The following is a 72,089-nucleotide window of genomic DNA, read 5'->3' as shown; positions in this document are numbered from 1 at the left end:
AACAACTGCAAACCATATCTGATCATTCTCCTTTTGGTTGTGGATTTGGAAACCTCATTGTCAAGTCAGAGCAAAGAGTTGGCCTAATGTCAAAAATATTCTTTGAATGTAACATGTGTCGCGCCAAATTTACAGTTCATACTAGTACTGGGCGTTGACGATAATTAAATCCAACGCCAACGTCGTTATCGTTGGCGATTTTCAACTGTTGAAAATAACGCCGACGTTGACGCAACTATAATTGATTATTTCTAGTGATTTATTAACTCAGGTCTGTTTTTAGTGCTTAATTCACACATCACAAATGTGTGAATTATATTTTTTTAGATATTTTACTAATATCTACACATATTCAAATTATCATAAAGCATTAAACGTTATAAAAAATTACGGTCCAAGTATTTCGAATTTCGATGCTTATTCAGCTTAGTTATTTGTAAGAATATAATGTCCAGTTTTGAAAAATTAATAAGATTAGACGTTACGTTAGCCTTACATTATTTGATAGGTTTACTCCAAGCTCGTCCCACTTTTTTTAGCCCAGTTCAGAAGTTTTTACACATCAAATTATTTATGTACAACATTTACGATTATTAAGTTATTTAAAGGTTATTTACAGATTGGTTTTTTAATTGCTCTCCGAAAATGTCAGCACTCGGAAAATCAAGCAAGATTGGATAGCATAGCTACGGCTATGCAAAACAAAGACTTCAAAAAGTTTTGGCAAAAAACTTCAACTGTGCTGAAAGCCAAGAGCAAAGCTCCACTAAGTGTCAACAACATCCCGGGAGGATGAAAACATTGCTAACGAATTTAGAGATTTTTTTTCTTTAAGCGTCAAGATCAAGCAAGATTGGATAGCATAGCTACGGCTATGCAAAACAAAGACTTCAAAAAGTTTTGGCAAAAAACTTCAACTGTGCTGAAAGCCAAGAGCAAAGCTCCACTAAGTGTCAACAACATCCCGGGAGGATGAAAACATTGCTAACGAATTTAGAGATTTTTTTTCTTTAAGCGAGGATCAAGGAGATAGCATGAAACCATATATGATGACATGTTTGCCTGCGGCAAATGATGACCTGATCATGAAAATTACTCCTGAAATGATCGAATGCGCGACTAAGCAAACCGCCATCGGTAAAAGTCCAGGATACGACGGTATTGGTATCGAGCACATAAGGAAATCATCTCCATACTATTCTAGCTGCCCTGTACTCAAGCCTCTTACGACACACACATGCGCCTATGGACATGAGTCGAGCTGATATCATACCAATCTTGAAATCCAACCAACTGGATCCATCGATACTAGGAAACTACCGACCTATTTCCCTAGCGACAATGATCTAAAGACTATTTGAAAAAATTCTATTCACGCTAGTAAAAGACAAGCTATTTACCCTAGATAACCAATTCGGCGCCAAAAGCGCCTCATCAACCGATATGGCCATCTATGGAGTTAAACAAACAATAGAATACTACAAAAAAGAAAAACCACCGTTTATGGGTGCTTTTTCGACCTAAGCAAGGCCTTTGACCGTGTTTCTCATAAATTATTATGTGAAAAACTCATAAAACGAGATGTCCCAGTGGCAGTGGTTAATATGTTGGCTATTTGGTAAGGACAGCAGAAAAAATACGTTCAATGGGCAGGAGCTTTTTCAAGACACTTATTCCTAAAAAGCGGAATAAGGCAAGGGCAGGGCCGCCGACAGCTAATCTGGGCCCTAAGTCTAGTAGACTATACCGGGCCCCCTCCCCACAACTTACAGGGGGGGGGTGAGATAACAATTAATAAGTTCATGCTTACCTGCTACTGCTAGGAACACTATTTCATTACCTTTTCTTATACCATTATACCAATCATTCGAATTTAGCATAATTATTCAATGGAAATGTTTAAAAAGTTATGGTGAATACTCAAAATAAAATACTTGTGTTTCTTGTTTGTGTGTATTTACATATTCTTCGTTAATCAAGATATCTTGAGGCTAAATTAAATTATTATATTTGAAAGACAGAAAACAGGTAACAAAAATGAATAATCAATTTTCAAAACCAATGGAAAATAAATTAGGAGTACCGCAGTGATCGATCCTTGGCCCCCTATTGTTCATACTCTATAAGTCTATATTAATGACATGGTGAAAATATTTTCAAAATGCAAAGTACGACTATTTGCCGATGATACACTTATATACTTAATTGGAGATAACTATAAAGAACTAATAAATATTTTAAATAATGAACTAGATGATGTATCAAGATGGCTAAAAATAAATAAGCTTAAATTATAAACAAAATGTATGGTGATTGGAAATAAGAAGACATTCAGTGAAAGCAAAATTAAAATTGATGGTGAAATTATTGAAAATGTTACTGAAATCAAATACTTAGGAGTTATATTAGATTCCAAACTAAACTTCAATAGACATGCCGAATATACCCAAAAGAAAATTGGCAAAAAGATATCTTTTTTGGGAAGAATCCGGCCTAAAATTTCCAGAAAAATCGCCATCACCATTTACAATTCAATAGGCCACTTGCATGGATTTCATAACGACTTGGAAAAAATCGTGTGGATAGATCTTTTTACTAAGATTACGAAAATGTTAGTAAAATTTTGTAGAAATGTACATTTATTTTTATTTTAAAATAAATAAATCCATTATTTGGGCTCGTGTCGTCACTACATGAAAATGTTCCTATTAATTTTGTAAAATTCCACACTGATTTAATTTTTTTATATGGCATCACTTTGTTTTCAGGCGAATTTTTGAATTCGTTCACTAGATTTATTGTTTGTTCTCTGCGAACTTTTCTTTGGTTTGAATTTTTGACAGATGTGAAGAGAACCCCGTACAATTTAGATGTCGGTACGTTGGTGTCGCGAAGCTGCGACTCCACTATATATTTTTAGAGGTGGTGTGCTATGCCACACGCCCAAAGGACCAGTCCCAAACTACACCGAAATGTTAGGTTATGGGACGATTTATGCATCCGACGAACCCGATGGACAGTGCAATAATCAAAAAAGTATAAATCTGGGCTTCTGGAGCACAAGATAAGCCCAGATTGGAATGCAGGAAAGATGGACTCACCCGTTGATGACTATCACACGTCTCCAGGAGTTATGGTTGATTGCACTTCACAAATATATGTATAATCGCCCTGTCTGATATTAGTTATCACTGTGAGTTCTGATTAACAACTGACACCACTTGTCAGATTTTATATGTGTCGCAACAATATTTTTAATATGGTGACATTTTGGGATGGGTAAAAGGGTAGGTAGGACATTTGCAGGATTTGGTATTGACATTACACTTGTCCATCAAGCCTGTGGATGCATACCTAACAATCCCATATATATTGCGCGAACATTCTCCCGGCGTTGAAAGTACCTTCCGAAATTTTAAGTACTTTCAAATAAAGTAAAGAATTAAATGTAAAACGAAGTAAGATGAAATATAAATATTCTTATCAATACGCTATTAATATTACAAAGTTAAAACGAAAATTAAAAAAAATAATGAAATAAAGAAATAATAATTATTGTGTAGGCAAAGGACACAATTTTACGACTGGACGTTTAAAGTTCCCGGAAGGGGTCCTTACGCGTGCGACACGAACCACTCCGTCTTTACCAGGGAACACCTCCTCAACAACGCCCACCGGCCAATAAAGTGGAGGCGCATCCTCTTGATGCACCAATACTATGGTACCTACTAGAATGTTATTCGCAGGACTATTCCATTTTTTTCTCATCTGCAGAGAGTGAAGATACTCTATATGCCACTTCTTCCAATAAGATTGAACGAGGTGGTCCAAAAGCTCTTTCCTTTTCAGTAGACTAATGCGTTCATTAGTCAAATCATAAGCAGGTAGATGCTGAATCGGGGTAGACATCAGAAAATGAGCCGGAGTAAGAGCTTCTGGATAGTGAGAACTGCTTAATAAACATAATGGCCGTGAATTAAGTACAGCCTCTATTTGTGTCAGAACTGTGAGAAGCTCTTCATAACATAAAAGTTGAGTACCCACAACTCTATACAGATGCGATTTAATGCATTTAATATTTGACTCCCATAATCCTCCAAAGTGAGGAGCGCGGGGTGGAATCGTCTTCCATTCAATTCTCCGAATGTTAAATTCATTGCGAAGAACTTCTTTAGTTGAATTTGCCTCTAAAAAATTATATAAGTCATCCAGACAATTCTTTGCGCCTATGAAATTTGTCGCATTGTCACTGTACATACACGAAACCGGTCCGCGTCTGGATAGAAAACGCTTAAATGCGTTTAAAAAATTGTCCGTGCTTAGATCTGATACCACTTCCATATGTATAGCCTTCGTTGTTAAACAAATAAATAGACATATATATGCCTTTTGACTTTTTACCCCACGACGCCTAGAAAGGGTTATATTTATTGGTCCGGCAAAATCTACACCCGTATGTGTAAATGCCTTTGCTTCCTGAACTCTAGCTGTAGGTAAATCTGCCATTAGCGGTATAATATTAGAAGGTGCAGTTTTAAAACAGAAATTACAAGCATGTACTCTTTTGCGTATTAGATTTCTCCCCGATAAGATCCAATAACGCTGTCTAATTATTGACATAAGGAGATGTGCACCAGTATGACAATTCACACGATGGTGAAAGTCTATAATTATATCGACAATATGATCCTGTCTTGGCAAAAGTACTGGATGTTTGTTTTCAAAAGGTATATTCGCGTTTGTTAATCTACCACCTATACGTAACAAGCCATTATGATCTAGGAACGGGTTTAGTTTTCGGATTGAAGGTGAGCATAATTTATCCCTCTGTATTAATTGTATATCGGCAATAAAATACCTATTCTGTAAAGCTTTTAATACATTCATTTCAGCAATGTTTAATTCCGTGGAACTTATAACTGTTGAGCGTGATAACTTTCGCATAAATCGTAAAATATATACCACAATTCTCAGCAGTTTTGGCCATGAGGAAATTTTTAAAGCGAGATTATACATAGGAGAATTTTCCTCTATTGACGTTATCGTAAATGTATGCGATTTTTTCAATTCCAAAGTATTCTCTTCCTCCCGTGAGGGGGAAAATCTTTCGACAGGCCACTCGGATACTGGGTTCGCAGCCCAGGGCGGACCGTGCCACCAAAGAGAATGATCGACCAGCTGAGCAGGCAGTAGTCCTCGTGATAAACAATCACTAGGATTGGTAACGCCATCTATGTGATAAAAATGTTTCGCGGGTAAATTTTCCTGAATTTCACTAACTCGATTAGCTACAAAAGTTTGCCACCGGTGTGGGGACGAGTGAATCCAAGAAAGTGCTATTTTTGAATCTGAAAAAGCAAATATATCGTTTATCGAAACGCGATTTCTATAAGTATCTATAATAGATCTAACGAGTCTAGATAAAATAAGCGCAGCGCATAATTCCAATCGAGCGAGCGACACTGTTTTCAGAGGGGCCACCTTGGATTTAGAACATATCAAATTCATTGTAGTGTTGCCACCCTTATCCGTGACATGAAGATATATTACACAACCGTATGCTTTCATACTCGCATCTGCGAAGGCGATAATATTTATCGTGCAGTCCTCCTTTACTCCCAAATATCGAGGTAAATTTAAATTAGAAAGCATCGGTAATTCTTCCTTGAATTTGACATATCTATTAACAATACTTTGGGGTAGTTCCTCGTCCCATCCTACTTTCTCTAACCACAGCTCTTGTAAAAGTAATTTGGCATATAAAATTACCGGAGCAACCAAACCTAATACATCGAATAAACGAGCTATTGTGGAAAGAATTGATCGTTTACATATAGTTTTCTCCTCCGTTGGACATATCATAAATCGAAAACAATCAGATATCGGATCCCATTTTAATCCTAAAATGCTACATTTATCCGAAAAATCCATTGTCGCGCGGTGCGACTCTGGTAATTGGGCCAGTAAATGAGGAGAATTACTCGACCATTTGACTAATTCAAATCCTCCACACTTGAACATCGCCATTAAATCTGTAGCCAAAGTGATGCCTTCACTTACAGTATTTACAGAATATACAAAATCGTCCATATATAAATCATTAATTGCAACTTCCGCCGCTTTCGGATAACGATTTCTTTCATCGCTCGCTAGCTGCCGTATAGTTCGCATTGCTAGAAATGGTGAACAGTTCAAACCAAACGCGAGTGAATTAAATTGATAAACTTCAATTTGTTCATCTTCGTGAAATCTATAAAGAATTTTTTGATATTTACGATGGCTTTCCGTTACCATTATACGTAGATACATTTGCTTAACATCTGCGGTTAATGCGAAATTTAATTAAAAGTGTAAATAAATTAGATTGCAAATTCGGACCTGTATACAAAATATCATTAAGTGACAACCCTGAACTGGTCTTTGTACTCGCATCTAATACAACACGAGTTTTAGTTGTTGATTTATCTTTACGAATTACTGCGTGATGAGGAATGAAATATCCCTCATCAATATTAGATGAAGACGGAACTTCAACCCTCATATATCCCTTTTCCAGATATTCAGAAACTACTTCATTATAACTGCAATGCAATTCTGGCGACGTATTAAATTTCCGTTCTAAATATTCATATCGACGCTGCGCGACACGCCGCGAATCACCTAAATTATTAGGATCTATCTTAAACGGTAAAGATTCAATATATCTTCCCGATTCATCCCGTTGGACTGACTCGAGGTACATTTTTTCACATTCTGCGTCTTCAGCACTCATCAACGACTTAATAGGCATGTCTTCCATCGTCCAAAACTTGGATAACGCATTATATAAATCTACATTGGTTATGGGGCCGAACGTCCACGAAACCTCCGGCGTACACGTAGGTATTTCACCCATTACAATATACCCGAATACTGTTTGTATAGCCGGTGGTGCATTCGTATTATGTTTAGATAAAACCTTATTCCCCAGCAGAATATATGGAAATAACTGTGCACCTAATAAGATATCAACATCGGATGGAACGTTCCAGGATTCATCCGCTAAGTTTAAACCCACTAAATGCTCACATGACTTTGTGTCAACATGTTGTGTGGGAAGCTTATCAGTTATTTTATCGACAACTAATAGACTAATTTTATAAGTATCTTCTGAAACGCGAGATTTAATTTTTAACGCAACGTGTCCCAATATTGGTGTCTCTACTGAACCAACACTTTTAACTACTGAATTATTTAAAGGAATTATTTTAAGATTTAATTCATTACAAGTGTTTAAACTGATTAAATTTTGTTGCGAGGCGCAATCAATTAAACACCTTACGGTTACTTGATTATTTTTATTGTCATAAGCAAATAACTGCGCGGTTGACAGTAGTACATTCGTAGGTATATTACCCGCAGAAAAATTATTATAATGTTTATTATTACGCGCTATTAATGTAATGGCTTCGTTTTTCGATTGACTTTCAGTATTCACCGTGCTCTCAAAATGCAGAGCGGTGTGATGTCGTTTTTTACAAATTCTACAATCCGATTTAGATGGACATTTCACAGTTTTATGTTTATCGCTTAAGCAGTTTACACATAAATTATTTAATTTCACAAACTGAAAGCGAGCATTTGGTCTTGATTCGTTAAATTGTTCACATTTAAACAATTCAACATGATCAGAATGATTACATTTCCGGCACCTATTACGATTATTATTACTTGACTTCGGTTCGACCACAGCGAATGAATGCGTAACTTTGTTTTTATTATTAACAACTTTATTATCATTTTGCCCAGTTCGTTCTAGGATTTTGACATGCGACCGAATGTATTCTATTAAATCGGTATATGTAGGTATAGCTTTCTCCCGTATAGACATTTCGAAATTTTGCACCAACTGTATATCTAATTTTTTCAGTGCAATATGTAATATTATAAAATCGGTTAGGTCATCAATACCTAATTCCTTGAGTGCAGCTATGGAAGACGCAAACCGTTCGATAAAATTATTTAACTCATTTGGGTTACTAGGTGCCAATAATTTTAAATTCAAAATATTGTTCAGATAAAAGGTACCTAGCACGCGTTTGTCCTGATATTTCTTTTCGAGAGCTTCCCAAATTAAAAAATAATTTTGTTCGTTCGGAAGTATTCCCGCAAAAACTGATAACGCCTTTCCTTGGAGTTTCCCTATCAGATATTGCATCTTTTGCGACGTATTCAAATTTTCATTTGAGTGAATGTTTAATTTAAAAGCTTCATAAAATATCGACCAATTCTCTTGATTACCATCGAACGATGGCATCTCGATCGGTGGGAGCTTAATTAATGGTGAATTATTTAACTTCTGTCGATCACGTGATGAATCTTGCTTTGCTATAATGCTTTCGCGTATAGAAACTACAAAACAGTACTTATTTTCGAATTTACTCCACAAATCGAAATTCATATTGTAATTTGAATCCTTTTTCAACTGAAGTGTATGAAATTCATCACACAACGTATTAAATTGTGCATAATATGTAGCTATATTAACCGTTTGTTTAACAAAATCCTCCGAACTTCTCGTCTCCCTGTCCGCAATACTTTTCGCTTTCTCGTATAATTCATTAACACGATTATGCATCAAATTAATCTTCGATTCTAGTAACTTTATTTTAATATCCTGAGTACTATCGCTAGTCGCCATGATTAATTGTATGTAGGAATTTAAACACAACAATAATTACAAATGCAACCTAGTACATACAAATTAACAAAGTATAAAGAGGAAATAATATTTATTTATAACTTTAAATATGTTAATTTTAAATACCCCGTTGGTAATCCGGCTCGAAAGAACCAAAAATGGTGTCGCGAAGCTGCGACTCCACTATATATTTTTAGAGGTGGTGTGCTATGCCACACGCCCAAAGGACCAGTCCCAAACTACACCGAAATGTTAGGTTATGGGACGATTTATGCATCCGACGAACCCGATGGACAGTGCAATAATCAAAAAGGTATAAATCTGGGCTTCTGGAGCACAAGATAAGCCCAGATTGGAATGCAGGAAAGATGGACTCACCCGTTGATGACTATCACACGTCTCCAGGAGTTATGGTTGATTGCACTTCACAAATATATGTATAATCGCCCTGTCTGATATTAGTTATCACTGTGAGTTCTGATTAACAACTGACACCACTTGTCAGATTTTATATGTGTCGCAACAATATTTTTAATATGGTGACATTTTGGGATGGGTAAAAGGGTAGGTAGGACATTTGCAGGATTTGGTATTGACATTACACTTGTCCATCAAGCCTGTGGATGCATACCTAACAATCCCATATATATTGCGCGAACAAGAGAGGTATAATGGTTATGGTGCTGATTTTATCAAAATCAAATTTTATAATATTCTTATTATTATTATAATTTACAAGTACAAGTATATTACATTGGATTTATTAATATAGACGTTGTACATTATAATGATTTATGATCAATAAGATGGATCAAGAAAAAAATATTTATGAGATGTAATATTTTTGGTATGCCTCGATATTCTGCTGTGTCATTCGTGTGGAAAACGTTCTTTTTTTTAAATGATTTTCGGCTATGTAATCATTGTTTTATCTCACCTATAAAATTATGTCCCGTCTTTCCGGTTTATAAAAAAAGGTCTGATTTTTCGGAACACGCTCTGACAGTTGGGCCTACGGAGCGTGCGGGCCTGGGCGCCCGGCCCACGTCCGTTCCTAGTGTCGTTGGCATTTTTTAGTAAAATATCCGGGCCCCGTCCCGGGCCCCCTTAGGCCCGGGCCCCAAGTTTCGGACTTGGCTAACGTGCCCTCTCGGCGACCCTGGGCAAGTGGGTACTATGTCTCCTATTCTATTTAATGTATTCATTAATGACCTCTTACAAGAACTGAATTATACACGAATTGGTTGTCATATCTGCGGTCAAGGCAGTAACAATATTAATTACGCGGATGATAAGGTGCTGTTGGTGCCTTCGATTAAAGCGATGAGACGACTTGTGCAAATACGCGAAGAGTATGCAATCTCACATAACCTGCTGTACAATGCAAAAAGTCAGTAATCGTGGTTTTTAACTCTTAAACCCTACCACTCTGGGAATGTAATTATTCCTACCACGGGGTACTGCAGTACCCCGCACAAAAAAAAATGAATAAAATAAAAGTCTTTGATATTTTTTAAAATATTATTTTTATTATGGCAAAGTAATAAGAAAAGACAATAAAATTTATTAATAAAAACTAATAGACATTTTTGTCGTTACATGAAGGACAGATTTTGTATTGATGGTCAACACAAATATGGCGGCGACAAGTGTTACAGACAGATCGAGATTTTCTGTCCTTTGTGCGCGGACCAAAACAGCAGCGACCAGGTTTGAGATTATTAGGGACCGGCCTATGATCTTCACTATGAATATTCAAGACTGCACGTATAGTTTCTCTGATATCCCGGGGTAAACTTTGCTATTGTAATTTTGCTCTCATATGAGGCTTTATGAGTGCCATTGACAAACTCTTAAGAAATTCACGCCGCTTGGTTATTTTCTCTTCATCAATGTTAGTTAACAGCTTGAATAAGACCCAAGAGTTGACAATAACGGCATTTAGCAACCCGTAGAAGAGACACAAGGGCCACATTTTGATGTTCCTGGACGTCGAGTATTTCTTACAAAGTTGGTCGAACACATCCACCCCGCATTTGGTTTTACTATAGAAATGTATTATTTCTGGAAGGTACACTTCATTATCCTTTTCAGGGCTGTCATGCATGGTGGACAGTATGATTACAACTTTATTCTTAGCTGACTTCAGAGGAAAATACGACAAAAGTGTGAGAGGTCCGTCATAGGCAAACATTGATGTGCATCTCTCTCGATTTTTAGTGTCCAAGAAAACAGGAGGAATTTCTCGTTTATTCTTCTTTACAGTTCCAACTAATGTTATACCTTTTTCCAGTAACTTCTTGGCTGTGGGTTTAGACTTGAACCAATTGTCACATGTCAGGTTTCTGTTAAGACGTTACCAGGTGGGTGCAACAAAATATTGCGGCGAGGCATTCTTGAGCGAGAAGGCTTAACACCAGTCCACTTTTGTCGCTTATTATGAGCTTTTCCATACATAACTAATGGAGAATCAACCAAGCGCCTACCGTCTTCATTTATACCAGCCCAGTCATTGTCAGGCACTGAATACTCTTCATCTCCTTCCACACTATCTTGATCACTGTCTTCACGAGGTGCGACTTCAGAATGGTCCCGGAAATCTTCGATAACACCGTCGGGCTCGTCTTCTGAATCTTCTCCTAGGTTTAGCTCTTCGTCATCAGATACCAACAAAGCAGCTGCAATTTAACCCCCCCCCCCCCCCAAGACTTCGAGTCTGGGATGCCATATCTGAAAACAATACAGACACCTCATTACACTGCATACACTGTCATTACATTCATAACACATTATTAGTCCATGAATGTCTCGTTATTGGGCGCAGGCCCTTCCTATCAACACTGTACTCCATAACCATTATCACAAAATAAAGTAAATCATAAATAATGTGTAAACTTACCAGAGAGATGTCGAAAAATACCTTCAGTAATTCAAGTATAACTGGAAGGAAGAACTAACAGTATTCCTACCACGGGGTACTGGGGTACCCCGGAACACCTGTGGACGCGAATGCACTTGCCGGGCGGTGACGGCTTCCTGACGTACTTACGCGCCAATTATCGAGAGTAGATTAGCTAGAGCGATTTTTGCAACAGTGCAATATTGTTAGAATTGTTGATATTTGAAACACCAGGGGGGTACTCCAGTACCCCAGGTAGGGTTTAAGAGTTAAAGACGTACTCTTTACTGAAACGAATATGACTAATGCAAACTGTATTATTATAAGACTGAGCATTAATAATAAACTACCTATACAAATAATATCAATATACAGGACACACTCTGCTGTTATATCCAGTTTTATTGGAGAATTGAATAATATTATTTTAAATAATAAATGTACAAATAATTTTCTAATTGGCGATATTAATATTAACATTGCTGAAAATAATCACACTATTGAAAAGGACAATTATATTAACATGATGACCGCTTTAAATTTTAAACCCTGTATTAATAAATATACTAGAGAATTTAATAATCAAATACCATCATGTATTGATCACATATGGTGTAATTCCAACTACATTGATAATCTTCAAACAATAATATGGAGAAACAACATAACGGACCATCATACATGTATTCTCAACCTTAACATAGAAAAACAAAACATTAATAATAGTAATAAATCTAACATGCCTAAAATATCGATAAACCAACAAATACTTCATGAAAAACTGTCTCACGAAACATGGGAATCTATACTCTGCACAGAAGATGTAAATAATAGTGCTTTAAAATTTCATGACACCTTACAAAAGCATATAAAAGATTCAAGCTGTGAAATACACAAAAAAATATATAAAAAAAAATTCAAAAAAATTAAACCATGGATTACCCATGGTCTAGTGGTTTCCATTAGAGAAAAAGAAAAATTATTTAAACTTACAAAAAAATTCCCACTAAATAATTCGATTATTTTACACTTTAAAAAATACAGAAATAAACTAACGGCACTAATTAAAATGACCAAAGAAGAATTCTACAAACAAAAGATGTTAAATTCAGGTAACAGTGGTAAAAAAATTTGGAAAACAATAAATGAAATAATTGATAAAAAAAGAAAGACAAGTGACATTTTAAAGCTGCACATTAACAATAATATGATGCAAGTTTCTGATAACCCAAAACTATGTGCGAATGCTTTCAATAATTTTTTTTCAAATGTCGGAAAAAATCTCGCAAACGAAATAACTAACAACATAGATAATACCACCACATCAGGAATTCCAGTAGCTTCATTAAATAAAACGGTTAAAACATTCGAAACGATAACCGAACAAGAAACTGTTGTTATAATACAAAACCTAAAAACTGAGTCCGCACCAGGTTTTGATGGGATAACCGTTGAAATTCTGAAAAAAAATCTTAACTTTTTGAAAAAACCTATTACACATATCATAAATAATAGTCTTAAAAAAGGAATCTTTCCATCTATTTACAAAAAAACTATTATTTCACCGATTTTTAAATCAGGTGACACTAAAGAAATTAATAACTACCGACCTATATCAGTATTATCAAATATCTCAAAAATTTTTGAAAAGGTAGCAAAAAAGCAACTGCTAAAATTTATTGAAACTAATAATATATTGAGTGACCAACAATTTGGATTTCGCGAAAAAATAAGCACACAGGACGCAATCATAGATTTAACAACAAAAATACATCAAGCACTAGACAAAGGCAAAAAATCTCTTGCAATATTCATAGACCTAAAGAAAGCCTTCGACAGCATAAGTCACAAAAAATTACTCTACAAGCTTAACAAAATAGGAATTATAGATAATGCCAAAATGTGGATAGAAAGTTTCCTGAACTCTAGAAGTCAATATGTAAAAATAAATAACACTCTCAGTGAACCGAACACAAGTGACTTTGGAATACCACAAGGCACCATATTGGGCCCTCTTCTATTCATATTATATGTTAATAATATCTTTAAATTACCATTAACAGGAAAACTCATTTCATATGCAGATGATACTGCAATTATATTTCAAGCGAATGCATTGAATGAACTTGAAATAATTGCTAACAATGATATCAATACGTTAAAAGAATGGTTTGATAAAAACTTATTAACATTAAATATTGAAAAAACATATTATATAATTTTTAGTATAAACAAAATAAACCCTTTTATTACATTAAATATTAAAATACATTCAAAAAAATGCATATCAAAAAAATCTACTTGCCAAAATAATGACTGTTTATCCATAGGAAATAAAAATGAAATTAAATATTTAGGTGTAATAATAGATAGTCAACTTAAGTGGAAAACTCACATAAACAATATCATAAATAGATTAAGAAAACTCATTTACATATTTATTAGTCTAAGAAATATACTTAACTTAAAAATTCTTAAAAATATTTACTACGCTCTAGCCCATTCAATAATACAGTATGGTATCGTTGCGTGGGGGGGAGCTTACAAATCATCACTTTTACCGCTGGAAATCACTCAAAGGCTGTTAATAAAAATTTTAATAAAAAAACCATCAGACTACCCAACCTTACAACTTTTCCAAGATTTTCAAGTCCCATCACTAAAAAATACATATACGAAAAATACGCTACTTCAAATCCACAAAGATCTGTATAAGAAGTCACACCATGCCATGGTTCGTGTCGAGAGCAATAGGCAAAATACAATGGGTCGCTTATGGACTCCATTAATGCATACCAGTTTTGCACAACACTATTACACGTACACTGGAGTGGTATGGTTTAATAAATTAACGACTGAGATGAGATTAGAACCGGACTTTAATAAATTTAAAAATAAAATTAACTTCACTACAATAAATAATTTAACGAATTAGAATGACGATGATATCTCACTATATTATTTTATATATTATTGTATAAAAAAACTAAAATCTCTTCACTTTATATGTTTTTATTTTATTTTTATTTTATTTTTATTTTTGTTAATTGCAGAAACAAACAGTACATAATTACATAGATGACAATAGTTACAAAATTATAAAAGTTAGTACAATAATTGGTACCAATGACATGTTGCTGACATATATGCATATGAGGTATATTATACATTTTACGGTTAAGTTACATTTTTAAGTTAAGTTAAATTAGTGTGCTGGGGAAGGAGAGAGGTGTGTGTGAGTGTTTGCGTGTGTGTACGTGTGCATGTGTGTCTGTGTGTGGTTGTATGTGTTATGTGGGCGAATTCAGTGTACTATATATACAGTGTATTTGTATTAATTTATGATTCTTTTTTTCTTCTATTTACATATGTATGTTAAGTTTTTATTATTTTCCCTTTACACACGAGTTTTAGACTCTTGTAAAGGTAAACATGTTAATTTTTATTGAAATATGTTCTTACTATGTAAATTTAAACATTATACTGTATTTTATAAAATAAATAAAAATATTAAAAAAAAAAAAAAAATGTCGGGGCCCCTAGGCAATGCACGTTCCTTTACCCTATGGGAGCCCTACCCGATGGGGGTCCCTAGGAAGTTGCTTACTCTGCCTTACGCATAATACGGCCGACATGTAGGCATGTGCGCGCCACCGATACGAGTGTGGACGTTACTGCCCAATGGACAGTACGGTCCTGCAAGGTCCGGATTAAACATAAACATGTCGGGGCCCCTAGGCAATGCACGTTCCTTTACCCTATGGGAGCCCTACCCGATGGAGGTCCCTAGGCAGTTGCTTACTCTGCCTTATGCATAATACAGCCGACATGTAGGCATGTGCGCGCCACCGATACGAGTGTGGACGTTACTGCCCAATGGACAGTACGGTCCTGCAAGGTCCGGATTAAACATAAACATGTCGGGGCCCCTAGGCAATGCACGTTCCTTTACCCTATGGGAGCCCTACCCGATGGAGGTCCCTAGGCAGTTGCTTACTCTGCCTTACGCATAATACGGCCGACATGTAGGCATGTGCGCGCCACCGATACGAGTGTGGACGTTACTGCCCAATGGACAGTACGGTCCTGCAAGGTCCGGATTAAACATAAACATGTCGGGGCCCCTAGGCAATGCACGTTCCTTTACCCTATGGGAGCCCTACCCGATGGAGGTCCCTAGGCAGTTGCTTACTCTGCCTTACGCATAATACGGCCGACATGTAGGCATGTGCGCGCCACCGATACGAGTGTGGACGTTACTGCCCAATGGACAGTACGGTCCTGCAAGGTCCGGATTAAACATAAACATGTCGGGGCCCCTAGGCAATGCACGTTCCTTTACCCTATGGGAGCCCTACCCGATGGAGGTCCCTAGGCAGTTGCTTACTCTGCCTTACGCATAATACGGCCGACATGTAGGCATGTGCGCGCCACCGATACGAGTGTGGACGTTACTGCCCAATGGACAGTACGGTCCTGCAAGGTCCGGATTAAACATAAACATGTCGGGGCCCCTAGGCAATGCACGTTCCTTTACCCTATGGGAGCCCTACCCGATGGAGGTCCCTAGGCAGTTGCTTACTCTGCCTTACGCATAATACGGCCGACATGTAGGCATGTGCGCGCCACCGATACGAGTGTGGACGTTACTGCCCAATGGACAGTACGGTCCTGCAAGGTCTGGATTAAACATAAACATGTCGGGGCCCCTAGGCAATGCACGTTCCTTTACCCTATGGGAGCCCTACCCGATGGGGGTCCCTAGGCAGTTGCTTACTCTGCCTTACGCATAATACGGCCGACATGTAGGCATGTGCGCGCCACCGATACGAGTGTGGACATTACTGCCCAATGGACAGTACGGTCCTGCAAGGTCCGGATTAAACATAAACATGTCGGGGCCCCTAGGCAATGCACGTTCCTTTACCCTATGGGAGCCCTACCCGATGGGGGTCCCTAGGCAGTTGCTTACTCTGCCTTACGCATAATACGGCCGACATGTAGGCATGTGCGCGCCACCGATACGAGTGTGGACGTTACTGCCCAATGGACAGTACGGTCCTGCAAGGTCCGGATTAAACATAAACATGTCGGGGCCCCTAGGCAATGCACGTTCCTTTACCCTATGGGAGCCCTACCCGATGGGGGTCCCTAGGCAGTTGCTTACTCTGCCTTACGCATAATACGGCCGACATGTAGGCATGTGCGCGCCACCGATACGAGTGTGGACGTTACTGCCCAATGGACAGTACGGTCCTGCAAGGTCCGGATTAAACATAAACATGTCGGGGCCCCTAGGCAATGCACGTTCCTTTACCCTATGGGAGCCCTACCCGATGGGGGTCCCTAGGCAGTTGCTTACTCTGCCTTACGCATAATACGGCCGACATGTAGGCATGTGCGCGCCACCGATACGAGTGTGGACGTTACTGCCCAATGGACAGTACGGTCCTGCAAGGTCCGGATTAAACATTAACATGTCGGGGCCCCTAGGCAATGCACGTCTCGGGGTTCCCTTACCCCATGGGCCCCTACCCGCTGGGGGTCCCTAGGCAGTTGCCTACACTGCTTTACGCATAATACGGCCCTGGCCATAGTGACTTAATTTTCAAACAGTTCTTTAACCATTCAAAAATCACTGTCTATGACATCATATAGGGGTTATTTTTATATCTAAAAAAAAAGAAAAAATGGCGGACCTTCGAATTTTTTTTCGTTTTTTATGGAAAAAAATGATCGTTCATAATAAATAAAACAAAAGGGTGCCCTTTATAAAAAAATCCCTACTTGGTGTCATAATCGGGGCCAATAGGCAATGCACATCTCGGGTCTCCTTTACTCTAGGGGCCCCTATGCGATGCGTGCCCCATAGGCAGTGGGGCATTGACATACGGCCCTGCCAGGACCGGATTAAACATGTCAGGGCCCCTAGGCAATGCTCGTCTCGGGGCCCCTTTACCCTAGGGGCCCCTACCCGACGCGGGCCCCATACCTTAAGCATAATACGGCCCTGGCTATAGTGACTAGATTTTCAAACAGTTTAAGAATCGGATTTTTTTCGCGGATCGATCCGTATTTCATTTTCCTCGTCCATATCCATATTTAAATTTCGCTTGCAAGATTTTAACTAAATAAACAAACACTTATACATACAAAATGTGAACTGAATAAAAATACTGTAAAATTATATCAACTTCTTGAACTAGGGGGGGGGCTCTCCGAGCTTTGCCGCGGGGCTTTGCCGCCCCGGGCCTCTGTCCGCCACTGCCTGTGGTACACCACTTGTAGCTATAAACTGGTTGGAAAGGAACGAAATGATTTATTATGTATGTATTTTCTGTTTTAGCCTCCTGTTCAGTACCTGTGTCGTCTCTGACAGAACCGCAGCCCGTGTTCGAGACTGGTGGAGCCCTGCTGGCCCCCTTGGGTACCACTGGCAATCTCGTCTTCTCCGACAGACAGGTGGTCACCATGGCTTGCCCCGGTAGCAAATTGGACCATCCCTTAGCGATTGGCAGCCCGGTGGAAGCCGTGAGTAGTTTATTTTATTTTATTTTTAATGTTACTTATTTAATTACAATTAATTCCCGTACCAGATAGCATTTTGTCAACGGTTCCTGATTATCTAACAGTCTAATTAATATTTTAGATTTAGGATCTGTACATATTTTATTATTTAGCATTATAATTTTGAATCATAGACAAAAGATATTTATTTTCTATACATATACAAATTAATGTTTCATTGTTTGTCCCGTATGCGTCCTATTGCATTCATACAACACAATTAGTTTGTTCTTATTAGTGCCAGGAGTATTTAGTGAACGATTCGAATGGTAGATCCGGGAGAAGTCGGGGACGTCCGAGAAGGACTTGACGCATTATTTCAATATTGGAATGAGATACGCAATCGAATCAAAATCAATATAATGTAGTTTGTTTAGCAGTAAAAATGTGTATTTCATGATTCTACATGAAGTGATTATCATTCACGAACTTACTATTCGACTACCGGAATGGTATTTATTTAATTTGTGAAGCATGTTTGGGTAATCTAATCATTGTATGTGTGATAGCTAATTGAGTTTCTTTTGTCAGTGAATTACAATTATTATTTGAAGCTTTCCATTAATCTAACCATATAGTTGTGTGTGATAGCTAAGTGAGTTTCTTTTGTCAGTGAATTACAATTATTATTTGAAGCTTTCCATTAATCTAACCATTAATAGTTGTATGTGTGATAGCTAAGTCAGTTTCCTTTGTCAGTGAATTACAATTATTATTAGAAGCTTTCCATTAATCTAACCATTAATAGTTGTATGTGTGATAGCTAAGTGAGTTTCTTTTGTCAGTGAATTACAATTATTATTTGAAGCTTTCCATTAATCCAACCATTAATAGTTTTATGTGTGATAGCTAAGTGAGTTTGCTTCTGGCATTAACTTCAAAAACTATTATAACTCGATGTTATTTTCAGCAATTCGTCTGCACAGGAGGAACTATGTTCTCGGCGCCGAGCTGGCCCACCAGCACGTTCAATTTCTCCGATGTGAACTGCACTGCTAACCCTGTGACCACCATGGTCAAGGGGGGCAGCTGCGGGTACAATAATGGAGGCACCATCATCACCGTGGGTCTGACCGCCGCAGGCAAGGCGCACACCATCATGACTATCTGCTTCCACGAGAATAGAGCCGAGGTGTCTTATGTGATTTACGACCAGAACGCCAATAATGCTAAATACATGGATAATGTACCTATTATTAGTTTCGAACGTAAGTTTAAAAAAAAAACGTATTTTTGCATTAGTTCCACACAGCCTACGTCATCTTTGGGGATGCTGTGTGGGTTTTTTAACCATCAATAACTAGAATATGAGTTAAGTGATTGGCGTTCGAGTTGAATATTAAATGACCTCATTTAAAAAAAATCATACCTCTGAATTTGAATATGGAGACAAATAAACTGATTGAAGTACTATATAGCCAACAAATTCACCCATATTTTGATATGAAAACATAAAAACTAATTATATTGATATAAAGCCAATGAATTTATCTGTATTTTACCTCTGAATTTTAATATCGAGACACATTAACTGATTATATTGCTCTATAGCCAATAAATTCACCTATAAATTCACATAAACTAATTATATTGCTATATAGTCAATGAATTTATCTGTATTTTACCTCTGAATGTGAATATGGAGACATATAAACTGATTATAGTGCTATATAGCCAATGAAATCATTTGTATTTTACCTCTGAATTTGAATATGGAGACATAAAAACTGATTATAGTGCTATATAGCCAATAAATTCACCTATTAATTCACATAAACTAATTATATTGCTATATAGTCAATGAATTCATCTGTATTTTACCTGTGAATTTGAATATGGAGACACATAAAGTGATTATAGTGCTATATAGCCAATGAATTAATATGTTTTTTACCTCTGAATTTTAATATATTAACTGATTAAAGTGCTCTATAGCCAATAAATTCAACCCATATTTTAATATGGAGACATATAAACTAATTATATTGCTATACAGCCAATGAATTTATCTGTATTTTACCTCTGAATTTTAATATGGAGACATATTAACTGATTATAGTGCTCTATAGCCAATAAATTCACCAACAACAAAAATAATTGTGTTTATATTTTATTTTATATGTTTTCTTTATATTTTCTTATGATTTCTTTATTTTTTTTATTTTTTATTTATTACCACCATAATACGGGCATTCGCCTAGTTTGGGGTATTAATAAAAAAATAAATAAATAAAAAAAATAAAAAAATATATAGCCAATAAATTCACCCACATTTTAATATGAAGACATATAAACTAATTATATTCCTATATAGCCAATGAATTTATCTGTATTTACCTCTGAATTTGAACATAGAGACATATAAACTGAACATAGTGCTATATAGCTAATGTATTCATCTTTATTTGAACTTTTATCTTATATTTTAAGGATTTTTAAAAAACAATAAGGAAATAAAGGATAGGAAGTCCTGGGAGAGAAATGGTATGAGGGGTGGGTAGGAATCTGGGGATCAGGGAATCCAGGAGAGACGCAGGTATGGATCCATCCCTTTCACTGCGGTGCACAGCAATAGGTCGAGAGAGTTCTGCTGGAGAGCTAAAAATAACTTTCTCAACCAGTCTCTTCCGATCCAACCCGTATCGCAGTAGGTGGGCAATGTATCTACCGACAATCCGACCTAGAGTAACCTTACCCCATGAACCCGGGCACCCCTGCTTTATCACCAAACGTAGCCATCCACTTGGGGTGACTTATTGCAGGGGTGTTGGTAACAAATAAACAAAAAGTCTCTAATCTATATCTATATGCTTTTTAATCTACAGAGTGGGAACCTTTACAAATGAATTTGTCTTCTTTGTTCATAGAGGGCGCCTTCTTCCCCGGCCTGAGCGTGAACGACTTGTATAAACCTAACTCACAGAACGAATCGTTAAATGCCATCCTTGGCATTGGTGCCGGCGACGATTACATCAATGGCACGCACTTCCTTGCTCGAGGACGCCTAGCCGCCAAAACCGACTTTGTGTTCTCTACTTCGCAGAGAGCGACCTATAACTTCGTGAACGTGGCTCCGCAGTGGGAAATGTTTAGCGGAGGCAATTGGGAAAGACTGGAAGAGGTAATCTTGTTATAATCTTCTTGTATCCAAGATGGAACTTTACGTTATCTGTTTCTTTTGGGTTGAAATTTTCTTTTATTTACGAAAAATTTGTATTTTTGTAAGTTACACCAAAAAATTTTTTTTTTTGCTTTTTCAATAATTTTAATACCATAGTAAAAAGAAAATATTTTTTTAATAATGTTCTTTTGCCAAATCATGAGTTAGTTTATTATTTGATAGCCATTATTTTATAATTTAAAGTACATATAAATAAAGTAGAACATATACATACTAGATATTTTCAGTATGTATTTATATTTGACGGCCGGCATAGTCCAGTGGTAACGCATTGGACTGCCATTCCGAAGGTCGCGGGTTCAAACCCGGCGTGCGCAAATAAATTTTATTTGATTAATTTGTGTTATTTCACAATTAATTAATTAAAATAATATATAGTATATTTGCGGCACGTTCCAGAGTGGAAGATACTACCAGTATCGCCCTGGTGTAAGACCACCATTCAGAATTGAAACGTTGCTCCAAATGGCTTTAGCCGTGTTTAGTGACTAGATCTGAATAGCCAGGTACTTCCCCACCTTCCTCTCCCCCTTCCCCACTTACCTTCAGCCTCACAACTACCCCAATTGGGGATGCCATAGTCTCACTGGCTCCAGACGGGAGCAGTTGGGACTCTTGTGAGGTATTAACTATAAAAAAAAAATAAAAAAAAAAATATTTCAACTGTGTGGTGGAACAAATTCATTACATCGTCCTTGCACTTGCAAGATATGTTAGTTTTAAAAGTGAAGCAAAAACAACTTGCCAGTTTTCAATTCAACTGTTGTACGATAACTGTTAAACGTATGCACAGCCGACATTGGGCCCGATTTCTAGATTTGAAGATCGTTGATTTGATGGGATATACTCACCAAAGTTAAATTCCATTTATGAAATCTGTGGTTTCTGAAGCGTACAGCTGTAACACCACCAACTGAACAATTGTCCGAGTCATACTGTGCCTTTATAATTTCTAGCTTTATCTATGCATTTACATAAGCTACTAAAATAGTTTGGAATGTCCAAACGGATAAAAACTTTTTATTTATTTTTTTTTTAAAGAAAGACAAACATTCCCGGGTTACGAATAACCTGCCAATATTTGAAAATCTCCTACTACCACCACAGTAAGCTGAAAATGTTGTGTTGTGATGGAGGACTTAGCCAGCCGAGGAATACACACTACGCTTGGGTGGGATCCAAACGCGATGTCAACTCGGCCACCGACCGGTCGAATAAATGTTAGCAGCGTAAAAACGTGTGCGCGCGTTTAGCGTGTATCCAAACTATGCACTAGTGATAAAGGGATCAATAACGCAGTTCCTCGGAGCATCTTCCATCGAAATAATGGTAGAACAAGTACAGCATTTTTTACACCTGATGCCTATGCTCTAAAGATCCGTTTGTTAAGATAGGTGGCCTTAAGATTGTTAGGATATTTGGCCTTATTACTATTACCACCTGATGGTTGTATTTACAAGACTGATTTTACGTTACATTAATGTGTTTTATGGATTCTTTCGTAATCCTCTAACTAGCTAGGACTTATAACAATACCCTTTCATGTTTCTAGCTGACTAGTATTGCGGCTCATTTGGCCTTATTAGTATTGTCATCTGATGGTTGTATTTACAAGACTGATTTTACGTTAAATTTATGTGTTTTGGATTCTTTCGTAATCCTCTAACTAGCTAAGACTTATAACAATACCCTTTCATGTTTCTAGCTGACTAGTATTGCAGCTCATTTGGCCTTATTAGTATTGTCATCTGATGGTTGTATTTACAAGACTGATTTTACGTTAAATTTATGTGTTTTGGATTCTTTTGTAATCCTCTAACTAGCTAGGACTTATAACAATACCCTTTCATGTTTCTAGCTGACTAGTATTGCGGCTCATTTGGCCTTATTAGTATTGTCATCTGATGGTTGTATTTACAAGACTGATTTTACGTTAAATTTATGTGTTTTGGATTCTTTCGTAATCCTCTAACTAGCTAAGACTTATAACAATACCCTTTCATGTTTCTAGCTGACTAGTATTGCGGCTCATTTGGCCTTATTAGTATTGTCATCTGATGGTTGTATTTACAAGACTGATTTTACGTTAAATTTATGTGTTTTGGATTCTTTCGTAATCCTCTAACTAGCTAGGACTTATAACAATACCCTTTCATGTTTCTAGCTGACTAGTATTGCGGCTCATTTGGCCTTATTAGTATTGTCATCTGATGGTTGTATTTACAAGACTGATTTTACGTTAAATTTATGTGTTTTGGATTCTTTCGTAATCCTCTAACTAGCTAGGGCTTATAACAATACCCTTTCATGTGTCTAACTAACTAGTATTGCGGCTCATTTGGCCTTATTACTATTGTCATCTGATGGTTGTATTTACAAGACTGATTTTACGTTATATTAATGTGTTTTATGGATTATTTCGTAATCCTCTAACTAGCTAAGGCTTATAACAATACCCTTTCATGTGTCTAACTAACTAGTATTGCGGCTCATTTGGCCTTATTACTATTGTCATCTGATGGTTGTATTTACAAAACTGATTTTACGTTATATTAATGTGTTTTATGGATTATTCCGTAATTCTCTAACTAGCTAAGGCTTATAACAATATCCTTTCATGTGTCTTACTAACTAGTATTGCGGCTCATTTGGCCTTATTACTATTACCATCTGAATGTTGTATTTGCAATACTGATATGATAATACGTTACATTTATGTGTGCAGACGAGTAAAATTATTAACTGGATAAAAAACCTCATAGACAGGGAAAAAAATCTGAACATTTTTCTCTATTATGCCATTATGATTGACTGAGTGTAAATATTTCATTTTTTCATCGTGATGATTTTGTTACTTGATTGGTGTAGTCTGCTCCATAAGCTTCCCATGTGATGGCGGAGAAGCTCTCTGAAAGAGTGTACTCGTCCCTCCAGGAGCATTTCCGTGGCGCTGCAGTATCTCGGTAGGCGGAATAGTTGGCGATAAGCATTATTGTAAGCGACCTTTTGCTTATGCCATTGGGATGTAGTGTAATCCACCCACAGTTCTGACGTGTACAGCGAAGCACAGAATGCGTTGAATAGTAACTTTTTCACGTTTGTACTGCAAAAATGAAAACGCCTTGACAGCATACCTGCTCTAACGGATATCGCTCTTCTTTGCCTTTCCATATCCTCGATGTCTTTCAGGTCGTCTGTGATAATATGTCCCAGGTATTTGACGGTACGACTAACATCCATTTTCCTTCCATCTAACCATACTGAACATGTTAGCATGTTTCCGTTTTAAGTTTATAGGAATAATCTTAAGCTGCCATCCATCATTACAGATTTTGATCACATTTACATGGAGATTATATTGATAATTCTACATTCAATTAATTTGTTAGAAAACAACAACATAGTCTGGTCTCAAACCATTTGCTGTTTTAAATGAGGTATAAATTTAACTTAGCAAGACTCTAAATTCAAATTTAACTCTGCCAGACCTCTTTTAATTAGCAATTAAAGAGGTCTGGTAGCTGCCCCCGTTAGAGAATAAAAAAAGATTGATGGAAAAGCCATCTCGACTATGCCTGCCCACTTTTTAGTACTGCCTCAAAAAATGTACTTAATAAATTAGACAAAATTCAATCTAAATCTTTGCGAATAATAACTGGAGCGATGCAATCGTCACCCATCAATTCCCTTCAAGTAGAATGTTCTGATCCTCCTCTTTATTTAAGGCGTCAACTATTTGCTGACAAATTTGTTCTTAAATGTTTAAATTCTAAATGTCATCAGGTTATCCCCAGCGTCTCGTTGTTCATTGACTCAAACCATTCATCTACAATCAGAGCTTCAACTAAACCTATTCCTGACATCTGTAAAAATTTTAAGTCTCTCTCAGAGCTCCACATCATCCAAAATGATCTACTTCCCTTATACAAACTAAAATATAGTCACGTCACCCTATCCCCAACAATATTAGAAGGGATCGGAATCTTTAAAAGTCATTCCAATCTCCCGGCCCGAACTGTCAATAATATGTTCAATGACATTATTTTATCTAAATGGCCCAACTTTTCTCTTTTATTTACTGATGGATCCAAATCTCCCGACTCTCCTAACTGTGGTATAGGTATTAACGTTTACCACAATAATTCTAATGATAGAATATTTCATTCAATTTCAAATCAATTTTCAATATTTTCAGCTGAGTGCATTGCAATAATAGAATCTCTCAAATATATAATCAAAAATAATTTTGAACATTCCCTCGTTCTCTCTGACTCTCTCAGTTCCCTCCAAAAACTTAAATCCAGTCCTCTTCTTCATCCTGATGATCATTTTGTATGCCTTATTCGAGTGATGATAGCATCCATTCAAAGCTCTGGTAAATCTGTAACTCTGATTTGGATTCCTGGACATGTTGGTATCATGGGTAATGATATTGCGGATGCCTTGGCAAAACAAGGAGCGTCCAACCCTGTTGTTACCCTCGTAAACCACATTCCCTTATCTGACATTTTTTCCATCATCAAAGAAAGATCCCGCAATGTTTGGTCAGAGTATTGGCACATTGCTAGTCAATCCAAGGGAGCCTGCTATGCCTCAATACAAAGGACTATACCATCAAAACCGTGGTTTCAGCAATTCCCTCATTTTTCCAAAAAAGAAATTTCTTCACTCATTCGAATGAGGATCGGTCATTGTTCCGTTCCTTCCCATCTTTTTAAAATTCACGTCCTTGACTCCCCAGATTGTACATCCTGTGGTCTAGAAGTGGGAACTTTAGATCACATATTTTTTGGTTGTCCCTCTCTAAACAAATATCCTCTCTTCTATCAAGCCTTAACTAAAATTGCCTCCCCTCCATTCAACATTTCATCTCTTTTAAGTCTGAACTCGACTCCAATTTTCATTATAATTTTGAAATTTGCCTATTTAAATAAAATTAATATTTAAATTCACCTTTCAATACACCTTTCTCAATAATTTTAAATGATGGCCAAGAACACCCTTGAAGGGTGAAAGCCAGAAATAATGGAAAAAAAAAAAAAGTGGCGCCAAATGAACTAGTTAAATGGCTGATTTGGCCAGTTAAACTGATATGTTTTAAAGGTTTCCATTTTAAACAAAACAAAAATATTTCCGTTTAAGTAAAGACTAAAGAATTGTCGTCTAACTCTTGTTAAGGTGTTTACTGTGAAAATAATACAAATTAATAGCATTAATTGGTTTGCGTTTCGACCTAGAAATGTTTTCGTCTGCGGTGCTTGTGCAGGTGTATTGGTTTATGTAATAATTCATATACATTTAAACCCCAACCGCATAGGTATCTACCCCAATTGGGGATACCGTAGAAAAAATATTTGAGATATAACTAATTTTCCCTCCATTAGATCATCAATTGGGCTAGGAGATTATTGAGGAATGTGCGGTATTCGTAATTCTGTGTTAAGGTGAAGCTATAAGTGAAAGCACTATTTAGATTAATCTTTACTACGAATCGGTATAAGTTATAAATACCAAAATATACTATGAATACATCAAATCTTGTTCTACCGCTTGGTTTTACGTCATGAAAAATATAAGCGTTAACAAGTAAATTGATTTCTTTTTCATGAGTTTACTATAAACTCGTATAAAGAACAACTTTTTAAAAATACTGTTTTATGGCTAGGTTTATTTGCTACCACTTGACTTGATTAACTTTTTAACCGTTTTTATTAATTTTTTTCTAAAAATTAAAATCCACTTAGGCGCTTACTTAATAATTTTTCGAGTGACACATTGTATTGATTTCTTGTATTTCTTCAGAAGCCCGCGGAGAGCGGCAACGAACAGATGTCAGATCCGTGCCAGTGTTTTTAACGGTTTCTTTCCTGGTGACATAATTTTAGCTAGGGGTATTTTTAGTTCTCAAACCGTGAGGGTAAGCTTGTGTTTCTTTCTGATATTATCTATTTGAAATTCACTTTCGTTTTTTTGAAAGTATTTATGAACTACCCAACATCCAATCGAGCTGAAACTCGGAATATAGACTCGTTGTCGATGATAACGCATTTTGGTGGCACAGAAGTGAACATATACGCGTTTATCTGAAATTGAATGACAGTTAATATACGCAATAAATGTCGGCCGTACCAAATTAGGATTTGGCTCAGCTGTTTGCGTGGGTGAATCTAGTCCCTGGGGTGGAAGATTTATTATTTAGTAAAATCTAGATATATATTTATTGATAAAACATATGTATTTATAGCAAAAAAACTTCGTTTTTTACTGATTCATTTTTTAAATCTCAAAATTTTGAGATTTCGAAATGTCTTTATTCCGTGTTTACCTGAGTAAATGATTTATTTCTCATGGAAAAATGCTTTCCGTTTGTATTTATAATTACTAATAATGAGTTTTTATAGGTCCATAATTGAAAATGGGGAGTAAAAACAAAAACAAATATCCAAATGTAAGCAAGCTAAGAAAACGAAAAAATTTTCTCAGGAAATGTGGTCTCGCGTTATACCAGTACAGCAGGTGTGTAATCCAATTTACGGTTTTATTTAGTTCTTAAAAACATGTTATTTAATTAGACGAAATTTAGCTGATAAAATTAGTTTAAATATTGTTATTACGCCCGCACTACGAATTTCAAGATATAAAATTTCTATAAATAATAATTAATTCTAAGAAAGTTTAAAACGCTATACCTACCTATCTCCTTTTCAATTTTCAACCTAATTTTGGTTCATAAGTTCAACATTGGTAAAAACACATAAAAAGTTACTGCTCTACTAAAGTTTTATAGTAAGTTGCACTGAAATTCACGATAAACAAAACCTAGTCGTGCAATTAACTTGTTCGCATTTTTACGTCTTTATCTCGGTAACTATTAAAGATAGAAGAAAAACTGTAAATTGAATTTTTCTCAGAGAAGAGAAAAAATCAATTATAATATAGTGTTTCCTGAATTTAAAAAATATGTATTAATTTGTGTCGATCCACAAATTGATAAATTGAATGAAGAATTATTAGTTCATATGAGATTTTTTTTTCTTTATTCAGTGTTTTTATTGGTTTTTACAGTTTTTAGGTATGTTAAAACCACCAAGCTAGGCGCATGCCCATGTTATGGTGGTTGATTAAATATACAGTACAAAAAAAAATCAAGAATGAAATGGTTGTGAGTTGTTCCTCGATAATTTCTAATACTGAGATTTGTTTGCTTCATTTTTTTTTTTAATTGCATTTGTTAAATGATTTTGTAGTGATACTAGTTGACCCGACAAACGTTGTTCTGTCATATTAATTATTTATAGTGAATATTTCGGTTGTTATATAATTTTAATATAAAAAATAACGAATGTATTGTAAGTGTGTAGAGGTGGGATCTATGGCAGAAAGATAAATGGAGCACTGAAGACGATGACCGCGAATCAAAACAAAAAAAAACGCCAACTATTCATTTTCTTAATTCAATGTTCGATCTTTTAAAAGTTAAATGAAAAGTAAAAAAAATAATTATATTTTATATCGTAAAGTAGGAAAATGAAATAAAGTAAATCAACATTAATTTCGAATAGCAATTGTGTACAATATTTTTAGTCAGTCCGTCTTTAGCTAAAACAAATAAGCTCGATGGTTTGCCCACGCGAGAACATGCTAATTATGTCCATGTGAAAAACATGGTGTGCCGAGATTTAAGCAAAAAAAAAGAAATTAATTTTGTTCACCTCCGTGCCTCTTGAGATTCAGATTTATGCAATTGCGACATGCTCACACGCACAGTTTCGGTATCTTGTTGGATTTGTATGTTTGTTATTTCTGCTCTACTATTTTGCATATTTGTTGCTTTATTCGTTCAACGGCCCAGAATGGGCCCCCTTGCATCTTGCTGGCTTTGTTCACTGTAATACACGCCCACTGTTGGGGACGGATATAGCACCGTCGCAACGCGGAATAATAGGATTGGAAAAGTTCTGAATGCCGACTTACCCTTTTCTATTCTTCCACGGTTTTCAATCCTTCTTTGCACTGGTTCACAACAATTCACAAATTTCACAATGCGCGAGCTCACGATGGCTTTGATTTTCGACACGGTCGATAAAGGGGGCTCCGTAATCAAACGATGTTGACAGGACGAATATTTTAACTCAACTAACGTCGGCATAGGAGAGGAGAGGGGTTGGGTAGATAGGCCACAATAATTTTACAAAGGATAGAAGGTAGGTAGTACGATGCTAGGTGCCAACACCCACAAATAGATAAATTAAAATAAATCGTTCAAAATTATGCACACAGTGATACATGATACATAACAAATGCCAAATGAAATGTCAAAATGTCACGACGCTTCTCGTGAATGACTTGTTCAATGAGGCAAAAGCAGAGCCATCTGTTATTCAACAACTTAAATAATTTCTTTCTGTCTGAAATATGAACGACTGTTAATTTTTTTAAACATAAATACTATAATCACGATTACGATCACGGCAAAATGGTAGGGAGGGGGTAAGGGGGTGAAAATTTAAGGTTATAGATATTTTTTAATGCCAAATAATAAAAGAACACAAAAAATATTATTTGTCAAAAAAAGACAGATAAAAATTCTGGATAGAGACACCCTAATCACCTAACGGTATGAAATATACTTTACAACCTATTGTCATACCTATCAATTACACATAAAAATTTCATAAAATCGGTCTAGCCGTTTAGGAGGAGTGCGACCACAAACACCGTGCACGAGATTTATATATATATATATATAGAAGATTTTTTTTTTTTTAAAGAAAGACAAACATTCCCGGGTTACGAATAACCCAACAATGTTTGAAAATCTCCTACTACCACCACAGAAAGCCGAAAATGTTGCTTGTGTTGTGATGGAGGACTTAGCCAGCCGAGGAATCGAACACGCGACGCTCGGGTGAGACCCAAGCGCTATGCCCACTCAACCACTGACCGGTCAGATAGATAAGTACGCAAATTTATTTAAGTTTTATATAAGTATATACATAAGTTACATTTTAAAATAATACGATACATTATTTTTAAACGCCCGAAGGGTTTTGCAGCTCATCTTTCTATTTTATTTTATTTTTTATTTTTATTTTTATTTAATTTTTTATTTTTTTAAATAAATTTAAAATAAATCAAATTTAATAATGTAATAATAATTATTAAGTTCTGCAAGTATTTCTGTTATTTTTACAGTTTTTAATGTAGAGAAAAACCACGTCCCGCTTGACAACAACGAGCCTAAACCTTTACACATAGAAAGAAAGGGTTTTAGATTAAATTTACTAGAACAATTAGAGATAAATAAAAGAACTAATGATCCAAACATAACCCTAATTAAAAATCAACCAAAAATGATCATTTCTCCCCTGCTTAATATTTTCAAAAAACCCAAAAAATATAATTCCTTAACATAATCACCCACGTACCAACAATTAAGAAAACCCTTAGGCCATTAATTTTAACAGGTGTGCAAACACTGCTGGATTCCCAAATATTTTGGTTATTCCAATTCTTAATGAATCATTTTTGAACATTATAGAAATTTAAATGGGTGGGGATAAATAAAATCAAATAAATAAGTCGTCGCCGTGTGGACATACCCACAGTTTGATAATGGCCTCAAAAGCCGAAACAGCTGTCACATTAAAAACTGTAAAAATAACAGAAATACTTGCCGAACTTTATAATAATTATAAAATTATTAAATTTGATTTATTTTAAATTTATTTAAAAAAATTAAATGGAGTTCTACGAATTAAACACCAAAACAATAAATATACATCTTTCTATGAAAAATTACAGTGGAAATGTGGCAGTCTGGGTCATAGGCGTCGTGAATTCAATTCTTCGGCTGGCTAAGTCCTCCATCATGACACAAGCAACATTTTCCACTGTGATGGAAGTTTATAAGTAATCTTAGTTAGATTTTCTAATATTGTCAGGTTATTTGTAATCCGGGAATATTTGCTTTTGCGCTTTGTTACGCTACGAGAAAGGTATTGCTTTTCCGATAATTTTATACTGATATCAATCTCTTTGAAAGGGTTCCAGCTTCTAAATATATAAATATGTGTGTGTATTTAAATAATTTGAACCAACTCCGTGTCGAAGAATATTTTATCAAAAGGAAACTGTTTATAAACCCGTAAAACGGATAACACATGCTTCCACTTTTCGCATCGGAGATGCGGAAGTTTTTGATTGTTTTGTAATGATTTGTGCAAAATGAGTCTAGTTTTTGGACTGTTAATTCGTGGTTGAATTCCATTGTATTAGAATTGAAATCTAAATAACTTTTGTACTTTATTCGACTTATTTATTTTCGCTGCTTTTAATGGGTCTAGTTTTTTGTACTGTTAATTTGTGGTGGAATTCCATTGTGTTAGAAATAAATAAAAAAATAAGTGGAATAAAGTACAAAAGTTGTTTTGTTGATGGAGCTAAGCTCAATAGTTCTTTGTATCCGGTAATTGACGGCTACACCAGAGCTAAACGAAGAAAACCACTTTAAATAAAAAAATGTTATGTTAATGTTAGCTCAGAGGGTTGGAGCTGGCAACACGGTATCACAACTTCATACATAAGCTCACATTTCACCACAACCTCAAATAACACATCTGCCCTGATGATGGACACTGCAATGCTGTCCAAAATGTTGGCTAAAGAAGGAGTTAGCGCAACACGGCATAACACCCCAAAAACAAATAACCAAAATTCCTCGGCTGGCTAAGTCCTCCATCACAACACAAGCAACATTTTCAGCTTACTATGGTGGTAGTAGGAGATTTTCAAATATTGTCAGTTTATTCGTAACCCGGGAATGTTTGTCTTTCTTTAAAAAAAAAAAAGAAGTTATTTTTTCAATCGATATATCACTAAGTATAAGTTTACCCACAATTCAAATAGGTATTTTGATTGAAATAAAATAATAGCTTACCTTCCGTATTTTCGTCTAAACACAGAACTGAAATCGCTGTTAGCAAATAAACATTTTATTAGGAAAATGTATTATAAAGTTGCTGTCACCTCATTTCTTGATGTTCATATAAAAATAATTAATACAAATTCCACAAAACAATTTTTCTCAAATTGCGGTCGGAACATTTGGTTTCAAAGAGGTGTACATTTCAGTTATTATGTGGTTAACTTCTAGATTTGAATATAAAGTATTGTGTTTTCTCTTTCTCGTTTAAATCATATTTCTCACACGGCATCATATGAGCTGTTCTCAAAAGCGAATTGATACAACGGATAATAGATGTTTGTTCCCAAACCGAACAAATTAGCCTGCGGGGTAACGGATTCCCTTGTTGAGTGGTTACGATCCTTGGCTACGAATCCGGAAGTCACGGGTTCAAATTCAATTATGTTGTTTCACAGTTTATTCATTAAAAAATAATGTACAGTACTAACTGAAGTCTCCGGCGTTCCCCGGGCTTACTTTACTAATGCTAAATCTTATAAGTAAGACAGACAACAGATAACAGAAGCATATTGTACGAAACAAATTTAATACTCTAAGGGGGCATTTCACTATCTCTGATTATGTTCTGACTAAGCATTAATCCGCGGATTAGTCATTTTTTCGTTTTCACTATATCTGAATAACACTAACGCTCGGGTTAAAGTTCGATTTGACCAATCAGTGCTCGAACCTCACGTTAGGCGCTATTCCTCGAATCAAAGATGGCGTCAAAACATTCCGAGTTTGACAGCGGAGAAGTGAGTCGAATTTTGTTGCGAATTATTATGGATACCGAGATTTTTGATTTACAGAAGCAGGTGAAAGGGCGGCGATGCGAAGGCCGCGAGTTTTAAGAGCTCGAATGAATTTGAATGCTTGTATGATCCATCCTGAATTATTTGATTGTGTTCAAAATAAGAAACAATGTATTAATTCGACACGAATCCATCTAAAATGACCTGATAATCAATATAACATAACCAAAAAAATGCACCCTTTGCGGTGTGCGGACTGTGGCGGGAAACTTATTAATTGGCGTTGACGCTAGCATTCCATTGACATTGCGGCAAAACATGACAGGCGTTATAGTAGATTGGGTAACTGCAAACATTTTGCGATGTTTGCCAGACTATTTCGAGTGTTATCTATCCGGAAGCTCGGTAACAATGGTGAAACGGTCGCCGTTGAATAACGAAGTTATTCTGATCTTTAAAGCCAGCCAACGGCTAGCTAGTCAGATATTTAGCCCGACATAGTGAAATACCCCCTAAAAATATGGTTCCAAGGAGTTTTAAAAAATTTTTTTTGAAGAATTAGTTATCAAATCAAAAAACCACAGAATTGTAAAAACGTGAATCTTGCAAGTAACCTTTTAACATCATTAATTATAATGTTTCAGAGATTGAAGTTGCGTATCGCAGCCTTAAACACCACCACAAGGTTTTACAGCGGCACTTATGGCATCCTTGAATTTAATAACAACACTGGATATCCAAAGGAAATTTACCTCAATCCTTCAACAAGACAGATCCCTGTGCCACTGTGGTTCTACAAGGTAAGTCAAAGCGCAATTGTTTATTTATATCTATCTATTTCTTAATATATACAAATCACGTGTCACTGTGTTCGTACACGCTAATCTCTGAACCGCCAAACCGATTTCAATGAAAGTTTGTGAATGTGTATTGTCAGTAAGCTTGATAGATATATGAAAGTTTGTGAATGTGTATTGTCAGTAAGCTTGATAGATATGTAGTGGTACGCCACTACTTGATTCGAACGGAGTTCTAGAAGTTTCGGTTTTTTTCCAAACAAGCTTCTTGGATGTTCTTTTATTCTTTTTAATTTTGTTTTATATCTACATAGCAACCAAAATGTTCGAGAAGCTTCTTTACCTTATAAAAGCGGCAGCGAGAAGGAACTCGCCAGTATTCCGTCTCCAAACCGCCAGCCAAGTTGACCTAGATATCGCCAGCATTCTATAGTATTGTGAATAGTAAACGAGTAAATATTGCGTCTGTAAAATCAATTTTAATTTAAAAATTAACACTGTATCAGAGTTGAACGAGACTTTTATTTGTACACCAAGATAACCACAGATATATGAAAGTTTGTGAATGTGTATTGTCATTAAGCTTGAAAGATATGAAAGTTTGTGAATTTTTATTGTCAATAAGCTTGATATATATATGAAAGTTTGTGAATGTGTATTGTCAGCTTGAAAGATATGAAAGTTTGTGAATGTTTATTGTCAATAAGCTTGATAGATATACGAAAGTTTGTGAATGTGTATTGTCAGTATGCTTGAAAGATAGAAAAGTTTTGGACCCGATTAGTGGCGCTGTTGACAAGATCTAAAAAAAAATAAAAAATTATGGTATATATTTTTTTTTAATTTGTCATAAAAAAAACCACAAATTTTAATATTTCCCTGCATAGAAAGCGGTCTGTGGCAGAACAGCGTTTGCCAGGGCCGATATATAAATAAAGCGGTATGTGGCAGAACAGCGTTTGCCAGGGCCGATATATAAATAAAGCGGTATGTGGCAGAACAGCGTTTGCCAGGGCCGATATATAAATAAAAATGTAAACGTTCGTTTGTGTAAAATCTTAAATTTCCGAAAGTTCTTCACATTTATTTGAAATTTTGACATTGAATTTGCGTATTTTTTGATATTTTTGATATGTTATATAGATGAGGTAAAAACACGTTTCTTTTAAATAGCGACATCTGTTGGACATAAAAGCAACACGCGCTAATGTTTTTCTATCTGTACTGACAGACTGAGAAACAGCAAAGCGTAGCGGGGTAAAGCTAGTGATAATTAATGAAAAACTGTCAAAAACTTTGTATGATAGAGAGGCGGCTCTGGGGTTAATCGGTCAATTAATAGGTCAGTCGAAAAAACCGAATAAGAGGTAATATTTGTAATCAGAGAGGAATATTATAAAAACGCCAATATATGTAATTGATTCGCCGGTAATCACCTACTTTGAAGCCGGTAGCACAATATATGTAATTAATTTGCCGGTAATCACCTACTATGAAGCCGGTAGCACAATATATGTAATTAATTCGCCGGTAATCACCTACTCTGAAGCCGGTAGAACAATATATTATGTAATTAATTCGCCGGTAATCACCTACTCTGAAGCCGGTAGCACAATATATGTAATTAATTTGCCGGTAATCACCTGCTCTGAAGCCGATAGCACATTATTGGTTTATTTAAATTTATTTTTCTTTTCACTTATTATTAACACAATTACTTTGAATGTAATGTTTTTACCATTAATTGCGGAGTTCCCCTATAATTTAAAAATCTACAAAAATATATACCATGATAGTTGCGTTGGATAGGTAGGTATAGGAGTGATGTGACTGATCTTGTGGATTCTATCTTGAGTAATTTGATCATTTTCCTTTTCCAAAATTAAATTATAACATTTGAAAATGTCCGTTAAAAAAAGCTATTTTGCATTAGGCATTACAACACCGGTTGGAGTGGGCTACCTTTGGCAGACAAACTTATCGGTTTCATGTAAAAATTATTTCGCTTTGGCGATCTTGAAAAAAAACGGACAATGATTGAACGGTCGCAAAAAATACTTTTAAACCCGTCGTTATGGTACCAGCTTTTTGTAAAATTAGATTTAGTGAGCATAACCGTCGTAACATTGCGAGTCAACATCAGCTGTCGCGGGAACTCAATATTTCATTTTTTTAATCCTCCTGCGGTGCAAGCCTCTGGGTTAACGAATTTCCAAAAACGTTCACATATGACATTGACTTTCAAATATCTGATCACAAATACCATTTGGGTTCTGGTGGAACCTTCAGTTGTCTCATCCACTTTTTATTTATTTTTTATTTAATAAATAGTAAATACATATCATCAAACAAGTCCTGCTAAGCCAATTGAATTGGCTTGTAAACAGGTGCTTAAAGTTTAGTTATATATACATTTTAGAAGTTATAATTTACATCTTAAATCTACAGAATCAACATTTTTTCATACAATTTTTCTTACATATTACAGTTTTTTTTCCGATAGCTAATTTTTCACCATATATTTAACCTTTTTCATAGACTTATTGCTTTATATGGTCAGGTAATAAATTAAATATCTTCGGTATGTTGTATTCAAACGTGCTCTGTCCGTACTTATTATTCAATTTTGGAACTATTAACCCGTTATTTATTTCTCTATGCTGCAGGGTAAATATATGCTGAATTATAATTTGTTTGCCATAGTATAGCCTTAACAGGTAAAATTTTGGCACTCTGAAACAGCAACGGTGTATTATGTCCCTGTTTGAAAATATTAGGGACAACGAGTAATTTTACAATTGCGTTTTGTACAACTTGGACTTGTTTCAGATTGGTTATAGTAGTATTTCCCCATATTGTTAATCCATATCTTATAATTTTTTCTGCCATTGGCATATAAATTATTTTAAGTGTTTCAATTGATAGGAAAAAATTTAATGTGTACATTCTGCCAGCAATTTATCTGAGTCTTTTACAGTTTTTTTAATATGTTTGTCCCATTTGAAAAAAACAATCTACTGTAACACCAAGATAGACATATTCCTTAACTAATTCTAAGCTTTCACATATAGAATTATTTTTTATGGATGCAATTAAAATTATGAGAAATAATTTTAGGATTAATTTGAAATTTGGCATTAGGTGATCTTATATGCATTACTTCGCATTTTTGTAATGCGTAATGCGTTTTTTTAGCATTCATTAATAGTCCTGCATCATGTGACCATTTACAAAGTTCATTAAAGTCAATTTGCATGAGTTCAATTGCAATTTTTAGATCTTTATAATAGAGAAAAGTGTTTTCATTATAGTTACATAAATTATATACAGTGCAGGTCCCTATATGGAACCTTGTGGAACTCCTGCAGATACATTTTTTGTTTTACTAAAAGTGTTACTTATTTTGGTACATATTTTTCTATCTCTGAAATAATCTCTATAATCTTACTCCAGTTATAATCTCAAATATATCTATCAATATCCTTTTGTGAGATGATTTGAATATACTTATTTGCAAAGTCTACCTGACGTTTATGAAATTTTATATTAATAGCAGTGATAAAATGATCGGCAATATTATTTTCACAGACGCAAGCAGTTATTTTCTTGCCTCTAAATTTGGCAAATATATGGTCAATACACGTGCGAGTAATTTGTCCATTTAATACATCTTCTCTGGTTACTACATTGATGTATTTAGTTAAATAATGGTTATTAAGTAAGTTTTCATATGAAGTTACAATATTATCTTGTTCATTAAGCAAATTTAGATTTATATCTCCAAGAAGATAATATTTTCCTTACTATTAATTGTCTCAAGTATGATGATAATTCCGTCAGAAATGAAGATTTACTGAAATTAGGAGGTCTATAGATAGCAATTATATTGACTTTAGTTTTGTCCTGGAGTATGAGCTTTCCTGTTTTATTTTCAAAATGTATTGATTGTAAGGTTTTTAGTCTAAATTCAAATTTGTTTCTTATATACAAAATAATACCTCCTCCTGACTTATCAGTCCTGCATTATATCCCGGAATATTGTACATACACGTACTTTCAGTTTGAATAGATGTTTCACATAGCATTAGAATGTCAATATGCTTCAAACAATTAAGTAAATATATATATGCAATACATCCCAATATTTTTGTAGAGATCATATATTTATTTGAATACAAACAAGATTATCAGACGTATTTGTGTTTTGTTTTTTTTTATCCAATCTTCTAAATTATTTACTCTTCTACTTTCTATTTTGTCGTCATTATCTATATAAGAAAAATTAATTTGCGCCATCTAATTCGTAGTTGAATTTTATGAATTACAATAAGATGCTGATACGTTGTTTGGTTGATTTTAAATATTGAAATATTTCTATAAGAAATATCTCTTTATAATGCAGTATAAGGTTCAAATTAATACAAGACATAATTACATACATTTTTTTCTCACAACAATTTAATAAACAGTCAATATGATAAAGCATTTGTTTTTTTTTCAAATAAACCACCATTCATTTTCTTAAAGTAAAAGCTGTTAGTATAATATGGTTAGTACATAATGGTTTTCCATGCGATCAGCATTAAATAATATTACAAATAAGTATTTCATTTTTAGATAACAATAAAATTTAATAATTTTGTTAGGTTGATTAATTCCCATACATAGATAATATAATTAACACGTATTCTTGCGCTTGCAATATAAATAACTCGATTTATGAAACCTTAACAGTAATTAATATCTTTTGTAGGTTTCAGCCCGTGGTAATTAATTATTTTCTTGTTTTGTTTAACAACAGACGTGTTGTAAGTATAGATTGAAGAATTTAATGTTTAATATTTAACAATATAAAAGTGATTGAATCTGAAGCTAATTGGTACAAGTACTTTTTGATAAACACTTAATAAATACAAAATATTCTGTATGTTCACATCTAGTGTTATTTCAGAATATTTATATCTGTTAATATGTCGATATGATATTAATATTCAAAAAATAATGCTACATAATAATTTTATTTTTGTTAGTTATTATGTGATTTTTTATAATTTTTATAACAATATTTATGCTGTGGCAGCGTGGTTGTATGAGGGCTGTACTTATTTGTAATTTACGGCGGCTGCCCAAACCGTAAATTGTGTTCAGGAGATGGGAGATTGACACGAGTGTCTGAACAATTGATTTAGTTTATTTGTGAGGACGAATATTATAATTTATACAGAACGCGGTGACGGTGGCAGAAAGAGTGGAGGTACTGGCGGTTGAATCGAACGCTAAAACAGGGATGAAGATTCCTCTTCTCATGCTCGCTTGCGTATAGCAGCGGAGTGGGGGGAAATAAAGTAGTCCCACAATGTAAGAAAATGTATATTCAATAACAGAATAGAACGACGTTTGGAAGCCTAGAGTCTTTACACAGTGATTTTTTTCTTTAATATAATGTAGAAATAAAAATATGTAATGTTTGGCAATAATAACGTAAATTGTATTTAATGAAATAAATTAAAACACTTTTTTTTACCACGATAATCTTTATTTTTTTTAAATCGACATTGTATATTTTATGTCCTGATGAAGAGAACACCATTCTCGAAACATGTCGATTTAAAAAAAAAAATAAAGATTATCATGGAAATGGTGCCACAAAGTGAATTTGCAAAATTTGAAGAAGTAAATTGTATTTATTGAAATGTAGCAAATTCTACGAGAAAAAATCATATGAATTATAATAAAACTATATCTACTTTGGGACAGGTTAAATGTTATTTCTAGTCAATATTCTTTTTTTTCTTTTGCTAAAAAGCTCATTTTTTTATACACATTACATTTCGTTTTATCGTTTACAGAATGCCTGATGTCAATATTCCAGTTCATTTTTTTTCTCACAGTTTTTACATTTAGGTTCTTTATCTTGGTTAGCACAATCTTTGTAGGAATGATCACCAGCACAGTGTGTACACGATGGTTTGTCCTTTTCTTTATGAAGACACCTGACAGAAGTATGTCCAAAGCCCAGGCAGTGATAGTACTGCACTAGAGGATGGGCATCCTCTACTTGTATTCTCTGGTATCCCACATAGATTTTACCGGTATTTACTAGCCTTCTTCTTATATTATTAACTTCTATTATATAATTGGATGTGTTATTATTTTTGTTTATCAAGATCTTTTTTAACGTCATCTAAATTTCTGGTTTATCTATCATCACAGAATTGCAACGTATTCCAATTTATGTATATCTAGTTTAATTTCTTCCTTAGATACTGCTAAAATTGAGTCAACAAATCATTGTGAATCTTCTTAGATAAACCTATAAAACTCGAAGACCTTTCTAAATGTTCTTTTAATATTTCCTGAACAAAATTAATTATACCACGGAATATTCCTGGATTATCAGACTCTTTTGCTTCATCGTGACCTTTTAATGCCAGTTCTAAAGATCCACAAAACACACTTCAAAATTTTTGTTAAAATATACAAATTTGTATCTACTAATCACTATCTTATTTAATACGAATATCATTGGTTCCTAATAAGACAAAGCTCATTGAATTGTCGATATGTAGTGTAGAGTTAGAATGATTATTAATCTTTTCTTTTGAATATTTAAATCACTAATTCCAATGTCAGTCGGTTGAGTTAAAAAATAAGCAATGAAAACAAAATAATACGTTCCTTTTATCGCCACCACAGATCCATTCACAAAAACTGTAACTTTTGGTTTTAAAATATCGTTTAATCTCTTTATTTTTATGTTTTGTAACAGAAACAAATTGCAGTGCGGTTGGAGCCATTCAAATACACTGTTCGCAATTTGTCTCAATATGAAATCAACAGAAGTCGACATTTTTAATTATTCCATCCAAATCCAATTATTCATTATTGCTGCATATTTTTGGTGGTTATTAACCAAATGATCCCCTTACATATAAGAACTTCAGAAGGTAAATTGTAAAGGCTAAACATATAATACATATTATTTTAAAATACAACAGGAACTTGTTTATCTGCATATTCATTCAGTTGGCAACAAAATAATAATTACAATAATTTATTTATTTAATATAGATATAAGTGGGTACAGTGGTGTTCCATAAATTACATATCGATACAAAATATATTTACAATCGCAATCTCACCAAAGAAAAAAACAGGTTCTTGTGCTTTGTGAGCGAGTTATACTAATTATAAGGAAAATATAATAACATTAGTTAATAAGTCATATATAATAGGAACAATTGAAACTTCTGGATCATCAATATGTGTAGGTGTACAAACATATGATTCTGTTACAGTACTGAGCAATTAAGAGAGTAATTAGAAACATCTAAATAAAGTACATAGGCTGCTAATAAATATAAAGAAAGGGAAACACAGACAATTATTTTTATATACTATTTAACTAAATTTTTTTTCAAGTTAGTTATAAAACTTTTAGAACGATGCGTGACCGGAGGATTTGTAAATTTTTACATCGTTTTTCTTTTTAGAAGAGGAGGAAACTATTCCATTGAAGTGGTTCGAACAACAAAACTTAATATTGATCTTGAAAATTGCACATATTTGACTTTTAGCCATAGACCAGTGCACGACACAGGAGTTTTTTTACATATTCCAGACAGGGCCTAAGAGAGATGCTGTGTAGAGGGTCTTTTTACATGGAAAAAATGGATATTGCTAATTTATTAAGAATCTCTTCAAATTATTCGTAATCCGTTTAAACAAGAGATTGCAGGCCCTAAACAAATGAATTGGTAGGTTTCCCAATAAACTTTAATTAAAATACGAAAGTCTTATCACGATGTCGGAACACGTGTTCATAATAATAAATAATAAAATAAACAAAAAAATTAATAATCATAATATGTCCGCATTTCGTTATTGTTTTAATAAGAGAAATGGAAATTTAGTAAAAGTTTATTGGGAAATAATCCCGAGATTAACCGGATTACCAATAATTTGAAGAAATTTTTAATAAATTATCAATATTAATTTTTCTTCGTGTACGCAAAAGAAGAGTATTATGCTTAACTTATTTTTTGTCTGATTGAGTTATGTTATTACAGCCTTCTTGTAACTTTACTCCGTGCTGTTGAACACATCTACTATAGGTACAGCTTATGTGAAAGCATTGCCAACAGAATGCAATATAGGTACGAGCAACTATCTAAATGACCGAGTCTTGATATCCTGGTCTTCAATATCACCTGTCTTTCGAGATAAAACACTTTAAGTTACAATCTATTGACCATAAAACACGTGACCATCACATTAAAAGCTACTTTTCATTTGCAGGTAGTGTACGAGCCCAGCACCGGCAGAGCCACCGCCTTCCTGGGACTGAACAACCCGTACGTGAGTCTTGCCGAGGCGCAAACTCTGGGGAGAGATTTCTGCCCCGACCAGTGCACCGGCAACACAGCATTCAATTGGATCAACTGGGAGAACACCGACATGGCCAATGGCTTCAGTATCTGCTGCAATATCAACGACTTCACACGTGTCGTCAATTACCTGCCCGACTTACCCACTACCGGCGTACTTTTCACCTAGACGTCTGTGCAAACTGACATAAGAATTGTACAACATAACCTTAGATTTGTGCAACCTTACCTAAGATACGTGCAACTCAACCTAACCTAACTCCTCTTCCAACTGGCAAAATTCTTACGTGGGTATTCAGAACCCACAGTAACATCGCTGAAATCAGTCATTAGGTTGCTCGACTTCACCGCTGCCATTGGACTCTTATAGTGGACATCTGCGCAACCTGACATAATGTTTGTACAACCTAACCTAACCTTACAGTATTAGGCTGCTTCTAGTACAAATTCTTAAATTGGCCACCTGATCCGATATCAAAGTTAACATTTTTATAATATTACATTACAAACAATAAAAAGCTATTGACTACAGATATCATGTTATTTTATTCCAAAACATTATCCAACCTACAGTTGTTACTGTTACCTAACCTAATGTAACGTTTTAGTATTGTCTTCTTACCTCTGCAAACCTTACTGGCTTACCTTTGGTTTGTGTTACTTAATCGTCCCGCGGCTATGCTCGATTTCTCAGGCGTGCAGTCCTCAACCCAAGCATCATTGTATTGACAGGTTTTTTAAAAGAAACAAGTTATTTTTAGACATTGAAGTATACATATATATTGTTGATTTTTATGGACAGGTTATACAAGTATAGTCCCTACCTATATCGGCTCTATTATCGTTCGAGGATGTCAACGACTTAAAGGGGGATTCCGTAGTACGTTACTTGGTGATTGTAGTGGTTTGGTGTTGAACCCGCGGTGTGGTGGACGACGCCGTGGTGACGCCTAGGGCTACCTTAGCCCAGTGTGGGAGCCGCTGGCTGGAGTGTCTCGCACTGTGTCCGGGAAGTCCGAGTAGATAGGTATTTGTAAAATGTTCATCACTGCACAAGCTTGTTACTATGGTACCGTTCAAGCACTGTGTCCGAGAGGTCCGGTTAGATAGGTATTTGTAAAATGTTCATCACTGCACACGTTGTTGGCAAGCCGTACCGGTCTATCGTTATTTGCGCGGGAGCTTGTGTTGTAAGTATATCGTATGATCTAGAAATCGCGCGCTAGTCGGGATATCGCTGCGGCTCCGCGTGACCTACTTCCTTGGGCTTTCGTACCTAACTGTCGTTAACGGGTGCATTTCTTTGTTTTTATAGTCTCGATGGCCTACGTGCGTATGGCTCCCTAGCGACGGTCCGGAAGAGAGCGGTGTGTGAGGGGTTTCCTGTCCGAATCGTGTTGTTATGCCATTGAATATTTGGTGGGCACGTGTTGCGGGGTCCGGGAGAGAGCGGGGGTGAGGGGTTTCCTGTCTTCCGTTGGCCGTTGAATTTAATACATTACACTATCCCCCTTTTTCGGAAAAATAAAAAAAAGAAAAAAAAAAATATTCACCTACATAAGAGCCAATACCTAAACCAAAACTAGAAGTTAACTGCCTAAGAGCCAGCTAAAGTAAAAGTTGATTGAAAAGAACTAGTTACAGACTACATAAACAAGAAGAAAACTTAAATGTTACTTATAATTAACTTACGGGTAAGTACAGAATACAGAATATAAATGTGAAGGTGTGAGTGTCCCTTTTTATGTTTAGAATCTAAATGTGATTACTAAGGGAAATAAAAATTTGTAAATAATAAAGACTAGTGTGAAAGTTGTAATGCAACCACCCAAAAAATGTGTGAGATGGTTTGTGCTGAAAGCGATGAGAAAGTATAACAGAGCAAAAAGATTAACTAATTAGGTTGTGATGTGGCTATACTTGAAATTTTATAAATTAGAAATTATGCAAAAGAGGGAACTCTTTACAAATCGTAATTGAGTTTTGTTACGAAAATAACAATTATTAATAATAATTTATCTTATACAACTATGACATGGACGAATGTATGAGCCTAAGATTATCACTATTATTTATTTGTTTATAGAGTTTGAACAACATGAAATAAGAACAAAGCTAATAATAATGAAGCAAGTGTTACTACTTGAATTTGACCAGACTAAGGTCTAGAAATCATCGATAGTACGGTGTAATTATACAAAACAAAACATTTTTTTTATACTGAAAATGATAAAAGAAAATCAAAAATTTGTTTTAAATTTTATAAACTTAGGTTTATAAATTGTTACAAAAAAACTATTCGCCATTGCTGAGTTTTTTTATACATTGGAATCATAAAATAAACTTTTTGCTAATAAGGATAACAGGTGACCTAGGGGGTCGCTTATAAACATTGAGTCTAGTGAAACTGGTAATTTGGATGATTTGTCCATTCAACAAGAACCAAAAAGAAAAACAAACAAAAAAAATTTAAATAATAATAATAATAACAATACAATTGAAATACAATAGATTTTAAGGAACTGAAAGTGTCGTATAAAATGATATCGCGTTATTAATGCAATAAAGGTCAAACATATAACCAATTTAATTGTCAGTTTTAATAAACTGAAATTATTACAAAAAGGTTCCACGTTATTAAACGTAATTAAAACAATTTATTTGTCAGTTTTAATAAACTGAAATTATTATAAAAAGGTATCACGTTATTAAACGTAATTAAAACAATTTAATTGTTAGTTTTAATAAACTGAAATTATTACAAAAAGGTATCACGTTATTAAACGTAATTAAACATCTTAATTGTCAGTTTTAATAAACTGAAATTATTACAAAAAGGTATCACGTTATTAAACGTAATTAAACATCTTAATTGTCAGTTTTAATAAACTGAAATTATTACAAAAAGTATCACGTTATTAAACGTAATAAAACAACTTGATTGTCAATTTTAATAAACTGAAATTATTACAAAAAAAAAAATCACGTTATTAAACGTAATAAAACAACTTAATTGTCAATTTTAATAAACTGAAATTATTACAAAAAAAAAAAAATCACGTTATTAAACGTAATAAAACAACTTAATTGTCAGTTTTAATAAACTGAAATTATTACAAAAAAGTATCACGTTATTAAACGTAATAAAACAACTTATTCATGTAAAACAAAACAGCGAAATCTACTGTTTTGACTTGGTGGTCAACTGAGTAAGGCACAATGGCTTACACCGAGCCAACAATAAAACTTCATCAAGGTAAGAATAGCACCTGACAGGCGTGTGACTTTTAATTAATTGTGCATAACAGGAATACACAATTATAACAAATTCAGAGGGGACTTCCTCTGACTGAGATGGGGGTTACCCCTGTACATATACTTTGAATAATCTTATGATTACAATTAGGCATAACATTGACAAGAAAATGTCCTTCTGGACTAATCTTCAATACCTATTAATTATACAAAGTAAACAGTTTATCCGTGTATACGAGATTCTCCTTCGTGTCACGTCCGGGTATTATCGCTTATTATCACTGTGATTATGTCTTTACGTTTAAAAATAATGAGAATTACGTGGGGTAGAAGAATAATTAAAAAAAAAAATTGAGCGCCAACATGTCTTTTTTGAAGTTATTTATGTTACTATTAATTTACGTTTCTTTTCTTTTATTTCTAACTGGTTATGGGAGACATGTAAACCATTATGAAACTTTAAGCTTGTAAAAGTCGATTTGTAAATTATTGAAGTGAGGTTTATGGGTAAGAGGGAGAAAGAAAAAAAAAAAATATTATATTTAAGATTCACAAACCGCTTGACAATTGGGTCCTTATTGCAGTGGTTGTGTGAACGTAATGCATGATAGCCAACGTCAATTTGTCCCATCTCGAGGCGTGCACTCCTCTATTTGATGTGACAAACAAACTTGCCAGAGATCATACATACGATTTGATACTATGAAAAAGCTAAGTTTCGTACCATGCTTATGACACTTATATTTATTTAAATCATTATCGTGGTAAAAGGTGGGGAAATTAAAATTGAAGTGAGCGAGGCGTTTATGGCATTTTATTTTAATATTTTTTTTAAGGGGATTCTGATTTAATTATATCTTGCGGAAAAAAAACATATACTCTTATTCGATTGAACTTTGTTAAGGCATCCGCGACCAAGTCGTAAATAGCGATCATTTCCAGCTTTTTAATTACCGCTGCTGAACTCATTTCAAAATTTAGAATTGGGGTTTGGGAATCCATATTAAATTTGTATGATTAGTATAAATTAACAGATGTATAAAAAGGTGCAATTAAGCGGTAATTATGAGACTGTATTCATGACGAGATACTGAGAATTTGATTTATTCAAGTTGCCGTCGGTAACTCGCGCGGTGATTTTCGTTCCGATCTGAATTACTTTGTAATAGGTATTCAAGATTATGTCACATAATATATTTCTGGCAACGGATAACATTAAACAAACACAATTATATACATATTATAAACTTCGTAAAAGCCTTACCAATACAATGATACTGATGATTTCGTTGAGCGCCAGTGTAACGTTTTAGAATTGTCTTCTTACCTCTGCAAACCTTACTGGCTTACCTTTGGTTTGTGTTACTTAATCGTCCCGCGGCTATGCTCGATTTCTCAGGCGTGCAGTCCTCAACCCAAGCATCATTGTATTGACAGGTTTTTTAAAAGAAACAAGTTATTTTTAGACATTGAAGTATACATATATATTGTTGATTTTTATGGACAGGTTATACAAGTATAGTCCCTACCTATATCGGCTCTATTATCGTTCGAGGATGTCAACGACTTAAAGGGGGATTCCGTAGTACGTTACTTGGTGATTGTAGTGGTTTGGTGTTGAACCCGCGGTGTGGTGGACGACGCCGTGGTGACGCCTAGGGCTACCTTAGCCCAGTGTGGGAGCCGCTGGCTGGAGTGTCTCGCACTGTGTCCGGGAAGTCCGAGTAGATAGGTATTTGTAAAATGTTCATCACTGCACAAGCTTGTTACTATGGTACCGTTCAAGCACTGTGTCCGAGAGGTCCGGTTAGATAGGTATTTGTAAAATGTTCATCACTGCACAAGCTTGTTACTATGGTACCGTTCAAGCACTGTGTCCGAGAGGTCCGATTAGATAGGTATTTGTAAAATGTTCATCACTGCACACGTTGTTGGCAAGCCGTACCGGTCTATCGTTATTTGCGCGGGAGCTTGTGTTGTAAGTATATCGTATGATCTAGAAATCGCGCGCTAGTCGGGATATCGCTGCGGCTCCGCGTGACCTACTTCCTTGGGCTTTCGTACCTAACTGTCGTTAACGGGTGCATTTCTTTGTTTTTATAGTCTCGATGGCCTACGTGCGTATGGCTCCCTAGCGACGGTCCGGAAGAGAGCGGTGTGTGAGGGGTTTCCTGTCCGAATCGTGTTGTTATGCCATTGAATATTTGGTGGGCACGTGTTGCGGGGTCCGGGAGAGAGCGGGGGTGAGGGGTTTCCTGTCTTCCGTTGGCCGTTGAATTTAATACATTACACTAACCTAACCCTTCAGGACTCTGGCTTATTTATGATATAATAGCTGGGATTTGGGAAAAAAATATCAAACTTTGTGAATTTTTTATTATTAATTTTTATATAAAATGACAAAAATTTTATATAGGTACCATTAATAACATTTTATTTCAATGTTTAGACGAAAAAAAGTATTCTAATTTATTTACGTTTTTATGTTTGATTATGTTAATTTCCACCACCTTTCAAAAACAGTTAGTTTTCTGATACGTTCGGAAATATACTATTTATTCTGTTTTATTGCAAAGCAGAAATACACACAACTTCTCTGACTTTCTAACAGCATATTTAAGAAATAAAAGGGTAAATATGCCAATGGATTGAAGGTTTAAGTAAGTCAGAATTTGTTTATTTTATTAAGTAAGACATTTACTGTATACAATTCTAACTTTACAGTCCAACCGAGAAATTCCGGTTTTATGACGGTCTAATAATTGCCAATCTTAGTTCTAATTACACAATAATATATTATATTTTGGGGATCTGGTGGGGGTCTCACTCTGTCTGGGTCCTACTAGAACTTTCAGTTGCGCTGCTATTACGCATAGGCGATAGGCTAGAACCTTCTAGTGAGTTGGCGTAATGTGCCAGACCAACTCGCAACGTATTGTCGTAGGTAGGTCGCGTTGTTTACTTTCAGTGAGACAATCTGGATTATTCCACCCAACGCCACAATATCATATTTAATATACTCAGTTGAACGATGACTGCCCATATTTGGTGTCAAACGCTCTAGTATAGCTGCATACATTTAGGTAGACGAATTTAGCCTATTTATTTTCTATGATTATTATTTTTATTTATAAAACCTACAAAGAAAAGATAAACGATGAAATAATTCACTGTCTGTCGCATGTTAATTTTTGTGAATTTTTAATTGTATATTTTGGTTGAAATATATTGGAATCCTTAATTACCTTAGTAAGAAAAGAAGCAATTTTATAATTAGGTGCATTACAACAAATCACAATCGGCCTAATTGGCCTATTAGCTTTATGTATTTTGACAAACCCATATAACCTGGGGGTTTTCGGGTTTTTAGTTAAGAATTTAACCTGGTGATAAGTATCATCTTTGAATATTGGGGTTTTACACTCGTTTAATGTACTTTTAAGGGTTCTCTGGTATTTATTAGTGGGATCTACTTTTAAAATTTCAAAGTTATCAGATTCTAGGAAGTCATTAATTTTATGATTATATTCTATCTTGTTCATAATTATAACTGTATTGCCTTTATCAGCTCTAGTTAATATTAAATCTTCTTTCTTCAGTTTTTCACGGATATTCTTGGCGTGTAAGTTTTCTTGATTCTGCTTCGGCTGGAATCTTGGGATAAGGTCTTGTAAGACCTCGGCACTTTTGTAGAGGTAAGGTTTCGGAGATTTATATAACGCTGTTTCCATGTCTACTGCAACGTTTTCCACAGTACTATTGTAATTTTTATTAGTATATTTTAGGTTATATTTTAAACCTTTGGAGAGTAATTCCATTTCTTGTTGGGTAAACTGTACCGAGGAGAGATTCTGTACACGTTCGTAGAATTTTTGAGATGATGATGTCTCCGGGTTCTTGATGTGGTTATTTGATTGGCACAATATTTTGAGTTTATTTTCCAGGGTTATCCTCTTTTTATAAGCTTTCACTGACGCAAAACATCTAATTTAATCATCAATAATCAATTAAATTTAACATTCAGCCCTATAATAAATATGTTTCCTGTTATCCCTAACTCCCCACCCCCACTTCCCTCCCGCAACTGATACTGTCTCTCTCTGTTTTTCTATCTCTTTCTCTCTCAACTATTTGTTTATATATATATGTGTATTATTCTGTAATTGTTAGTATTTTTATAACAGTCCTGATGATGGTACGGAGGTACCGAAACCGGTAGACTTTAAAAATTACAATAATGTGACTTTAAACAAAGTGTTTTCCTTTGTATTATTTAAGTTAATTTAACTTTACCTCTACCTACTAAATTTCTAGGTATAATTTTATTATTATTTTATAATTATTAACTCCCATATTGGAAATAATCGTTTCTGTCCAGCTAAATGCCATCTTTTATTGCACATTTTACAAACCTAATTTTTAAATTTATACTCTTTCGCAATGATAATTGATTATTTGTGTAATGATTGTTTCCACTACGAAAAAGATATTTTTGACTTTCTGAATGTAACTTACAATTTTTACTCGGATAAGTGATCAGCTTCTACTCGATTTACTTCTCGATCGAATTTTATTGAATCTCGTTCAAAACTTTTCTCTACAGTAGCGACAATACACTTTTAACCCTGTGTCAGTTCAATGCACTCTGCGGTCTGCACGAGAAACAAGAAACAATTTCTCTTTTTAATCTTCCCCGGTTTGCGACCCAGCACAAATATTATAGTGATTTGTTTTTGGGGTATTATGCCGTATTACGCTACCTCCTTCTTTAGCCAACGGATGATGGCCACTGCAATTATGGAAACTGCAATAATACTAAAAAACAACTATTTTTTTTTTATTTTAGTTTATTTAGAAAACAGACAGTTGTACATGCGAATAAATTTTATATTTTAGTTGAATATAAGATTAACCAGTTTAGTTCCATTGACAATCATTTTTATAGATTACAGGTTAGGAAGAAAATAGATATTTAAAGAGCTTGGTAAAAAATAATAATTAAAAGAATAGGCGAACACTAAAAAATAATCGTTGTGATTAAGGTACATTGTAAGGTTAATTTGTTTTTAAAAGTTTTTAGGGTACAGTGGAAAATATCTTAAAGAAGCCATATTGTAAAATATAAATAAGATATCACCAAAAATTTCATTTTAATAATAATAAAAATAAACGTATGGTAAATTAGTAATGTGAGTTCGATTAATGTAGACAAAAAGTGTGCGATGTAAATTAAACCTCTTACGAGACGTATGATATGCCATAACTTGATTAAAGGTAATTTGTTTACTGGAAGTTATAAGATTAAAGAATAGTTTAAAATTGTGTATGCTACATAAAAATGCCAAATGCGAATAGAAATGAAAATAAAAATCATTGGAGTATTTGAAAGGAGTCATACTGTTTTGTTTATATCTGCCTCAGAGGAAATTCGAATAACCGGAGAACAGTCATTTTTTCTCATAAATATATAACAGTTTTTTGTCCAAAGGTATATATAATTTTTTTCACTTTTAAATTTCCTGGCTTTCTTCCTTAGTAACTAGTTAGAAGGTGTGAGGTGATCATTGAGGAATATACGGCTTGCTACTCCTGGAAGGCAGATATCTGCTGAAGTCAAGGTCTGGTGGTGACGTGCAGCTACTAACAAAGCGTTCTTGCAATCTCGCCGAAGAAGACGTATGATTATATTTGATGTAGATGTGGGTGTGGATGTCATTTTAGAAGCTGCCGTTGGCCATGGTCGCACTCTATGAATATAGTCAATGTCCTCTTTTTGTAGTTGGTACCCAACTTTCTGGGATGTATTCATTATAATATCCTGGATGTTTTCACTTTTTGACATCGGAACTCCGCAAATTTCAACATTACGTGGTCTATCATATTGTTCTCGTTGGTTCATTTTCATATTAACGTCCTTTATAACTTTATTGAAATTAATAAATTCGCATTCCAGAGAATGCTCAAAGCTAACATTTTTGTGTTTAAAGTTTCCATTTGTGAAGATAAAAATTCCACTGATTTTATAATAGGTTCTAATTGATCTGCAAAGTCCTTGAATCTTGCGTCTAGCTTACAAACAGTTACAATGTTTTTTCCATCTCTTTAAGTTTGTCATTAAGGGTTTTTGAGAGCTGGTTAAGGATTTCATTTAAATTTATAGGATTATCGTCATTAATTTGTTTGTTTGTCCTCGTATTATTTGTCATGTTGTTGTTTAAATTAGAATATCACTTCTTTTAAGAAATAAAAATAGTCAACGTGATTGGTTTAATTTTAAACACTCAGCCAATAACAGTACGGATGGAGATTTAATAACCAATGAGAGATCTCCGCGGTGACGACACTATTTTCTCACTTCAATATTATTATTTAGTACAGAATGGTAACAAGGATTTATTGGAGATTAATTTGGTTATTGATGTTTATCAGCGCTTGTAGAACAGATAAATAATATATAAATAATTCACTTAGTAGATTGAGTAAAACTGTATCGAATTAGTACCGGAGTTTTAAATTAGGATACTTATTTTTATTGATAATCACAATAATTACAGAGACTTATCAACTGTTAAACGTTATTAGGTTATTAGTAGGTACTATAATACTTTTGGTATTGAAATTCTCAAATCATACCTACTACAAATATATCTCTTCACATTTCTGGTAAATCTTTTGTAGATTCGTTATCAGTTTGCTTTGCAGAATAAAATTTTTATTTCTCCTCGAAAGAACATTTAGATTTCCCACAATAATAATCCAATTATCAAATTAACTCTTCTAATTTTACATCGGGAAACTTTTTAGGCATTAGCTGACTAAAGCGAAAAAATATTCACATATATTTTTCACTTCTGTTGCGTATTTCTCATCATTTATCAATATGTATTGCTAGAGACGAACCTTAAAATTTTCTCAGTTACCACTATGCAAAAACTAAACTGACCGGTCAGTGGTTGAGTGGGCATAGCGCTTGGGTCTCACCCGAGCGTCGCGTGTTCGATTCCTCGGCTGGCTAAGTCCTCCATCACAACACAAACAACATTTTCGGCTTTCTGTGGTGGTAGTAGGAGATTTTCAAACATTGTTGGGTTATTCGTAACCCGGGAATGTTTGTCTTTCTTTAAAAAAAAAAAATAAAGGAATCTAAAATCATTGACTCCGTGCTTACACAGATCTGGTTATTTTTATTTATTTAAAAGAAAGACAAAGATTCCTGGGTTACGATTAACATGACAATATTTAAAAATCTCCTACTACCACTATACAGTAGGCGGAAAATATTGCTTATTTTTTGATGGACGACTTAGCCAGCCGAGGAATTGAACGTGCGACGCCTGGTGGGACCCAAACGCGATGTCAACTCAGCTACTGACCGGTCATGGTTAATAAAGTATAGAGAAAGAAACATAAAAACGTACTTCCCTTGCACTGCTCCAGTCTCGAATCTGGTCTAGACTCCGATGGCTCTCCTCGCCCTTGACTCTTTGTGACTCCACGTTGTTAGTTGGCACGTGCAGTCTCCTTTGTGATAAGGGATTCACCCTTTCGTAATAACCGCTGCTGTCCACTCCTTTTCATGGTGAATATTGGCATCCATTCGCCTTTCCATGCAGATAATATTCTTCCTGCAGCCATTCGGATTCCTTGGTTATAAATTTTGCTTTGCCACGAAATACTGGTCCTTTTTTTCTGCCACAGTAATTCTGATTTCCGTGATCCGTTTTCTGAAATCATTGGTTTTTGCGCTGGCCAAAATTAAATATGTTATTTGTGTGGATAATGTAGCTCCAATTAGGCTCGTTATTTATTTTCATTTTATTTATTAGATACTAAAAAATACAATTACAGAATAGTCTTCATAATTTTTGACTGTCCAATTGGGAAGGTTTCCCGTTTCAGGACAATCAAATTGATATGTTAAGTTCATTTGAGTATCTGATTCACTTGGTCGTGCCATGTCTTCCTTAATTTAATGATAAACTTGTGTTTAAAAGACTAGTTTTTTATGCATAGTATAGATAATAATTTGTTATTCTTTGTGCTGTGCATAAAAAACCTTATCTTTAATCATAATCCTCAAATCCTCAAATCTACTAAACATTCCAAAATTAAACACATCTTTCGGCCAGAAGAACCACTATTTCCATGCTATAAAATTATATAATGCCCTTCCTATTGAAATTAAAAACACCAAGGATAGAGAAAAGTTTAAAAAGGACATCAAATTATGGCTAACTAAACATGAAGATGAGGAAATCATTAAATTTATGAAGTAACCCCAACGCAACCTACAGACAACAAACATAAATACCTTTTGCTTAATATATTTTTTATTTTGTGGGAACCAACAAATTAGAAGTTGAGAAAATCATGATCAACACAAATACAACAAACTACAGTCCGCCTCGGAACAGGAATACCTAGTGAGGAGGACTGAGAACAAACTACATCACTTTATATCTTTTTTTACTTAATATTGTATCTTTTTCACAATACATTATATTGCCGTTAAATAAATAAAAAATAAAAAAATCTATCGCTTTAATCATTTTCGGAAAGCAAGCAGCTACTTTCCAAAAATCAATTTCGTTTTTGGTCAAATAAGAGCAATGCTGATGTTATTATTGCTGTTACAGACTTGCTGGTTTTAAATTTAGATAGTAAACTAATCTGTCTCGACGCAGGATTTCCTAGTGAGAAAGGCATAGCCAAAAAAAAAATATGTAAACCTTTTTATATAGATGCAAATAATAAAAAAATATGCTCAGGAATCGCTGGTTAAAGTTTGTAGGGTACGTGCCGATACACTCTGTATATCATAGACAAGTTAAGTACCTAAAGCCATGTTATTTTGTGCAATTTTGTTGCATTCCATGTAAATGAATGACTCATATAATATGTGTAAAATTATTATTATTTTATTAAATGATAAACTAGTTTATAAGACAAGGTTTTATGCATAACACAAAGGATAACTGTTAGAACTTTTGTTTAACTGCTCTGCGTCTTGATATTTGATTCACGAGGTCAAATAATCTTTCGTGATATTTATTGTAAGTGGTCCAGTTCATCTCTTACGTTTTGAATATTTCGTTCCAACTGAATGTGATTACTAACTAAATATGACCACTAGTAAATAGGATTAATTAATTAATTTTCCGTTTCAGATGTAATTTATTTTGAGCTGGGACCAATTACAGGAAGGCCATGGATCTTACCAACACAGATGTTGTTACCATCAAGGAAGAGTCAGGGTCCCAGGAAGAGGGTGGAGGTGAGATGCCGTATATGGATATAGATATCTACCTCCCGGATGTAAAGAAGGAATGTTTGCAGTATGCAGCGAGTAGTAAGTTGCATTGTAATTGTATATTGCTAGCAGATTCTTTAATAGGGACCAGCGGCTTATCTCAAGTCAGATCAACAATTGAATTTGGGATTTACCTATGGACTGAGGGCCCAAATGACTCTATGATCCTACGTGACTCTGTGCAACGGAGGGCGGTCCACAGATCTACAGTCCCAAATTAGGCATGCTGAGTCTGTTCAAAAGGTATTTTAACAGAGCCTGTTCTAAGGAGTTAGCAGCATTGATCCTGGTGCATCGTTGCACGTGCGTGAAACCTGACGTACAAGAGCGGAACACCCTTTCACAGTTGATGTCGGTTTTATGAGAACAGGCCGATTCTTTCACTAGTTTTTGTCGAACGAGCTACCGGCATCTGTTTTTCCTAATTCATATACTTCGTTTTGGTGAATGACAGTGTATTTAAGCTATTTTGCAATGGATTCGCACGAGTTGAATCTTGCAGGGATGCTGCGTAACCGAAGTAATTCAAATCCGATTTCTCTGTGTTTCAGGTCAAAGCCGTGGAGTAAAAGGTTTCGGCCAAGATGATGGACGATTTCTGTTGCACGGGTATTATGGTGGATAGAGTGAGAGATTGGTAGAGCGGGTTTTCATTGGTAGATCGCCAATTGCTGTGAAGACGTCACAAAATAACCAAAGAAACTTCCGTATCTTTTCTTGGGTAAATTTGGATCGTAGCTACCCCCCGCCTAGAGGTGGCTACTTGTTTTGACAAGGAGCCATGGAAAGAGACATAACAGGAAGGTGTAGGTATAATATGTAACAATCATGAACGCGAATGAGTTAGAAGTGTTAATAAGTAAGACCGTGCGGTTTGGTGTTCCATCCGCGTGACGTTTGATGTATATATATATATAGTTCATATAGATATATGTAAAAGCATTATTACGAAGATTTTCTTAAAATAATTTTAATAAAATAAAATGCTTTTTGTTTCAAAACCAGGAGTTTTTAATTATTTTTAGTTCATTAGCAAAATTATTATCTGACATTGGAATTGTGACCAAACGATGGACCATTGAATGGAATGCGGAGTGCTTATGTGCAAATGGATGATTCGATGTATTGTGAAATAGAATATCAGTATAGGAGGGTTTACGAAATATGTTAAAATCAATTTTGTTATTAACGATCGATAAGGTAAGGTCTAAAAAATTTTAAGGTTGAATTATTGCCTCTAATCTCTAATGTGAATTTAATCTGATTATGATAAGAGTAAATAAGATTGAGGAAGGAATTTAATTGACGCTCTGTCCCTGTCCATATACAAAAAAACATGATCAACATATCTTTTCCAAAATATTCTCATTCCATTCAATGGTCCATCGTTTGGTCACAATTCCAATGTCAGATAATAATTTTGCTAATGAACTAAAAATAATATAAAAAAACAGTTGTAAATAATGGCTACGAATCATCTTTTATAGATAAAATCTTAAACAAAAACTAAATCAAATTGCCAGTAATCGCTTCTTATTCGCTAGTCCTTGTACAAAAATCAATGATAATATTACTTATCAATGGCGGCGTATTTTATTCATTCATAAATTTTCTAACACGAGTGTAAAAAACCTTCCTTCTGAAGTCAGACCGGCCTTTTATACCAATAATAATCTAAGTAAATTTCTTATCAATTCAAAAGATAAAGACGACAAACAAAGCCATTCAGGAATTTATAAATTAAATTCTAATAATTGTTCGTCATTTTATATCGGTAAGAAAAACGTAATGTTAATATTAGAATTAAGGAGCATCTTCGTTGTCTCAATAATAACGGTTTCTCTGAATTTGCAAATCATCTGATTAGTACAGATCATACTTTCTGTCATTGCACCGGTGCTAATATTTTGCATACAAACGGGCATGGTAACAGACTCAACAATCTAGAAGCACTAAAAATAAAAAAAAGCTGTAAAAACCAAAAGTCCTATTCTCAATAATCAATTAGACATACCAAGTAGTCCAATATTAGGTTTGTTTCCAATAAACCCTTAAAAATGTCCAAGTTCTCCTTATCACCATGTCAGTTGATGCTTTGTTTTTCTTGATATATTATTATAATCCATTAGCCTACATAATTATCTTTCGGTGTTTTCCATGCTTTTGTACTTGTGTAAATGTATTTGTATACTTTCTCTGTATTTTTTTATATTTATATCATGTTGTCTCCCTATAATTTTTTTTATACAGGGTGTATCGGCACGTAACAGACAAACTTTAACCAGCTATTCCTTAGCATATTTGGAGTAAAAAATCTTATTTGCACTTTGCTGTCCGGTAACGTTTTTTTATACAGGGTGTATCGGCACGTAACAGAAAAACTTTAACCAGCTATTCCTTAGCATATTTGGAGTAAAAAATCTTATGTGCACTTTGCTGTCCGGTAACGTTTTTTTTAAATAAAAAAATTACTATTCATATTTTCACCACATGTCACCACTGTTTTATCCTTTGTCAAAGTTTGAAAACCCACCTGGCAAATATTTTATTCGAATTCCGTTGAATAATGCACGTGTGTACCTATATTGGCGCACGTTTACAATCACAACGAAATGGCACGGCACCATTCGTCTTATTTTTAACTATTATTATTTAGTGTGTGCGAAAGAGCGAAGACGCTTTTTGACATACTTGCTTATAACAGCTGTTGAACACGAAACGCAATGCCAATGACAGTGATGTAGTGTGGAAATTTTATTTTTTTTTTGTTTTTAATTGAAAAAAAAATGCTACCGGAGAGCAAAGTGCCCATAACATTTTTTACTCCAAATGTGCTAAGGAATAGCTGGTTAAAGTTTGTCGGGTTAGTGCCGATACACCCTGTATTTAAGCTCACACTTTGTACTTCTTGTTTAGTAATAATTTGTACCCTGAAGATGCTTGAGTAAAGCGAAACCGGTTGGTTCTAAAAATTATTACAAATCATGGTTTAAAAAAAGGATTTTATTTTATTAAATATGTCAAACCACAAAGTGATTGCATTCTCCAATAAATAATTTTAAATCATTTTGATAGGCGAGTTTGGGAACCGACGGTTATTGATTGCAAACTTCATTGAATAATTCTAGTTTAAATTTAAATAACGATAACTAGTAAGTCCATAAAATGTAATTTAGATTTTGATTCATTCCATGTAATGGAATGACTCGTTTAATATGCGCAGTAAACAAACTGCCAACGGGACACTATTTTTTTTTTAATTTCCGACTTTATGTCCGGGTTAAATCTTTCCCATAGGGAAAACTAAACCCTTCCACACACTTTTCCACAAATGATCATCTAGTCAATCTACATTATGCAAGTGCATTATATAAGAAAAATAAATACAAATCAATACAAGAACAACACGTCAACTCACCAGAGATCAAAATGGCATAATAATTCACCGACTCCAGATATTTTCATATCAGAGGGTTCGGCTCGGTAGAACTTCTAACATGGCCTATAAATCCTACTGATCCCTCAACATTAATATTTAAAAAATCTTTCGTTATCCTACATTTAATGACTGATTTTTGCATTTTTAATAAATAATTTTTTTGATAGATCTACTACGCCTAAATTTTGAATAAGAGAGCTAGGTATAATGCCAGTAGCCGAAATAACAAATGGTATTATTTTTATAGTCTGAGAATGCCAAATTCTTTTTATTTCATTTCCTAAATCTGTGTATTTACTTATTACAGGAATTTGGAATAGCGACATCAATGACATAAGTTATTTTTTTTAAATTATGTCATGTAAAACTAAATCGGGTCTATTATGACTAATCGTTCAGTCTGTTAGTACCTATAGTTTTATCATAATATATTTTATAAAATTCATTTTCTAAAAATGATTTTGGTTTGTATTCATAATATGGCATTATATTACGGCAGTCTATCAAGTTATGTGTAATTATCAAACTTTGGTGAATTATTTTTAAAATTTGATTGTGCCTAAATGTATACTCGGACGGTGCTTATATAGAATAAATATTTTTAGTTGCGATAAAATAATAATTAACTCGTATAACTGTTAAAACTTTTGTATAACTGCTTTGCGTCTTGATATTTGATATCTTGGATAATAAATTATTATAAGCAATAATTAGTCACCTGTAATATCAATACAAATTGAAAATATCTCCCGAGTAAAAATAAATGCCGCCGACGAGAATTGAAACCGCGCCTTCTGATGTCCGGTCAGACGCTTTGGACCATTAATTTATTATCCTTTGTGCTATTTACATTTTTTATTTAGAAGAAGAAGATAATAATATAAATAACATTATTCCAAGCCTTCGGCACAGATACACCGAAAGCGATCACCAAACTTAGTATTTGGCTTGCGCTTAGGTTCCATCAGTCTGCCTACAGCTGATGATGTTGCTGATCTAAGAGTTGACTGTTTAAGAGCAGAGTGTTTTCCGGGACGCATAGTTCAGAGATGTAGGGTGGGGCCATTTCATTGATGGATTTAAACACCATCCAGCACAATTTGTACTGGATTATTTCAGGGCACTTGAGTCAGTGAAGGTTACAAACGATGCCATAGAAATAATGTTCATTTATGTCATTCTCGTATTGAATATGGAATTATAGGATGGGGATCTTCTTGTAAGTAAATACATAACCTGAACACAATTCAAAAGGGAATCATAAATACCATACTGAAAGTACCCATAAGAACGCCTTCGACTGAAAATTTCAATAGTTTTGATGTACCAAATTTACAACAAATATATGCTTAAAATACATTATTGAAACTATTCAAAAGTACTGAATCCTCTAATATTCTACAATACCACTAAGTCAAATGACATAAAAACTATTCCAGGTCATAAAACCAAATTTGGACAAAGAAATTACATTTATTTTGCGACGAAACTACACAACTTCTTTCCACCAGATATAAAGCGAATAGAAAATTTGAATGATTACAAATCAAGAATAAAAATGTGGCTTAACCCTCCGTCAGGCGCACCTATGGGTGAACCGAAATCGGGCGCACCCGGCCTGAGAGGCCACCTATATATTTTTAGCCCCCATCTTCCACTATATTAATTCTAATACAAAATACTTGTCGGGTAGTCTTAACTAGGATCTATAGAATGGAATTAAACCAAATATAACACAGAATAACCAGTTTATTAAACATTACCAACCATAAACTAAAATAATCAAACTAAACAATTTTTCGAAAACACTGTTCAAAATAAATGGTCAAACCGAGCGTAATTTTATTAAAATTAATAAAAATTTTAAAGTAATAAAAATTTAAAGGTAAGGTAGGTGGTAGTCTCTATTGACTACAGTCGTAGCCAGATACGGACGATGAGGTTCCCAAATCAGCAGCCGAAAAACAAGTTTCGCACAGCGCGTTTACGTGGAGTAAACAGATCGGTTAATGACAACCTAAACATTCGTAATTCGTCATCCTCCTAAATCCTAATTCAAACACGCATATTCCACACTTTCGCCTTTTGGGAGGTGTTGTAGGGGATGTGGGTTTTTTTTTCTCGTGAGGAAAAAACCTTTTCAAGCGAATTTTCAACTGAATCGGCATTTCACTTGTATTCAGACTTCGCCGAGCTAGTTATCCGATATCGCTCTCATCGCCTAAATCTTCAACCAAAGCTGGATCTTCAAAAGCATCATCATCTAGAAGAAACTTCACCCAATCATCAACATCATTGAGATGAGAGAGATCATATTTTCTATCCATTTCGGCAGAAACATATGTACATAAAATACCAGAAAAGAAAAAAACTGAAATTATAATTCAATCGGGCGCACCCTGCCTGAAAGGCCAGTGTCCAATACAGCACTTATTTCCCAAGATACTGATAAATTTCATACCGAACAAGCATAATTGAGTATAATGAACACATAAAAATATCCTTAAAAAACCCACCTTCAAAATTGTGACGTAATCGGGCGCAGGCGGCCTGTGAAGCCAGGGAAGGTGTAAGTGAGCTGTGTAAAGACTGACGTCTGACTGAAGACGGGCACCACGTGAGGTTCCTAAAGTTAGGCGAGTAAAATGAGGGAAGGGGCGGGGGACCGCCTTTGAGAATTGGAGAGGGAAAAAATGTCTTTCGCTGGCCTCTGAGGCCGGCTGCGCCCGACGGAGGGTTAAAGACATTAATGAAAAAACTGTTAAAAAAAACTTAAAAATTGATAAAGAAAACTAATATAACAGAAATAAATAACTTTAGTCACCTCAGCACAGGTCAATTGTGAGGAGGACTAAGAAAGACAACTTACTATTCAAACTATCATATTTTGTATGTTCAATTTTTGAGAAGTCGCTCAATCATATATCTAGGGCACCAATCCGTTTTCTTTCGTTATTAGTATCCGTATGACCTCTACTTTAGCTAGGAAGTATATATATTTTAATATATTCAGAAGAATCAGATAGAAGTGTTGAATTAATTATGTGTGTATTTTCTGTTTTAGTCCCCTGTTCAGTACCTGTGACGTCTCTGTCCCTGCTAGACCCATTGTTTACCACTGGAAATCTCGTCTTCTTCGACGGACAGCTGGTCACCATGGCTTGCCCCAGTAGCACCTTGTACCATCCCTCAGCAACCAGCAGCCCGGTGGAAGCTGTGAGTAGTTTATTTTATTTTATTATTTGGTTTATTATTAATGTTCCTCAATTAATTCCGATACCAGATAGCAGTTTTTATTATTTGGCATTATAATTTTGAAACATAGACAAAAGATATTTATTTTCTATACATATAAAAATGAATATTTCATTGTTTGTCCCGTATGCGTCCTATAGCATTCATACAATACAATAAGTTTGTTCTTATTAGTGCTATGAGTGTTTAGTGAGCGTTTTGAATGGTATATCGGGGAGAAGTCGGGGATGTCCGAGGAGGACTTAACGCATTATATTGGAATGAGATACGCAGTCAAATTGAAGCCAATATAATGTAGTTTGTTTAACAGTAAAAATGTGTATTTCATGATTCTTCGTGAAGTGAATGGTAGTCGAGTAGTAAGTCCAGACGGGTTAGTTCAGATGATTCAATTACTTATGTATGCCATTATTAGGGATTTGATATCTTTGATTTCTTTAATTTGTAAAGCGTATTTGTGAAGGGGAGGTCAGGGGGAGAATCTTGAATTTGATGTCAAAATAGACAATTTCAGCAGCAATCTTTAATTTCTTGAGTACTAATTATTGGCAGTACATTATTCCAATGTTCAATTATATTTTAATTCCTTTTTTTCCCAATTATTACATAAATTACATAAAATATCTTATAAAATCAACACGATTAATGTGAACCCACTAAGGCGCAGCTTGTGCGTGGGTAATATAATTAAGTTATTATATTATTGTACCTAGAAATAAACACACTGTGGGCATATAAAACAAAAACAAGATTACATTTTGTCTAAGCGGTTTGTATAAAAAGTGTTTACAATAGTGTATAGTGAAGTTATAAGTGTTTAGTGTAATATATGGTGAATATTTTATGAGAAACATAGATTGATACAAATTAAATAAAAAATAATCTATTGCGTGGTTAGGAAAAAATATTTTAATGGATTTTATATAATTCAAATACATATTATTTATGATAGGTGACACTCTGATTATAATGGATATAGCAACGGAGATTTAGCAACTGATTCTAATTTTGTGTTCATAACATTGTTGGAGTTTACTTTCTTTTTTTTTTTGATTTTTAGATAAGATAGATTACCGATAACTTTATGTTGGGTAAATCCTTAAATTGATAGTCCTAATAGGCATAATTATCATAGTTCTACAGATAAATTCATTTGATTTAAATAACAATACAATACTTATTTGGGAAATATCATATTTCACGAAAAACCCCTCATAATTCAAACCAACCTACTATGTTAACCCCTCCCCTCAATTTGCCTATGTACCTATATAAACCCTAGTTTAAAACAAAATTGTACCAGTCTGAAGATGGCCCTAACAGGCTGAAACCGGTCACGGTCAAATAAAAACAAGTGGAAAAAAGTTTAAAATTCTGTTCTTTATATATATTTATAATGGAATTCCACCACGAAATAACAGTTTCAAATATTAAAATATTGAAATAAAAACAAATTTTTTTTTGTTTAAAACCACGAATTTTTATTAATTTTAAGACCGACCGGTTTCGCTACACTCGAGCATCGTCAGGGTACAAAATTAAACTAATCAATAATACAAAATGTGTCATTATATATACATACAGAGGGAGATAGAAAGTAAAACCAAAATGAAACAACAATATATTAAAAGAAAACAATTAGTGTATATAAATATTATAATAATAGAGAATAGGCATTAATAATTGTAAGGTGATTAAGGAATACTGGGAATTTCACAGTTTACAGGGAATATTCCCAGTATTGGACTTTTTGACAAATCTAATTGATTATTCAGAATTAAACTTTTGGTTTTAGTGGCTTTCTTTATTTCTAGTGCTTCTAGGTTATTCAATTTGTTACTATGGTCTTTTCTATGGAGAATCTTAGCACCGGTGCTTTTATTGAATGTATGATCTTTTTCAATAAGATGATTGGCAAACTCTGAAAAGCCATTGCTATTTAGGCATATAAGGTGTTCTTTAATCCTAATGTTGACATTGCGCGTTGTCTTCCCGATATAAAACGCTGGACAATTGTTACAATTTAATTTATAAATTCCTGCATGACTTAGTGTGTCATCTTTATCTTTAGAATTGACTAAAAATTTACCTAAATTGTTGTTGGTATAAAACGCCGGTTTGACTTCAGAAGGAAGGTTAACTATACTGCAGGAAGACAAATGATTAATGAATAGAATACGGCGCCATTGGAAAGGAAGATTATTATTATTAATATAATGTGGAGTCGCGAATAACAAGTTTTTAACTGCTAATTGTTTTAGTTTTTACTTAAAATTCTATCAATAAAATCTGGATCGTATCCATTATTAGACGCTATATTTTTAATTATTGATAATTCGTTAGAGAAATTAATATTAGTTAATGGAATCGTGACCAAGCGATGGACCATTGAGTAAAATACAGAGTGTTTGTGTGAAAAAGGATGATTGGATGTATTATGTATGACAATATCGGTGTAGGTAGGTTTCCGAAAGATGTTAAAATCGATTTTATTATTTATGAGAGATAAGGATAGGTCTAGGAATTTTAAGGATGAATTAATGCCTATCTCTAATGTAAATTTAATATTAATAACATAATTAAAACACTTTGTTTTGACCACGATAATCTTTATTTTTTATATAAAGTCAACATGTTTCGAAAACGATGTTCTCTTCATCAGGACAAGTAATGTACTAAAAACTAAATTGTCAAGTATATAGAGACAGGTGTGGGTAGAAAAGGAAATAGGGGGGGGTTTAGGGGAGGGATGAGAGGTGGAAAGGGGAGGTGCTTAGAACATCAAAGACAAAAATTACAATGGAAATATGTTTAAGACAGGGTTATTCAAAAAATTAGTTTGATTATTAATAATATTTAAATTTCTGTTGACATTTTTCCTAATTTCTAATATTTCTAAAAGGTCTAACTGAAAACCACTAACATTAGTGTGTAAAATTTGAAAACCAGTATTTATTTATTTATTTATTTATTTTTCATGTTCTCCGTAAAACGGTTATTCACCAATACATTATGGAGAAGATTACAAATTAGACAAAAAGTATAGCAAAGCACATAAAAAGGTCAGTTTCACTACTTTGTGACATACGTCAAAAGATAATTGTTAAACTGCCTGTAGGTTACGTTAAAAATGTCGATGGTCAATGCAGACTCGTTGAGCAGTTCAGTCGCTCTGTTGACTGGGGCGTTCTGATAGGCAGAAGTCCTCGCTTTTGGAGCATAAAAAAGGGTATGGGACCTTCCACGAGTATACTTGTCTGGGACATATAAGTTAATCTCTTTCAAAATAGGTGGATTATGTATAGTTCCAGATATTATCTTAAAAAAATGTTTTCCTAAAAATATTTTTCGGCGGGCTTCTAATGTATTAATATCGAGCATTCCTGCTAAGAATAAGGATGGATACAGGAAAGGGTAGTACATATATTCCCTCATATATAGGTAACGCATGAATCTCTTTTGTACTTTTTCTATTTCGAGAATATGGTTTTGCTCAGAAGGGGCCCAAATAATGGAGCTATATTCCAAGATACTGCGAACAAGTGCTTCATACGTTCTTTGGATTGCGATTCCGTTGGTAAATGATCTTGAATTACGAAGAACAAATCCAAGCATTTTGTTGGCACGGGAGACAATATCAGATATATGGGATTTGAAAGAGAGATTTGCTTCAAAAATTACGCCAAGGTCTCGAATCTCATTTTTACGTGTTAATTCATGTTTATTAATGTGGTAGGGGAACAGGAATGTATCTTTGGACCTTGTAAATGTAACGACACTGCATTTCTGAATACTGAAGGGTAAGTTGTTCAGTTCCGACCATTTGACAAGAGAATCAAGATCGTTCTGCAGAAGAATGGAATCGATGTAACTTTTGATTGCTTTGAAAATTTTTATATCGTCAGCAAAAAGGAGATATTTTGAGTGGTTTATAGTGTTGCCAATGTCATTGATGAATAAGAGAAAGAGAAGGGGTCCTAGATTCGATCCCTGGGGAATCCCGGAGTTAGTTTTGTGTTCGTGAGAGATATGGTGTCCGTAACTGACATACTGGCGACGATTGCGTAAGTAGCTAGCCACAAAAGCGAGGAAATTCTAAGAGAATCCGATGTCACTTAATTTTTTTAATAAAATATCATGGTCGACTTTATCAAATGCTTTCTCGAAGTCTGTATAAATCACATCAACAGGTACAAAATTTTCAAATGAATTATTAATATAGGTAATGAGATTCATAAGATTCGTTGAAGGTGACAGTGTGGGACGAAATCCGTGCTGATTTTCGGTGAGTGGGTGTTTTGTTTGGTTATATATCTGTGAATAAATTATGGTTTCTAAAAGTGGCAGTTTTCTTGTTCTACTGCAACTTTACTGACTTTTTTAAGTATTCGTCTTTTCATCTTGCCTTCAAAACCTTAAATCAAAGTTATGTATAGTATTTACACAAGCCTAGTGAAAATTTTATCTATGTTATTACAGTTCCCAAATGAAATTTCAATTTAATATGGAAGACAGTATGATAAAGACGTTATTTAGAAACATTATAACTATAAAATAGTCGAAAAAAACTTACTTAACCCTAGACACCTAACGTTCGTGTGTACCCTAATAAACCTAACCATTCGTCGAATCGACGAAAAAAAAATTCCTCAGTATTTTATCTATTTAATACTTATTTAAAAAAAAAATATTTTGCAAAAAATATGAAACAAAGGTTATATTGATAAATAAAACTATTTATTTAAATGTAATTGGAAAATATGTTTGTTTTTAAAAATTTTTAGTAAGGCACTAGGTATTTATAAAACTAGAAGTGAGATAATACTTAGAAAATTAATAATAAAGAAGTAAAAATAAAGCAGCCTCTTTTCTTTGGCAAAAATAATTAAAAAGATCACGATCCCTTGTGTGAAAAAAATAAAAAACTAGTTTTTTGAAGCGCAACTAGTGCAAAATTCAATTTTATGTTCACCACAAATTGCAGTGCTGCACTTTGAGCAATAAGTCTTCGTCATACGCCTTTTTTTATACGGGCATAATCCACAAACTTTTCTTTTTCGCAAATTGGCAGTCTCTGTCGATCCAGGGTCATTTCTGGAGGTAGACTGACCACTTTGATCTTAAATTTCAGTGCTGACACGTAATATATCTTGTATTTTACTTTTTATGTGTGTTGGCATTGTACGAATTTGCAGTCGTATTTGGAGCCAAGGTGTTACAAGTTGTGAATGCAATTTTTTCATAAAATCACGACGATTCATTACATGTTGCCCCAATGTGGAGGCATTATGACAATAAATTTTGTAACTATTTATACATGTTATATTCAGCATGCCATAAAAAATGCACATTGGCCACCGATTAGTTTTCTGCTGCATGACATTACCGCACACATTTGATCAAATGTATCTACCCCACCTTTCGTGCTATTATAAAATTCAACCATTCGTGGTTTCTTTGTTTTCGGGGTTCACTGTGCCTTCCTCATCACAGGAAGATAGCAGGTAAACCATTTTTGATGGTTTAGGCTTGTAAGAAAGGAGCGTGAGAGGGCCATCGTAACCAAACATAGATGTATCGACGTTTCTGGATCGACTGTTCTTCATTTCTTCAGGAATTTCTTTTTTATTAGCCCGCAGTGTACCCACTATTGTCAACTTATATGGCTGCTGAAGTAACTGTTTCGCTAGTGGTATAGATGTAAACCAATTATCCATGGTAATGTTCCTGTTCGTACCATGTATACTGCGAGTAAGTTCTTTTACGAAGTATTCTCCTAAAGGCAAGCCTCCTGTATCAGTTCCTTTCCCAAGATATGGCGAACCGTCGATCATGTATCTTGTGCCGCTGTCACACATCATTTCCAACTTGAGGCCACACTTGGCGGGTTTATTTGGAATATACATCCGAAATTTACATCTGCCTCGAAACGCCAGCAGCTGCTCATCGATGGTAACATTGGTTCCTGGCTCGTAGTTTTTTCGGCATTGACCTATGAGCTTCTCCCATATATCTCTTATAGGCGTAAATGGATCATCACGTTGTCGTTGCAACCGCAATATTTTATCATCGAATCGAAGACATCGCAAAAGGAAGTCACATCTTTCTTTGCTCATACACGACACATATCTTGTACCAGAATACTCTGTGTTGAATATTTCATCGAGGTTCAGGTGATTGTCTTTCAAAGCTGCAGTTAATACTAGAATACCGATGAGTGCTTGGACTTCTTCTTTACAAGTATCATTCTGCGTAGATGTTATTTGTCCATATGTTTGTTTTTTTTATCTCAATCTCCGAATTGGTCCATTTTACAATTTCTTCTAATATCTCATTGGTCATAAATTGCTCAAATAATAACAGCGGCTCAACCATACCTTTTACAGCACGAGTTGGCAACACGTACGATATTTACTGCTGCTACTCTGCACGAAGTACGCCCTTTGTTCGTAGCCCAAAGATGACGACTGCGGATATTACTTTGTGTCAAAGTCAAGATACTCGATTGATTAACTGAGTTCTCTTCCGATAGAACAGGTGGTGATTGTGCCTCCAATCGGTCATCCTCATTGTCCGATGGGTCATCTTGAACATCACTAACCACATCATCAACCTCCACATTGTCTTCTTGTTCACTGACAGATGACTCCTCTGATGAATTTGTGTCCTCTTCTATCAATAAACGTTGAATATTTGCAACAGACAGCGATTTAAAAAAGGACAGCATATTTTGTGTCGCGTAATCGTTGAATCGACGAAGGTTAGGTTTCTAGGGTTAAAAAATAAAAACATGATTTTGGGCAGCAACGAAAATGCAGAAATCAAAGGCCTGAAGAGAACGAAATATGCTCTCGTCACAAGACTTGAGAAAAGCACAACTTGTGATCTCTTTTCTTAAGACAAGCGGTATTGATTATTGCGAATTCCAAACTAAATCTGGCGAGTATCGAGCGTTTTCAATTCAATTCAATTTGTTTATTTTTTTCAAAAACATCACAAAATTGTTAATAAGAATCCTTAGATTAATATTAACAGTGTGTATATCAACTATACCAGTGATAATAGAGCTTGCCTTTTAAAGGAAGCTTCATTGATGGCAAACATGTCGATATCCGAATTGATTCTGTTCAACAGCAAGATTACTCTCCCCACAGGCATGACCATTGGCAAGTTAGTTCTGCAGGCCGGGAGATAAAAAAGTCTATGTTGTCGGTGACGTAGATAACCATCGGGAACATAGAAATGAATGCTCTCCATGATGACCGAGTTTTCAAACCATTCACGAATCAGTCTAAAGAAATGTGTAGCAATGCGCACATCTCTCCTGACCCGTAGATAGTTCATTCCGAGCATACCCAAAAGAAAGTCAGTGGGATAGAGCCACGGGTAGTAGCCATACTCCATCATGTAGAGAAATCTCAAGAATTTCTTCTGAACTCTCTCCAACATGAGAGAATACTTTACCTGGTGTGGACTCCAAATCACCGACCCACTTTCAAGTCTACTCCTTTCTAAGGAATTAAATAAAACTGTAAGCACCCGGTTATCTCTAAAATTCCTTGCAGTGCGTAGAACAAAGCCCAGAATTCTAAGTGAAGTGCTACATGCCGCCTCAATATGAGCATGAAATGTCAGTCTAATATCAAACATGATTCCAAGATCCTTCATTGTCGAGACACGTTTTAAACTTCGGGCGTCCATTGTATACCGGTAATACCAGGTATGACTCGCCCTCTTGAATGACAAAATTAAACATTTTACTCCATTCAACACCCGGCATTTTCAATTTCTACCGATTTTATAACAAGTTTCTCGCTAACTCCTTAAGTCTTGGAGTTCCAAAAAAAATAATGTTATTTTTGAAGATAATATCCATAAATTTTTTTTGCCGAAACGTTAATTATTTGAAATTCCCTCGATAGAAAAAAATCGCAAAGTAAGCTCCGAAAATTATTAAAAATACGTTTTGTTCTGTTATTTAATATGTTACAGGCACGACAAAATTCAGAGTGTATGTTTAAATGCAACTTAAAACATTGTAGAGAGATTTTTGCTTTATTTCAAATGAGTCGTGTTTCATAAAATATGTTCACAGCAGTCGCTTACGTCTGTTCGTTCTAATCGTTTTAAATATTAGCGCGCTCTCTCTAACATTCGGATTTACATAAGTCTATTTCAAACAATCGCCATTCGCCGTCCAGATGGCAAGCTTGGTGGACTTGTAGGTACTAGTATTTTTGGCATCGAAAATTACGTAATTTATTGTAAATAATATTTAATTTCAAATATTTGATAAACATATTTTAGGTGTATATAGCTATATATCAGTTAAATAGTATATTTTTTTTAAATGAGAAATAAACAAAAAAAGTGTCGAATTTCTAAAAAAAAATTATATCTCCAAAAGTTTTAACACATGTTGCAATCTAAACGGTAAGAAGAAACCAATTTCAGTTTATGCTACATCATATATTTATTATTATTTTGAAAATAAGTATTTGAAATATTTACTAGTATATTATGTAGTAAAAATTATACTTTTTTATTATTTCAGAATACATACATTGGGAGATATTTCTAATTCAAATGCATTGGAAACTGGAATTGCCGGGTAAGTTTTTTTTTTAGTTTTTATTGTTGAGGAATATTGCGATTTTTATTGTTGAGGAATGATGGTTTGGGCATGTAGAGCAAATGAGTGAAGAAAGGAGTGTAAGGAGAATAGACGATACAAATGTGAATGGGAGCAGAAATCGGGGACGCCCGAGGAAGACATGGCAAGACCAAGTGAATCAGAATAATAGAAGAGCATGTATGAGACGATGTATGAATGTGAATGAGGCAAGAAGTGTGTGTTGTGACCGAGTTGTTTGGCGGTCCGTCCTCCCTGCCTACCCCTGTGGGGAAACGGCGTGATGGTTAGTAAGTTAGTTAGTTTGTTGAGGAATATTATACAAGCCAAAATAATTATAGTGATTTCTTTTTGGGGTAACTTTCTGTATACAAAAACACAAAATTCACCACAATCTACACATCTGCCCTGACGATGGACAATGCTAAACTGCCCGAAATGTTAGCTAAAGCGCAACACGGCGTAATACCCCAAAATATATCCCAACGATACTTTTCGCCGTCAGAATGTCAAATGTAACGTAAATGTTCACGTAGGTTTTTTCTCTCGTTTTTTTTGCACCGGGGAGTTGAGGAATCTTAAACTGTGGAACGATAATTTATTTAATGAGTCAAGCAGATTTTTTTTAATATTAATATTAAATTTAACTCTTACGTATAAATTTATAAAATTTACATATTTCTTTGTAAAATTATATTTTCATTTAATTTTTAAAAAACAGTCTACGCAAAAAAAAAACAAGCAAACTTCAGTTTCTGAAATTATCGTTAAGGGACAACTCTGTATAAAAAATGCATTAAACTTCTACTAAAAAATATTTTTTCTATTGTTTTATAGCTACATACTTATTTGTACTTTTAATTTATTTCAGAATGCGTTCATTTGAAGATACGAGTATATATAATGCATTGGTAACTGGAAATGCCGAGTAAGTTCGTTTTGAATTGACCATTGAATAATGATTGGACAGATTGACAGGAGTCAATGTAAAAAATAATTTCCCTAAAAGCCTGTGTCATCTGTGAGGATGCTGTGTGGAGGGTCTTTTGAGGAAAGGGAGGAGTTAAAAAGTGTCTCGAAGAGTTCCGTGTTGTAGAAGGGAGAAAATACAGAGACCAGCAAATAATTCCACAGTCGTTGAACTCGAGAACGAGTCGTAGAATCGACCCGTTCTCGTGGAGCAAATGTCGACCGTATGCAAATTCTACCCAGTATACTTTATTACTGTACATTTTTTGACAGACTGTACCTAGGCGATCTATTTTCAATAAATTCTAACCTTTTTTCAGATGTGACTATATATTGTCACGTCTGATGAGCCTGGACCCTTGTCAATCACCAGGGCTATGATGGGGCTAAGGCAAGGAGACATAATGTGTAAAAGCATTGAAGAACCTTGATCATGTTGTCACGTCTGAAGGTGTTTTGAGAGTCCGCCAGCGGTGAGCAGATTGCGCCGGGTAGAGATTCGTGGGATGGAGTGCGAAGGAGTGCGCGAGGCCATCCTCAATTAATCAGCATTCATTGAACGTTTAAAGGGACAATGATGCTTCATCTTTGCGTCACCTCAACAGCATGCTTGGTAATCCAGTGTTGTCTCCAAGGAATCACCCTTCAAAACCACTCACAAATAAAACCATTTTTTAATCCAAATAACTGATTGTATATTTTAATCTCTTCAAACAACAACACTCGAACAAAGAACAGGCCGATCTCACACAGGAGTCAAAACGTTTGTTTTATGTTTGGTTAGTCTACACGGAAAGGCTGTATCCTTCAACATTTCAATCTCACCGAACAACCACACTCGAACTAAGAACCGGCTGATCTCGCGCAGGAGTCAAAACGTTTGTTTTATGTTTGGTTAGTCTACACGGAAAGGCTGTATCCTTCAACATTTCAATCTCACCGAACAACCACACTCGAACTAAGAACCGGCTGATCTCGCGCAGGAGTCAAAACGTTT

At 34.7% G+C, this 72,089-nt stretch overlaps 1 protein-coding gene across 1 annotated transcript; it reads left to right on the top strand.

Annotated features, from left to right (window-relative positions):
* The first annotated feature begins 17,056 nt into the window (after positions 1 to 17,056).
* Positions 17,057 to 42,735, top strand: LOC149409252 (salivary endonuclease-like). Its single transcript, XM_089649973.1, has 6 exons — positions 17,057 to 17,072; positions 17,926 to 18,110; positions 19,057 to 19,354; positions 21,014 to 21,267; positions 33,693 to 33,848; positions 42,144 to 42,735. Exons 1-6 carry the CDS (start codon positions 17,057 to 17,059, stop codon positions 42,399 to 42,401), a joined length of 1,167 nt encoding a protein of 388 aa, XP_089506099.1. The 3' UTR covers positions 42,402 to 42,735.
* Positions 42,736 to 72,089: the final 29,354 nt, after the last annotated feature.

Source organism: Hesperophylax consimilis, unplaced genomic scaffold (genome assembly GCF_061612785.1).
Source record: "Hesperophylax consimilis isolate HC1 unplaced genomic scaffold, BYU_Hcon_1.0 scaffold_32, whole genome shotgun sequence".
Classification (NCBI taxonomy): Eukaryota; Metazoa; Arthropoda; class Insecta; order Trichoptera; family Limnephilidae; genus Hesperophylax; species Hesperophylax consimilis.
The sequence above is the reverse complement of the archived record's forward strand: the minus strand, read 5'-3'. Positions and strand labels throughout refer to the sequence as shown.

Coding starts and splice junctions, on each gene's coding strand:
- LOC149409252 (XM_089649973.1), top strand. Junction 18,111..19,056: donor TTGGCAGCCCGGTGGAAGCC/GTGAGTAGTTTA, acceptor TGTTATTTTCAG/CAATTCGTCTGCACAGGAGG. Junction 21,268..33,692: donor ATTGGGAAAGACTGGAAGAG/GTAATCTTGTTA, acceptor ATAATGTTTCAG/AGATTGAAGTTGCGTATCGC.